This window comes from Triturus cristatus, chromosome 2_2 (genome assembly GCF_964204655.1).
Source record: "Triturus cristatus chromosome 2_2, aTriCri1.1, whole genome shotgun sequence".
Classification (NCBI taxonomy): Eukaryota; Metazoa; Chordata; class Amphibia; order Caudata; family Salamandridae; genus Triturus; species Triturus cristatus.
This window is the reverse complement of record NC_140582.1, coordinates 827,816,347-827,888,435: the sequence shown is the minus strand read 5'-3', so window position 1 is coordinate 827,888,435 and position 72,089 is coordinate 827,816,347.

Sequence of the window (72,089 nt, the reverse complement as noted above, 5' to 3'; positions counted from 1 at the left end):
TCAGTCGGTGGAGTTTCTGGGCTTTCTTGTCAACTCCCTATCTTGTCAACTCCTCTTGCCCCAACAGAAGATCAGATCGATCAAGAGAGAGTTGAGGTTGATTTTGAACAAGCAGACTGTGTCCTTGAGGTCTGTAGCCCGGGTCGTAGGGTTGTTGGCTTCGTCTATACAAGCGATTTTTCCGGGTCCTCTTCATTACCGAGCGCTTCAACGTCTCAAAATCCGCCATCTCCAGAAAGGCCTCAAGTATTCCGATCAGATTCCTCTTTCAGAGGAGGCGAGGTGGGAGATGTTATGGTGGCTGGAACATATGGAATCCTGGAACGGTCGAGCCCTTTTCGGCACCACTCCGGAGGTAGTGATCGAATCCGACGCCAGTCGGTGGGGTTGGGGAGCCCGATGCGGTCAGGTGTCGACGGGCGGCCGTTGGTCTCCGGACGAATTGAACCTTCACATCAACTGTCTGGAGCTGTTAGCGGGCTCCTTTGCGATTCGTTGTCTCTCTCCCCGCCAGACAAATTGTTGCATCCTGCTTCGCATGGACAATGTGTCGGCGGTTCGCTATGTCAACAAGCTGGGAGGGACTCGGTCCCGTCTTCTGGCAGAGATTGCCAAGGACTTTTGGCACTTTTGCCTTCAGAACAGTCTTTTTGTGGTGGCGGAATATCTTCCAGGGTGCAGCAACCAGGTTGCGGATTGGAATTCCAGACATCTCCGAGACTTCAGCGATTGGCGGCTTCACCCTCGAATGTTTCGCTTATTGGACAGGTTATGGGGCCCGTGTCAGATCGATCTGTTTGCCTCCCGTCTCAACAAACAAATTCCGGTCTTTTTCAGCTGGCGTCCGGATCCGGAGGCTCTAGCCACGGATGCTTTTCTGCAAGTATGGCCTCCTGTGATGTGTTATGCGTTCCCACCGTTTGTGATGATTCCCAGGGTATTGGCCAGAACCAAATGTTATTGCTCAGAATTGATTCTGATCACTCCTCTTTGGAGGGCACAAGCATGGTTCCCGGTTCTTCTAGAAATGTCATGTGCAGTTCCGGTTCTTCTTTCCCTTCGTTGGAATCTGTTGTTAGACCCTCTCCAATCTCCGCATCCGTTGATAACATCAGGTCAACTACGGCTGGTCGCTTGGCGGATTTCGGGGATCATTGGAAAGTCCCTGGCCTTTCGGGAGACGCTACCAGATTTATCAATGAGGCTTGGTCGCCCAACACACACAAACGTTATGCTACAGCATGGAAGCGATGGTGTGATTGGTGTTCTTCACGGGATGTGGATCCCTCTGCAGCAGATGTCTCCTTGGTAGTGAACTTCTTAGCGTCCTTAGCCGCTTCAGGTCTTGCTTATCGTACTGTTAATAATTTTCGATCAGCCATCTCGGCAGGTCACGTGGCCCTTGAGGGCAAACCTCTTGGTGAGCATCCTTTGGTGTGTAAATTACTTAGGGGTATCCGGTTGGTCAAACCTCCGTGTCCTAAATATTCCGAGCTCTGGGATGTCTCCATTATTCTTCGTTTCTTGGATTCCTGGCCTGTCAATCAGAGTTTGTCTCGCAAACAGCTTTCTGCCAAACTAGCGATGCTACTTTGTTTGGTATCATGTAAACGTGTATCTGATATTCGCGCTCTTGATCTAGCGGGTCGTAGTTTTTCCCCGGAGGGTGTTACTTTTCTGGTCACTAGACGCACAAAATCTAACACCACTTCTGTCACCTATCCCGCGTTTCCTGCAAACCCTAAACTATGTGTGGTTCAATGTATCCGAGATTACGAGGTAAGTACTGCAGGTTTTCGTCAAGATTTGACTGGTCAATTGTTGATTGCTCTCCAGAAACCGTTTCGTCCAGTGACCCCAGCTACACTGGCACGTTGGGTGCGTTGGCTTATGAGCGAAGCTGGTATTGATGTTTCCAAATTTGGTGCACATTCTGCTCGTGGTGCTATGGCATCTAAGGCTTTTTCCAGGGGAGTCACTTTAGTGGACATCATGAAGACTGCTGATTGGTCCTCTGAATCTACATTTAAAACTTTTTATTATAAACCTATTGTAAATATTGCATCTGTTGTGGTGGCTCAGCTTTGAACAAGCATAATCGGAGCCTCCGGTCCTGACATAGAATTAAAAATTTGCAAACATTCGTGACAAGAATTTTCAATTCTATTAAGGACAAGGAGGCGAGGATTATCCCACCCATTTTCGGTATTGTACTGTTTGATTTACACTGTTTTATTATGCATTGTATATTTATGCTCATGTTTTTTTTTTCCCCCCCTTTTTTGACTATATCCCTTCTGGGGAGTTGGTATTACGGCTTTATATTTCTATTTTCAGGTTCTGATCTCAAGTGAGCTCTGCTGCCCTGTTTTCATCTTAACGAAGGCTCTTCGTCGTCTTCCAGAACATGCTGTTCCTTTGCAGTTGTCTTCACGTTCGTTGCTGCCTTTGGCCTTTGGATTCTTTTTCGTTGAATGGACTTTCCAGTTTCCTCGCGTTCCAGACTGTGACTATATTTTGCCTTAACTTTTCACACAAAGAAAGAGGAAGTGGTATTCTCTTGGACTGCATTTATAGTGGGCTACTCTATGGTTATGTCATGATACCCACTGGGTTTATGGGTATTGTAGTACTTGTTGTGTTTTTTCTACTTTCTGATTGGCTGCTGAGATTTTCAGTAAAGAAAATGAGAAGCATAATCCTCGCCTCCTTGTCCTTAATAGAATTGAAAATTCTTGTCACGAATGTTTGCAAATTTTTAATTGATGGGGACAGGCTGAGTCCTCTTTTTATCTTTATTTTCTATTTCGCGTCACATGTAATGTGCTGCCGAATCAATGAAATTAAGATTTATAATGAAGCATCTCACGTCGATGAATTGACACTGACGAAAGCCAGGAGACTGAAATCCATCTGTTAGTTTATTTTTGCACATGGTTTCTGCATGAAATAAACCTCTACAAATATAAGATCCCTGGAGTGTTCAGTGCTTTCTTTTGATGATATTGGATGTTAACACGAGTTTGCCCTAGCATGCTGTGGCACCCGCTGTGATGAGAGCGGCGGCTGTGGCGAGAATTCATGAAGGGGTAACCTACTCATGCATCATCGTGTGCACGAATAGGTTACTTAACGATAAACGCGGATTTGGACTGTTTGTTTATTGCTCTTTTGACAGGACTGCAGACACCTTTGGCTGTGCATCGGGGGCATTGGAATAAGTGAGAGAGGACAGTACTAACTATTTGTAGAGACTTCTCAGTCCTCTCTCTATACTTGCACAATAGTGATCCAATGGGGTTTCATCAGATCGTATTGCAAAACCCTGCGGAAAACTAACTGTCTAACACGAAGCTGGCACGCGTTTGCCAGGTGTTGTGATTGTGTGTATGCATAAAATCTGATGTGGCAAGTGGTGGAATAAATTCCTTAATGTGAGGTGACTAAAACTGTGTCAGACCCATCTTTTGGACATTGATATGTGGCAGCAGTCAGTGCTGTATACTGACTCGCCTCTAGTTCTGGAGCACCATGGTTTGCTGGCAACTGCGAGAGAAATGTATGAGGTTGCACACCGCAGCACCCCCCCCGGCTGTGATTCTTTGTGGCAGTGGGGAGAGAGCAGCAGATTGACTGCTGAACGGGATGCTTCTTGACAAGGGAGACCACCACTGATCCTGCTGCAGTGAGGAGAAGGCAGTTCAGCAGCTGACACCAGTCAGGGCATCATCGTGTGCATGAGTAGGTTACTTAACCCTTTGGCTGTGCATCGGGGGCATTGAAATAAGTGAGAGAGGACAGTACTAACTGTTTGGAGAGACTTCTCAGTCCCCTCTCTGTTATTGCACACTAGTGATCCAATGTGGTTTCATCAGATCGTATTTCAAAACCCCACGAAAAACGAACTGTCGAACACGAAGCTGGCATTCAGGAAGGCAATCGCCGAAATGCGCCTGCCAGGTGTTGTGATTGTGTGTATGCATAAAATCTGATGACCCAAGTGGTGGAATAAATTCCTTACTGTGAGGCGACTCGAGCTGTGTCAGACCCATCTTTTACTTGTGAACCGGGATTGGAGGTTCATGTGTGGCAGCAGTCAGCGCTGCATACTGACGCGCCTCTCGTTCTTGAGCACCGCAGTTTGCACGCAACTGTGGGAGAAGTGTATGAGGTTGCACACCACGGCATCCCCCCCCAGCTGAGATACTTTGTGGCAGTGGGGAGAGAGCAGCAGATTGACTGCTGAATGGGACACTTCTCGGTGAGGAAGACAGCCACTGATCCTGCCGCAGTGAGGAGAAGGCAGTTCAACAGCTGACGCCAGCCAGGGTATCATCATGTATATGAGTAGGTTACTTAACCATGCTCGCGGATTTGGACTGTTCTTTTGCTCTTTTGGCAGGACTGCAAGCACATGTGGCTGTGCATCAGGGGCATTGAAATAAGTGAGAGAGGACAGTGTTAACTGTTTGGAGAGACTTCTCAGTCCTCTTTCTGTTATTGCACGATAATGATCCAATGGGGTTTCATCAGATAGTATTTCAAAACCCTGCGAAAAACGTGAACTGTCGATCACAAAGCTGGCATTGAGGAAAACAATCACTGAAACGCGTCTCCCAGGTGTTGTGATTGTATGTACACATAAAATCTGATGTGCCAAGTGGGGGAATAAATTCCTTTCCGTGAGGTGACTCGAGCTGTGTCTTTTACTTGTGAAGCGGGATTGAAGGTTGATATATACATCACTCATGACATGGTCAGTGACATCACTCACGACATCTCAATTAACATCACTGATGAATTTATAATATTTTATATGAGTGACTGTATGAGTGACTATATGGATGAGTGAGTGGCTGTGTGAATGGTTCTGTGAACAAGTGGGTATGTAAGAGGTTGTGTAAGGGTGTGTGTGGGTGTGTGAGGGGTCTAGTGGATGATGTCAGTGATGTAATCAGTGATGGGATTTGAGATGTCATCATTGATGTCACTGACCATGTAATATGTGAGGTCATAAGCAGTGCATTGTGAGGTGTAAGTTATAATTAGCTCAGGTAACTATAAATGCCAAATTTTACTGGTTTCGTACAAGTGAAAACTGAGTCTAACTATAATGTCTTTGTAACCTTTGTTTTTTGAGTAAATACACACACATATACACACATATATATACACATATTTATATATACACACATATAAACACACAGGTATATAAAACATATATATATATACATATATACACACAGATGTGCGCACATGTATATAGATATAAATATATACATATATAAACACATTTATATGCACATATACACACATTTAAATATATACACATATACACACATTTAAATATATACACATACATACCGATATATATATACAAACACACATATATATATACATACACATATATCCATACACATACACATCTATGTATATATACACACACATATATATGCAAAGAAGATTCCTGCCATCTGAGCAGGAAAAACGAGCCACTCCGGTTTTGCAGTTGTCAAATGTACGGGTTTATTTGCAGCAGAAAATATGACGCGTTTCAATCTCAGACGAGATCTTGGTCATATAAATATATATATATATATTTATACACACATACACACACATATACACATATATATACATACACACACATATTCACCCATATATAAATACACACATGTACACCCATATATACATGCACACATATAAACCCATAGATAAATACACACATATACACCCATATATACATACACACTTATACACACATATATGCATACACACATATACACCCATATATAAATACGCACATATACACCTACATATATATATACACATACACACATATAAACACATATAAATATATACATACACATATATAAACATACATATACATACACACTCAAATACACACATACATACACATATACATACACACACATATATATGTACATACACACATACATACACACACATACACACACACACACATACACACGCATACACACACACACATACACACATGTATATAAACACATGTATACACACACACACATATATACACACACATGCATATATACACATATATACATAGACACACATGTATATATACACACGCATATATTTACACATATATATACAAACATATATACACACTCACACATATATACACATGCACACATATAAACATCCACACACATATATACATACTTATATATATATACATACACAGACACATATACATACACACACATATATATATATGCTCACACACACTCATATATATACATACACAAACACACACATATATACATACACACACATATACATATATTCATAAGCCTACATATATATACATACCCACACATATATACATACATACACACACATATACACACATCCACACATATAGGTATATACACACACACATGTATATATACATATATACACACACATATATATATTCACTGAAAAAAACATAGATTTCAGGGGAATTATAGTTAGTTGGACATTGCACTCGTTCAAAACCCTAGAAATTCCCCTGTTATAGTTAGTTCAGCTAACTATAACTCGCGCCCCCGCAATGCACTACTGATGACGTCACATATTACATCACTGATGACATGGTCAGTGACATCACTGATGACATCACTGATGACATCTCAAATGACATCACTGACGACATCACTGATGACGTCATCCATGTGATAAGTTAGTGCATCTTCTCACACCCTAATATAACCTTTGATACACCGACTCAAAATTTCAGACGGCCAGTTTGAAAACCATAGATACTCCAATACCAATAACTACATACCCACTCATTGACTCTTAGGTCTACATACACCTCCAGTCACTCACCTGTACAGTCACTCATACTTACAGTCACTCCGTACAGGACTATCATATGCATTTATACACCTATATAGACACTTACACACTGCCAATCATCCATTGAGGTACTGACACACCTAGTCAGTCATGCAAATAATTAAACTCAGTCCAATTTACTCACCTATACAGTTAAACACACTCAAGTTCACTTACTCATAAAAATACTAACAAATTCTGACACTCTTATACAATTACTGATACAAGTACACACTCATCCATACAGCCACTCCCGCAATCACACACTCTCACATATAGATAGTTATATACTCTTACACACATAAACACTGTGTTTCACATATGTAGTAACTGACACATGTACAACTGAGATATACATTCAATCACTAACACACCCATACATACACTCAGCCAACCATACAGTCATCACAGTTGCACTCTTAAAACCATGCACCCATAGAAACACCCACTCACACATCTATGCACAGAGTCACACACACCCTACCCACACAAACACTTAGGCACCCATACAGATACTCAGACAACCAATCAATAACCCATATAGACACTCATATAGCTAATCACAAAACCATGCAGCCACTTATACACCAACACACAGACACATACAGACATTCACACAGTTTAGTCACTAGTCTGCAGTAAGATACATTTAATGACTCATTTATAGAGTCAGTTACACACTGTTAGATCTGGGGGTCTCTAGTTGGCAGGGTAGGTACCACCGTCCAAGTAGGGACCCTTGCTTCTAGTCAGGGAAAGGGGGATACACTGTTAAGATAACCCCTGCTCACCCTCTAGGTAGCTTGGCCTGAGCAGTCTAGGCTATCAAAGGCAATGTGTAAAGTATTTGTACCAACACTCACAGTAACACAGTGAAAACACCACAGATTTACTCCACACCAGTTTTAGAAAAATAAGGTATCTTTACTAAAAACTTCACAAGACCAAATATTACAGACAAACCAACATATAATTCAAAAAGGTTACTTTAAAGATAGTTCAAGAGTTTGCAGAAAGTACTCCAGGATGTCAAAGTCAGTGTCCTGCACAGTGCGACTCTCAATGCACAAAATGCGACACTCTCGTGCCCAACAGTACCTGTAGTTGCGATAAGGTTCCCAAAAGCTATAACAAGGAAGATGGCAAAGGCGATGCGATGCTCCTGAGATCCTGGGGAGGCTTTGCAGCAGCCCTGCTTCACGCAGCAGAGGTGGATGCGCCGGCTCCGATCTGTAGGGGGAGGATGCGATACCTTTGGCTTTCGTTGCGTAGGTTTCTTAGGGGGAAGCTTCACGCACAGGTTCGATGCGACACTCTTCGATGTGGTGCGATGCGTGGCGCAGCGTTGCCTTCCGGCGCCGCAACTCTCGATGCGCCACGGAACGGGACTCTGCGTCGACGCACGCAGCGATTGGAGACTTTTCACACACCGGCAGTGGTGCGGCCCGCAACTGGTTCTGCGACAACCCTCGCAATGGCAGGAAGCTTCGCGCTTCGGGACGATGCTCGACGCACTCGGCGATGCGGAGACCCTGCGGGTTGCGATGGTGCCGCGATGAAATTTTCCACGCACTCTCGTCTTGCGACACGCAATCGGATGATGCGTTGGGTACCAGTCACTCTTGTTCACGCTTCTGCTTCCCAGCTCCCTCAACACAGCAAAATGACCTCCTGAAGCCCCAAGACTGGGCAAGCACTCCAAGGCAGGTCAGAACTCTCTCAGCAGAGTTCCAGGGGAGCTGGTGGTGAAGTCCTTTTGTTCCTGGGACTTCTTAACAGGGAGCCAGCTCTTCTCAGGCCCTTGGAGATCAGAATCAAAAGAAGGGGACACAGCAAAGTCCTTCCCCTCTCCTTGGCAGCAAAGCAAAACAGCAAGCAGGCAGTCTTCTCCTCTTCAGTTTCTTCCAGCTTTCTCCTTGGCAGAGGTTTCTTCTTAGTTCCAAAGTGATCTAAAGTTTTAGGTGTCTGGGGTCCTCTTCTTATACCCCTCCAAGTCTTTGTCTCTTGTGTTTCAGTGGGGGGATTCCCCTGCTCAAACCGGTTCCTGGGTGTGCTCTGCTCTGGAGCACCTAGTTCCTTTCAGAGTGAGGGGCAGGGTCGTTAGACGCTCAGCAGGAGGTGGAGCCTTCTTTGTGCCAGCAGAGGCAGAGTCCTCAGCCTGGCCAGCAGGGGGTGGAGCCAGCTTTGTGTTTGTCAGGGGCAGCCCTATTCAGACCCAGGGACTACTCCTCCCACCCATCTAAAGCAGATCTCCCTATTCACCCTGCTGCTGACTCATCCAGGCTCCTGGAGCCACCTAGCACATCACCTGACACCAGTCAGCCAACCAGCACACAGGCACACAGGAAGGTTAAACAGGAGAATAGCTACTTTCTAAAAAGTGCTATTCCCACACAGTGAATTTAAAAACCATCTTGCTAAAAAGATGTATAATTAAATTCTGAACACAGAGAAACTAAACTTGGATTTTCTATCTTGCCCTTATGGGAAGATAGGCATGTAAACAGCCTTCCCCATTCTATCCTATGGGCAAGATAGCCTCTCAGCAGTGAAAACGAAAATGGCTGTAATTCACTACCAGGGCATGTTACACACCTCAGTACATGCCCTACCTTTCAGGTACACTGCACCCAGCCCAGGGGGGTACCTAGGGCTACCATAGGGATGCCTGACATGTACAGAAGGGGAAGGATAAGGCCTGGTCAGTGGTTGCACTGGCCAGGTCGACATGGCAGTCCTGGACTGCACATAGGCACTGCAAGCAGGCCTAAGACATCATTTTAGCGCTACTCCTGTGGGTGGCACAATCAGTGCTGCAGCCCACTAGTAGCATTTGAATCACCAGCCCTGGCACACTCAGTGCACTTTACTAGGGGCTAACAGGTGAAACAAATATATCAATCATGGATAACCAATCAATATAACAATTTATACAGAGAGCATATGCACTTTAGCACTGATCAGCAGTGGTAAAGTGCCCAGAGTCCTATTGCCAACAACCACGGGTCAGAAAAAATAAAGGAGGAAGAAGCAAAAAGTTTGGGGACAACCCTGCAAAAAGGGCCGTTTCCAACACAACCCCCTTCCAGCCTAAAGCCAGTGTAGACCAAGCGATACCTCGATGGGATTCCCTGCTTAGGGCGATAGAACACGGAAACTGGCCCAAACAGCAGGGCACTATTCCTGTTCTACGCCTTCCTGAACCCGGTTGGATCTCTCCATCCATACTCTCAGGGTCCACCACGCCAACCAATGTGGAACCCTTCTCCTCACCTGTGGACACCACCTGTGCAGCACCTAGCCTTAACTTGCTCACAGATGTGTCCCAACAGACAGACAGCAAGCCACAGTGACCACTGACAGTGGTCAGGGATGAGACCCAGGACTTATTCCTCTCAGGGCCCTCAAACCCCTGTGGCGTCAGAGGGTGGGGGGCGGTAGCCCCAGGTGCTTGGCACCCTTTGTCCACTCCCTTCCCTGTCAGGTCGGGTCTGACAACCTGGCACTGACCGACCAGCTCCGGGCCTGTATCCGGTGGCTGGACAGGAGGCTGGGGTAGGCTTTTCCATACCCAGTCCTCCTCTTCCTTGGGGCTTTGTACCGTCCCACCTGGAGCGGTACCCCCTTCTAGAATAGTCAGGGCACCTGTGGCAGGTGTCCTGCACCATTCACCCACCAGTTCAGGGGTTCTATCCTGCAACTGAGATCCCAGGTCAGGGGGGACACCCTGGACCTGGCCCTCCAACCTAGGGTCTACACCCTCCAGGTGAACCGGGGTCAGAGGCGAGGACTCCCTCCCTCTGCACCCCCTTCCAGAATTCTGCACCCTCCTACTCAGAGTGGTACACCTGGAAGCCAAACCGGTCAGGACACAGTTTACAGATGTCCTTCCCCCCAGGTTAGGCAGATCCTGAACCTGGCCTCCCAACCCAGGGTCTAAACCCTGAGGTTGCACACCTGCCTGGCATGCCAGGACTTCTGGGGACTCACACAGTATCTCCCCGAGGGTGACACATGACTCATGTGTCTCGTGACAGTCTGCCTGGCGCAGATCTCCCGGCCCCTGTCCACCTGACAGTGCGCAAAGATCCCCCAGGACAGAAGTGGTGTCACCATGGTCACTCCTAGGGGACTCAGCCCTTCTGGCTGGTCCCTGACCCACTGGTTCTCCCACTGGGGAACACATCCCCCTCTCACCCCTCAGTCTGGACTTCTGCACCCTCCCAACTGGAGCGGTACCGCCAGACACCAGAACCACTGGAGCTCTGTTTACAGAGGCTCCAGGTTCTCATGACACTAGGAGATCCTCCTCAAATGGCCTACTAGCACTGTCTAGGCCCCCAACCTGGTGTTCCCTTAAGGAACCCTCCAGGCCCTGAGACTGGGTTTCGGGCACCTTGGGACCCACAGTCCCACACTCACCCCTTCTCCACTGAGACAGGACGTGAGCCCCTACACCTCTCCCACTACACTGGGACCTAACTGGGCTACACTGAACCTCTTCCACCTCACAGGTCTGGAAGATATCCGGGCCACTCCTTTTGGGATCACTCCCCAATGCCTCTCCAGACCTTTTGACATCCAACCAAAGGTCTGCCTCCAACGCAAGCTCTCTGGAACCAGAGAACTCACACTCCACCGGGTGTTGGCATAGCTCTGGAAAACAGGGACTTAAAATATGCTCTCCAACAAATGAATCACACAGCCCCCCACAGTTGTTAACCAAGCTACCATTTGCCTCACCCTCCAGTGCCTCACACAAGTACCCCACACCACTCTCCTGAGATTGGCAAGACAGTACCTGACTGTCTCTGTCACACAACTCACACTCTTCTGGGCGGTCTTCACACTCACACACCAAGGTTTCTACCATGGGGGAACCCCTCTCCCTGTACCTCTCATCTAGGGTCAGTAGAGTGTCCCTCCCACCACTAGGAATATGGTCCCCTGTGCCAGTTCCCCAATCCACTTCAGGGACACTGCACTCCACTGGAACTACATCATAAACCTGAACCCCCTGGTGTATGTCAACCCCCTCCCTCAAGTAAGCCGCCACATCTCTGGGTGTTTGTACCTCTCCCTCAGCACTAGAAACTACCATCTTGCTGCCACCATCTGAGCTGGAATCCACCTCCAACTCAGCAAAGCTCACTTCTTGAGCTAACCATTCTTCTTCAGCTGAGACACTCATGGCCTCAAGCCTCTCGAGCTCCAAATCAAGCTCCCTCATTCTTAATTCATGTGCCAAGGTCAATTTCAATTCTTCCAAGGCATACATCTTCTTGCTCTCTTCTATTTTGTTTTGGGTTTCCATTTCCATCAGCTTCAACTCAAGCCTCATGACTTCTAACTCATGATCTCTAGCCCTTTGATTCTCCTCCAACTCCTCTGGAGTGAGACTCCTACTGGAATGGGAGCTGCCAGCCCTTGAGACTGGTCCGACCACGGGCAGAGCTTGGGAAACAAAACCATCCTCTTCATCTGCATCATCCTCCTCCTGGCCCTCCCACCAGGCCTTCAAGATTTTTTGGAACTCATCTTTTCTAGCTCCGCTTTTAAAGGGGCAACCACGGTCTTTGCAGAATTGCTTGAGTGCTACCACTCCGTACGAATACAAATCCGCAATGGAAAACTCCACTTCTGCCTTCTCACTTGTTGCCACCTGAGACATGATGCTCTTGAAGAGTTACTCAAAAATAGAATCAAAAATGATACAGTATGTGGTTGTCTATTGGTCTGCACTCCTAGTGATGTACACCAATTACTGTGGGTCAAGTACAAATACAAGTTCAATCCTCACCGCTGACCACCAATGTTAGATCTGGGGGTCTCTAGTTGGCAGGGTAGGTACCACCGTCCAAGTAGGGACCCTTGCTTCTAGTCAGGGAAAGGGGGATACACTGTTAAGATAACCCCTGCTCACCCTCTAGGTAGCTTGGCCTGAGCAGTCTAGGCTATCAAAGGCAATGTGTAAAGTATTTGTACCAACACTCACAGTAACACAGTGAAAACACCACAGATTTACTCCACACCAGTTTTAGAAAAATAAGGTATCTTTACTAAAAACTTCACAAGACCAAATATTACAGACAAACCAACATATAATTCAAAAAGGTTACTTTAAAGATAGTTCAAGAGTTTGCAGAAAGTACTCCAGGATGTCAAAGTCAGTGTCCTGCACAGTGCGACTCTCAATGCACAAAATGCGACACTCTCGTGCCCAACAGTACCTGTAGTTGCGATAAGGTTCCCAAAAGCTATAACAAGGAAGATGGCAAAGGCGATGCGATGCTCCTGAGATCCTGGGGAGGCTTTGCAGCAGCCCTGCTTCACGCAGCAGAGGTGGATGCGCCGGCTCCGATCTGTAGGGGGAGGATGCGATACCTTTGGCTTTCGTTGCGTAGGTTTCTTAGGGGGAAGCTTCACGCACAGGTTCGATGCGACACTCTTCGATGTGGTGCGATGCGTGGCGCAGCGTTGCCTTCCGGCGCCGCAACTCTCGATGCGCCACGGAACGGGACTCTGCGTCGACGCACGCAGCGATTGGAGACTTTTCACACACCGGCAGTGGTGCGGCCCGCAACTGGTTCTGCGACAACCCTCGCAATGGCAGGAAGCTTCGCGCTTCGGGACGATGCTCGACGCACTCGGCGATGCGGAGACCCTGCGGGTTGCAATGGTGCCGCGATGAAATTTTCCACGCACTCTCGTCTTGCGACACGCAATCGGATGATGCGTTGGGTACCAGTCACTCTTGTTCACGCTTCTGCTTCCCAGCTCCCTCAACACAGCAAAATGACCTCCTGAAGCCCCAAGACTGGGCAAGCACTCCAAGGCAGGTCAGAACTCTCTCAGCAGAGTTCCAGGGGAGCTGGTGGTGAAGTCCTTTTGTTCCTGGGACTTCTTAACAGGGAGCCAGCTCTTCTCAGGCCCTTGGAGATCAGAATCAAAAGAAGGGGACACAGCAAAGTCCTTCCCCTCTCCTTGGCAGCAAAGCAAAACAGCAAGCAGGCAGTCTTCTCCTCTTCAGTTTCTTCCAGCTTTCTCCTTGGCAGAGGTTTCTTCTTAGTTCCAAAGTGATCTAAAGTTTTAGGTGTCTGGGGTCCTCTTCTTATACCCCTCCAAGTCTTTGTCTCTTGTGTTTCAGTGGGGGGATTCCCCTGCTCAAACCGGTTCCTGGGTGTCCTCTGCTCTGGAGCACCTGGTTCCTTTCAGAGTGAGGGGCAGGGTCGTTAGACGCTCAGCAGGAGGTGGAGCCTTCTTTGTGCCAGCAGAGGCAGAGTCCTCAGCCTGGCCAGCAGGGGGTGGAGCCAGCTTTGTGTTTGTCAGGGGCAGCCCTATTCAGACCCAGGGACTACTACTCCCACCCATCTAAAGCAGATCTCCCTATTCACCCTGCTGCTGACTCATCCAGGCTCCTGGAGCCACCTAGCACATCACCTGACACCAGTCAGCCAACCAGCACACAGGCACACAGGAAGGTTAAACAGGAGAATAGCTACTTTCTAAAAAGTGCTATTCCCACACAGTGAATTTAAAAACCATCTTGCTAAAAAGATGTATAATTAAATTCTGAACACAGAGAAACCAAACTTGGATTTTCTATCTTGCCCTTATGGGAAGATAGGCATGTAAACAGCCTTCCCCATTCTATCCTATGGGCAAGATAGCCTCTCAGCAGTGAAAACGAAAATGGCTGTAATTCACTACCAGGGCATGTTACACACCTCAGTACATGCCCTACCTTTCAGGTACACTGCACCCAGCCCAGGGGGGTACCTAGGGCTACCATAGGGATGCCTGACATGTACAGAAGGGGAAGGATAAGGCCTGGTCAGTGGTTGCACTGGCCAGGTCGACATGGCAGTCCTGGACTGCACATAGGCACTGCAAGCAGGCCTAAGACATCATTTTAGCGCTACTCCTGTGGGTGGCACAATCAGTGCTGCAGCCCACTAGTAGCATTTGAATCACCAGCCCTGGCACACTCAGTGCACTTTACTAGGGGCTAACAGGTGAAACAAATATATCAATCATGGATAACCAATCAATATAACAATTTATACAGAGAGCATATGCACTTTAGCACTGATCAGCAGTGGTAAAGTGCCCAGAGTCCTATTGCCAACAACCACGGGTCAGAAAAAATAAAGGAGGAAGAAGCAAAAAGTTTGGGGACAACCCTGCAAAAAGGGCCGTTTCCAACACACACCTAGAAAATCATTCATTCAGACACTTATACACCCACTCATTCTTCAACAGGCCTTTCCCTATATATATTAAACATATTAAAAGTTTACAGAAACACAGACTCACTAGATGACGTCATCAATGATGTCATTTGAGATGTCATCAGTGATGTCACTGACCATGTCGTGAGTGATGTAATATGTGACGTCATCAGTAGTGCATTGCGGGGGTGCGAGTTATAGTTAGCTGAACTAACTATAACGGGGGAATTTCTAGGGTTTTGTACAAGGGACATGTCCAGTTAACTATAATGCCCCTGAAACCTATGTTTTTTTCAGTGAATTTCTAAGGTTTTTTAAATGCCAATTCCTAACTATAACGCCCCTGAAACCTATGGTTTTTTCAGTGAATTTCAAAGGTTTTTTAAATGCCAATTCCTATCTATAATGTGCATGAAACCTATGGTTTTTTCAGTGAATTTCAAAGGTTTTTTAAATGCTAATTCCTATCTATAACTTATCTCTAAAGATATCATGTTTAATGATTTTCATTGGATTTCTATATTTTTCAAATTCGGTCTGTCAATTTCATTAATTATGTTTCTTTTAAATTCTTTTTTAACACTATTTTTTTAACCTATTTTTTCATTTAAATATTTTCAAAATTAAAAAATATTATTTGTTTTTATTGGGTTTTTCAAATATATTTTGTATATTTTTGAAAATATTTTTTAACTATATGTTCAAAACTTTATTTAATATTTTTTTTCCATGTTTTTTGGATCTGCGCACCCTATGCGCACCGTTCTCGATCCCAACACGATAGCATCCGCGCATGGTATGCGTTGGGTACGTGTTTAGTGCGCGATCGCAATGCGACCGGTACGCGACTCCCAGCCTATACATGACACGTTCGATGTACGTAACGCGACGTTTACGTGCTTTCACGATGCGTCATCTGTGTCTATGACGCGGTAGGTGCGCAGATCTCGTGAAATATTTAACATTTAAAAAAACATGTATATGTATTTCATGGGAATATTAATTGAAGACAAACTCTAAACTAGTCTTAAAAGTAATATATTTTTACATCTAATCCTATATTTCTTTTTAATTAAATTTCGCGGATGTGCGCTGGGTGCGTGATGCGTAAGCGCAGGGTGCGCAGATCCCATGTGACCTGCAAAAAAAGAGATTTGATTGGTTCATTACACTTCCTGTTCTATCTATTGAAAGACCCCACCCAATTCAATCATTCTTCTTTGACCTTCTTTGGAGGAGCATCTCTTTGCAGAGAAGTAGATTTCTTTAGACTAAGTTTACACTTAGCTCTAACTTTTTTCAACCAAAATGGCTTCAGGGCAGCAGGCATCACCTGCATCTCCTCATACACCTGAGGATGAATTTTTGGAGGAGACACCACGCACACCACGTTTTTCATCTGTGGTGTGGAAATTTTTTACTTTTCCCGAGGGGCAAACGAAGACCAATGCCACCTTGGTCACGTGCAAGATTTGCAAAAGAGTGCTGCCTCGAGGGGATCCTAACAAAAAATACTCTTGCGGGACGGCTAGTATGATGAAGCACCTGAAGACCCTTCATCCTAACAATCTTGCACGAGAAGAATGCCGACGGATGAGAGACACTCCTGCTCCTGCGCCTTCCACCTCATCGCAGCCGAGCACTTCAAGAGTGGATCCATCAGCCCAAAATTTGGACATCCGTCTTTATTTTCAATTTTAAGTGCAATGCGACTTTGTGCTACGGTGAGCAGTCGATCAATCTGATCTGCCACCGGCAAGAAAGTCACAGTTGCTAGTTTTTTTGTTTGTTGTTTTTTTTGTTCCCTGAAGTGCATTGTTTGGTTCCTCCTGTTTTTTTTTGGGGGGGGGGGTTTGCAGAAAAAACAAAAAAATTGAAAAATTGTTCAGAAAACCCCAAAAAATATATAAAGAAGAAAGAAGAAAAAAAAAAAGTTCTTCTAAGAACTAACTTTCCTGGTTTAAAAAAAGAGCTAAATTTCTTTGTTAGTGTGTGAAAGTTTAGATGAATGTATGTGTAGTCCGTATTTGACTGAATGAATGCATTAGTAGCGTATGGTGAATGTATAAGTGCAGAAATATAAGGAAGTGCTGTAGCATCACACAGTAACCTCTTTAACTGCAGTGTGCTGTAGTACTTCCGAAGCACAGGGATGCAACATATGTACATAAATATGTTGTAAATCTATGCTTCTCTCTGCACGGCTGCTTAAACTGCAGCCATGTGGTGACACAGGCACCCTTGCACCATAGTGCAAGGATATCTGTGCCATGTGCTGTTTGTTTTTGTGCAGGAAGACACACCTTCCTGCACAAAAACAATCATTAAAGGCATTTTTCGCCTTCAATGTATGCTGAGCATTTTAGCATGCATTGAAGATGTAAAAATGTGGAGAAATGAAAATAATTCTCCTTGTTGTGCTTTCCTACACCAATTTTAGAATGGTGCAGCATTCACACACATATCGAGATTTATGATTTCTGATAAATCTAGAGATGTGTCTTGTTCTATTTGTATTCAGTGCAATCATGCACAACAAAACTGATAGAACATCCTTTCAACGCAAAGTGGTGTGTATGATAACGTTGTATTTACATGGAGTAGAAAAAGTGCACAGAGTGCCTTTTCCTCTCTTTGTAAATATGAAAGACTGTCTTGCGCAATAACTATGTTACAAAAAGTGACATATTTCTGTTTTTAAAATTGCTTGCGAATGATAGAAAGTAAGCACAGAGTTTTGTCTGCAAAGATGCTCAAAGAAGAATGATTGAAATGATTGCGGTCCTTCAATAGATACAATGGGAATATTAGGAACCCCTCAAATCTCATTTTTTGCAGGTCACATGATATCTGATTATGGTCAGATTTTAAAACTACATTGGTATAAACAGAGTGTTTTTAGAAACATGTTTCAACTTTGTAGCTTCTTGCAGACCCCCTCAGTCTGCATATTGAGACTTAGTTAAACTTACCTTCACAGTAATAGGAATAACAAATGGTATACATTTTTTCCAAATTTTCATTGCAATCTAAATTGATATAAATTGCTTATTTTAAAATTTGGATCTGTGAAAGAAAAGAAAAAAAAAATAACATGTAATAATACATATTTTACAACACAGCTTAATTTCCACAAAGTAATTTGTTTGCCTTTTTTGCTGTTCTCAGAATATATTGAATTTCACTAGAAATAGTGATTTCAATCGTACTCATCACAACAGCAGGCAAAAAAAAAACAATCATAAAGATTGTTAAAAAAAAAACAACATGCTATTCTCAGTAAAATACCAGAAAATACAAATCACACATATATGAAATGCTTACGGCTAACAAAATTTTACAACTTTAACTTATAAAAACTGTACATATTGCCGCTTTAAAATATTCACCAAATCAATGACCACCAAAAAGTCCATAATTCAAAAATATACCTTTCCTTGAGGCCAAATGGTATTTTTGCACTCCTTCTTTATGTAAATTGTCCAATGGTAGTCCTATTAAATTAAAATAATAAATTCCTCAGAGAATGAATTATCTTCCTAAAACTTTGACTTTAAAAATATTAGGTAGGAATTTTGTAATTCCCTAGGCAAACGTTGTTTAAAAACCAACTGAGAATCATTACAAAGTGACCAGCCTTTGTCACATTTTAGATGGGCAGTGTAATGTCCAGATGTGGAGGAAGGACCATCATGGAAAATTATAGCAATTGCTACAAAAGTCCTTCCTGATATTGATAGTTGTGCTGCTACAAATTGCTTTATTAAAGTATCCAATTTTCTTCCGTCAGCTGTACAACGTTGCATCATTAAAATTATATATTTTCCATATTCTGATAAGAATAATGTGGATAACATTTCTGATTTACATTGCCTACACTCCATGTTTTGATTTGCACCTTCAACTAATTTATTGAAAGACACTGATTTACAGTCTGGTAATGTTAAATACAGAAATCTCTCAGTGTCTACATTGGTGCTACATGTATACATACAATTTTCACAATCATGTTCCCATTTGTAAGAAAGGCCAAAAATATTTTCTATTTCTACACCTTCATTTTTAAAAACGGTAAGCATATACATTAAGAATTCCTGAGCATCTTGTTGGATATTTTGTGAAAATTGTGAAAAACCAGAACACACATCCAAAACACTACGAACATCTGAAACAGATTGTATTTTCCTTATATCTTTTGTCAATTTTTCATAAACAGAATGCAACAAAGAACAAAATCTTTTCTGCTGATTCTGCATAATTTGTTCTCGCAAACCTTCCTGATAAAAAACAACATTGACCACTACATTAGCAGAGCAGTTGACACCTGAACTATTTTCAAACTGATAAACAACAATCTCTTCAACAGTGTCCAATTTCTTTTTACCTGCAATCACAACATTATCTTGTTCTTTTCCCTTCTTGACACCTTCAGAACACATATTCTCTAACCTTCTTTTTCGACCAACCACACGCTTTTCAAATACAGGAAATTGACCTAAATTGGCAGCATACACCCTTCATAACCTATCATACTCTTTTACACAGTTTGCATCTGCAGTAACCTTCGTCTCATCAAAATCAATCAAAAACAAACCAGATAATTTTCTGACTCGTGACAAAGCAACATATGCCATACCCTCTTTAAATAAGGTAGATCCTATGTTCACCAATGCACTGTCTACACTTAATCCTTGAGATTTATGAATAGTCACAGCGTATGCCAGAGAAAATGGAAATTGTTTCCTACGGACATATTAATCTTTAACAAGCAAAAAACGAACTGAACAACGACCAATTTCTTTAACTTCATCAATCTGATCAAATTTAATTCTTAAAAATTCAATTCCTTCTTTTTTCTGATAATTCACAAAATCCACCACTTTACCCATTGCACCATTAACTAAACCTTTCTCTACATCCAAATTACGCCTTAAAATTACCCAACAGTTTACACACGCATATAGGGGCCAATTCCGATCCGTTAAAAATATTCCCCGTACGAATCGTATCTGGATTTTTTTCCGTACGAATCGTACAAGTCCCGTACAAACTGGCAAGTACGATTCGTATGTTAAAAAATCCATACGAATCGCATTGGGAAAATTCCCCGACACGTCCTCAGGTCGGAAACAGTGTCCGACACGTCCCCGGACAGTTTTACGTACGAAACGGTAAACTGAAGTCCGAGCGCGCAAGTACGATCCGTTCCGTCCGTCCGAATGCACAACCGTATGGAAAAAAAACCGTCCAGAGCAAACTCCCATGGCAACCATGGAGACATCCAAACATGTGCCCGCATACGCAGCGAACACCCCCCCAGCCCACCCCCCCACGTCCATGCCGTACCCCCAGCCCCACCCCCAAGTATGTGCCGTACCCCCAGCCCACCCCCTCATGTATGCGCCGTACCCCCAGCCGACCCCCCCACGTCCATGCCGAACCCCCAGCCCCACCCCCAAGTATGTGCCGTACCCCCAGCCCACCCCCTCATGTACGCGCCATACCCCCAGCCCACCCCCCCACGTACGCGCCGTACCCCCAGCCCCACCCCCCCACGTATGCGCCGTACCCTCACCCCCGTAGGTACGGTGCGTACCACCACCCCCATAGGTACAGAGCGTACCCCCACCCCTGTAGGTACGGTGCGTACCACCACCCCGTAGGTACGGAGCTTACCCCCACCCCCGTAGGTACGGAGCGTACCCCCACCCCCGTAGGTACGGAGCATACCCCCACCCCCGTAGGTACAGAGCGTACCCCCACCCCGTAGGTACGGAGCGTACCCCACCCCACCCCCGTAGGTACGGAGCGTACCACCACCCCGTAGGTATGGAGTGTACCCCACCCCACCCCCGTAGGTATGGAGCGTACCCCCACCCCCGTAGGTACGGAGCATACCCCCACCCCACCCCCGTAGGTACAGAGCGTACCTCCACCCCAGTAGGTACGGAGTGTACCCCCACCCCACCCCCGTAGGTACGGAGCATACCCCGGGATGTGGGTACGGTGCGTACCGGGCCCCCTTTTCGTCGAGCATCGCGGCATACTTAGCTTTTCCAGCACTTTTTGGGTCCCGTAAAAATATTGCCGTGCAAAGTGCTGTGGGTACTAATCGTACTTGCTAGTCCGTAAAACGCTGCCTGACTCCGTGAGAATGTCATGTACGCGGTGTCCCGGATCGGATCCGTGTTTTTTAAGATTCGTACGGAAATGGTGTTTCTGTACGAATCGTACTTGCGGGTTTGTAAGGTGTTTTTCCCGGGTACGAGTCGGACGGAGAAAACGCTCCGTCCGACGGTTCGTACCCGGGTTCTACAGGATGGAAATCGGCCCCATAGTGTCTTTTCTAAACCAGCAGTTTTAGATATTTTTTTTTCTAAACAATCCAGTTTTGATCTCAACTTTCCTGTCAAAATAATAGTGATTCCTTCATGCTGTATTTTATCGATGGCTTCCATTTTTACAATTTCTTCATTTTCCAGTTTCAAAGTTCTTCGTTGAATATGGAACACTCGCGCAGTGTTGGCATTAAGCAAATCACTGATTTATTTTTAGCAATTTCCATGTACACTTTTGCAGGAACTGCATTTTCATTTGGAAAGACATTGCAAAGTAATCGACTCTCCAAAGCTTGTTTGCCTTGTTTTGAAAGAATTCCAATTCTTATATCTTGAAGAATACTTCCATATTCAGCATCATTTGCCTGTCGCATATTTCTTGTCAGTTCTTTGTATTCAAAATGAGTCCAAATGTTCACATTACCAACACTGCCAAGAGACTTTCTGGTATCTTCATGGGCTAGTGTTCTAAATACCGGTTGTCCTTTTACCAGAGTCAGTTGCAGTAGATCTCCAAAAACTATGACGTGTTTTCCTCCAAATAACACGTCATACTCTGTTTTAAGAATTTGCTGCATTCTTAAATGCACAAAGGCAAGCATCAAGTTTGAGACCATGCTCACCTCATCAATAATGAGAAGTTTCATTTTCTTCAGGACTCTTAAAACTTCACAACAAGCTTCTCCAGATAACTTGTGGTATTCCAATTTGTTCTCATGCTCTACTGGCAGCATTAGCAAACGATGTAAAGTAATTCCTTTAATGTTATGTGCTGCCAACCCAGTTGGAGCAGTGACAACACAAGACAAATGCGACTCAGTTGTTTTTTGCAGATAACTTGTAATTACTTTAATTAAGAAACTTTTTCCTGTTCCAGCTTGACCACTCACATACATTCGGATAGGTTGAAATGATGTACATGAGCACCCTTTGTTTTCATGAAGTAATTCATGGTCAATCTGCTCTTTCACTTGCTGATATATTTGTTTCTGTTCAACATTTAGTTGTTCTTCCAAGTTTCCTAACTGTATTGACTCTTCTTGAGCTTGATACATTGCTGTTTCCACCTCATTAATTGCAATCGCTGCTTCATTTTCAACAATTGGTTGTCCTAGTGGATCTTGACTCGGTGCAGCAGAACTTTGACTTTCTTGAGAACTGTCTCTAGCAATCTCAGCTGCAATTGTAGCTTCTTGATCAATTTCATAATTCAACATGTTGACATAATTTGCGAAAGCACTGCATTGTATGCTATCTTTAGAAGCATTAAATGAATCTTCATAGCTGGGAAAATCTCCAAGTAATTCCAGTTCTGAACGCCATGGTTTGAACATTTGCAAAAGGGCTAAATAGTAAAATTCCCTTTTGTCAGCAGTGTCGCAACTCACTTTCCTGTGATTAATTAAATTTCCTTTCCTTTGTTTCACCAGACATCCTTCAGAACCAATAACTGCATATTTTCTATTGTTGATGTTCTCTGTAGTATTCCGTTTAAAAGTGTAGTTTTGCAGCACTTCATAGAGACACATGTTCTCAAGATGATGACTTCTATTTGGGTAGTATGTGTCCAACATATTTGTTTTCAAAATATCTGTACTTTCTGGTTCATTTTATGCTAAATATTCAATTTCTTGAACAGATTTCAGTACCCGATTTCGCATTCCTGCAAAACCTAGACTCACCCAAATGATTCTTCTACTTTTGGAATGTAGACTTGCAGATGATAACCGATCTGAACATTCATATGCTCCAATTTCACAATGCGATAACATCTTCAAATTGAAACTGTATAATTTCTTACTTATAGTCTTCTCGTGAGAAATCTCTTCCCACATTTCTTTCAATTCAGTCTTTTCTGATTTAGTAATGTAAGACGTTACATATCGAGCAACAGCAATGGATTTGTCCGCAACATACTGAATATCCATGTTAGCGTTCCACATGGATAAAATAACTGGATTGTAATCATTTATGTATTTTGATTCTTCGCTTCTTCTTAAGTTGTAGGTGTTTTTCGGAGACTTTCTTGTGATGGTATGTCGCATAGCTGACATAAAACTGTTCACTCTTCCTTTGGCTAATACAGGACGTGGAAATCCAATACGACATTTGGTATAGGACTTATCCTTTGACTTGTACTTTCGTCGATAGTATTTTCCACACCTGTGGCTTTGAAATCATAAGACTTGTTGTTTTAAGTTTTTATCTTCTCTGCTATTGGAAAGAGCACATGTAGCATAATCTTCAATGAAAGACAAAACAGTTTCATCTGAATCTGTTCCAAATTTGGGGGCATCCTTGATCCATAACAACATATGTATGTGAGGAGCACCTCTTGCTTGATACTCCTTTCTCCAAAAGAAATCCACAACTTCTCCAAGAGGAGGATTCTTTTTATTGCAGATGAAAGACATCATGGGGGGGGCGTGGCTTGGCAGCCGACGGGCATGGACGCGTGAGCGACGAGCTCCGCATCCAGCCCAGCAACTGATCCTGAATTGAGTGTCCCCCCGGCGGTTAGATGCTCCCGGAGGGCTCCCCCTGCCACCTCGGGACCCCTGGAGCAGTCCGACGAGGTGGAACACAGTGCAGTGGGCGAACGCGGCGCCGGAAAAGCGGCGGAGGCGGGCGGCCGCCGGCCATCTTGGGCGGCCTTTGAGAGGACGGGAAGCAGCGGCCCACAGTGCTGGAGAAGCGGGCCGGAAGGGAGGCTGCATCGGCCGTGGGCGCCGGAAGTGCTGGCCTGACCCGGTTGGTTGGAGAGTGACTGCGGGGATCGCCCTCAGAACGGAGCCCGGGGCTGGGATGCCAGCCATAGAGTGACCTAGCAGCGGTGGCAGAGCTGCAGGGCAGCGGCGACACGGCGGACGGCACTAGGATTGTGCTGGCAAAGGAGGGCCTGGAACTGGAGCACCCGCCGTGAGACGCCACGTGTTTGGTGGGACAACGTGGTGGGTGCAGCGACCCCTTGGAGGTGGTGGCTTGACTGGCCACAGGCAGCGGACGGGCGGTCCTGGCTTCTGGGTGGTGCGGCAGTCCCGCCGGTCCTCGGAGGACAGTGGAGAGGGCCGGACAAAGCCCCGGACACGGCAGATCTAGCGACGGCTGGTGGGCCCCCCCCGTCAAGGAGCCCGGTGAGAGGCAGGAGAGCGCTGGTTCCCTGGGGAACCGAAGGTACGGCGGAGCGGGCCCCTGAGGCTGACGAGGGGCTGCACTGCTCACGGGGCTGGTGAGCGGGCCTGGAGGCCGCTTGGGGAGGACCTCTCGGACGCACCGCCTGGCCGGGAGAATGGGCAAGCCGCGACTCAAGCCGGGAGGGCATGCGGTGGAGTCGGCGGGGGACCCTATCGATGGCGGCAAGAGTGGCACTGGCGCCGACTCTGCGGCGGGCCTACAGCAGCGACAGCTCGACCAGATCTTACAGGCCATTGCAGACACAAAAACGGCGCTACAGACTGATATCGCCCAGGTATCCTCGGACCTGGGGCTGCTCCGGGCGGATCACAGGAAGTTGGTGGACAGGGTCAAGACCACGGAGGACAGGATGGACCTGGTGGAGCCAGCGCAGAAGGTATTGGAGGATCAGACAGCGGATCTCCTACGGCGGGTGGTGACTCTGGAAAAAAGGGCCGAGGATGCTGAAGGGCGCAACCGCCGTAACAACATTCGCGTAGTTGGGCTGCCGGAAAAGATCGAAGGGGAAGATATGCTGAACTACCTGGAGACCTGGCTGCAAGAGGTGGTGGCGCCCGAGGGACTTACGCGGTTCTTTACTCTGGAGAGAGCGCATAGGGTTCCGGCCTGCCCCCCGGACCCGGGCAGGCCGCCCCGGCCGGTGGTGGCCCGTCTGTTGCACTACAAGGACCGGGATATTATCCTTCAGAGGGCCAGAACTTCAGGACCCTACCAGGTGGAGAATGCTCGGGTCTCTATTTACCCGGATTACCCTATGGAAGTTCAGCGCAGACGCACCTCATTCCTGGCGGTGAAGAGGGCACTGCAGGACGAGGGGCTGCAATACTCTTTGTTGTTCCCGGCCCGTCTCCGAGTGGTGATGGATGGGGCGGCTTTCTTCTTCACTGACCCTGCGGCAGCCTGGAGTTGGCTGGAGTCGGCTAGACCCCGAGCGGAGGCACATACTGCTGGAGAGGGGCCGCGGGGTACCCCGACGAAGGCACGTCGCAACAGACGCAACAGGGTGAGGTCGGCGGGGGCCCGATCTCCGGGTGCGTCCCAGACGGCACTGGAGAGTAGAGCCGCGCTGCGGGCGGTCTCGGTGATTTCCGGAGCCACGGCCTCCCAGCCCAGCGAGGATTCGGGCTCTAAGAAGGGCACGGAGGACTCCCATTCGGATGGCGCTAACAACGAAGAGGAGGTGCTGCCAGACGTTACCCCGGGGACGGCGGATGGAATGTTGGACGCTTGAAGGTTTGGGGAATGCTCGGGCTCTGAACTAAGGGACTTGGGCAGGGAGGTCTGGGTACATGTGGAGAGGGACGCTGATTCGGGTCTGCTGGGGCTTCAGGAGGGCCGGATACCAGGTGATGCACATAGGTGGAAGGTCTGGAGACTCATGGGGACCCCGGGGGAGGGGGTGGGGGAGCTTGCGGGGGGTGGACCGCTGGGGGGGACGGACATTGACGGAACTGGGCATGGATGCTTTGGGAAGGATTACCGTCAAACCCGTCAGGCGTAGAGTCACCACCTCAACCTCAAGGACATAGTGAGACTCTGGTGGCTACCAGAGTATTTGGTTTCGGTTTGGGGGAATATTTGGATGGGTGACTGCGGTTTAGAGCCTGTTCTGGGGAGGGGTGGGGAATCGGGGAGTTGGGATGTTTTAGGGTTTCAGGGGGTTGTCAGTGTGCCTCGGAGGGGTAGGAAGGGATGGTTGGTTCGACGATGGGATGGGGACCCCCCCTGAATTGAGAATTGTGACTTGGAATGTGAGAGGGCTCACCTCTATGGTGAAAAGACATAAAATCCATGCATACTTAGTGCGGAGGGGGGTTCAGGTAGCCTTCCTTCAGGAGACCCACTTAGATAGAGAGGAGGGGAAGGCATTGCAGCGGCGCTGGCGGGGTCAATTATACTACACCACCTTTTCGAGGTTTGCCCGGGGGGCTCTGATCTGGGTGAGAGCGGGTGTCCCTTTCCAACCCCTGATGACATTGGTAGACCCAGAGGGCAGGTTTGTAGCAGTGCAGGGGCGGCTGGATGGGAGGGACTTGAGCATGTGTAGCGTATATGCTCCTAATATGGACCAAGCGGCGTTTTTCTCCAGGCTATCGGGGCAGTTGGCGGCGTATTTGACGGGGCCGGTGGTACTGGGAGGGGACTTTAATTCAGTGACGGATGTGGAGTTGGATAGGTCCCACCCCCCCCTGGCACAGTCGGCGGTGCGTCGGGTGGCCAATATTCGACGTAGCTGGCAGGACACCTGGGGTCTGGTAGACACTTGGCGTACTCATCACCCGCTGGACAGGGATTACTCATTTTATTCTGCCCCCCATGAGCTGTATGTCAGATTGGATGGTATACTGTGTTCTTCGGACGTCCACTCGATGATGCGCCATAGTGAATATCTAGCAAAAACTCTCTCGGACCATAACCCCTGTATGGGGGTGTTGCAGTGGTCCAGGCAGCGGCAGGTTATTCCTACGTGGCGTCTTAACCCTCTGCTCCTGGAGGACCCGGTCTTCCGGGCTGAGGTTAGTGACTGCTTAACACAATATTTCGAGCGAAACGCAGGCACGACGGCAAGCCGGGCGACGGAATGGGACGCGCTCAAGGCGGTTGTTCGGGGGGTTTGTATCTCGTCCACAGCCGGAGTGAGGAAGTCGCTATTGAAGGAGGTGGATGAGGCGGAGGCACTGCTGCGGACGGCGGAAAGGGCACATCAGTCGGGAAGCGGCGAGTTGGCTGCGGTTGCTGAGGCACGTGAGGGTGTGGCGGCGCAGGTGGAGAGGCTCCGCTGCTTTGACCATAAAAGCTACTTAATGCGCGCGCACGCGGAGCGTGATAAGGTGGGATCCCTTTTGGCTTGGTTGGCGAACCCGGCGGCCCGGGGGGAACCGATACTTGCCCTGGCTGACGAGGGGGGTACCCCGGTTTATTCCCAGAAGGGGATAAATCAGCAGTTCGCCGGATACTACGCTGGGCTATACGATAGCACCATGGAGGGGGAGCCTGAGGGCCTAGCGGACTTCTTGCTGGAGGCCCGCCTACCTCGCCTGGACCCGGAGGTTGGGAAAGAACTTGGCGGGGCCATATCGCTGGGCGGAAAACCCCGGGGGCAGACGGGTTGCCTGTCGAGTTCTATGCGACGTTTCCGGATCTCTTGGCCCCGCAGCTGCAGGCCCTCTACAGCGAAGCCTGGCGACGTGGGTGCTTGCCCGCCACTGCTCGGGAGGCAATTGTGATACCCTTATTAAAGCCTGGAGGGAAGGCCGATGCGCGCACGGCGTATCGGCCGCTCTCCATGTTGACGGTGGACTATAAGATATTGAGTAGGATACTGGCGTCGCGCCTCTTGGGCCATATGGCCGCCTTAGTCCACCCGGATCAGGCGGACTTTATTCCTCGACGCAGCACCGCCACTTCCGTGAGAAGGTTACTGCGAGTGATGGAGCTGGACCGGGAGGTCTTCCCGGAGGCCTGCACGCTGTCGGTCGACATAGAAAAGGCCTTCGATAGTGTGGAATGGCCGTATTTGTATCGGGTGTTGCGGGAGTTCGGCTTGGGGGAGGACTTTGTGCGCTGGACCGCGTTGCTTTATAGCGAGGCCACGGCCCGGGTGAAGACCGGGGTCACTATATCGGCCTCCTACCAGGTCCGGAGGGGGACGAGACAGGGGTGTTCCCTCTCCCCCCTATTGTTCGCGCTGGCCATTGAACCATTGGCGGCTCATGCCCGACGGGGGGGTGCGTATGTAGGGGTCACCTTGCGGGAGGACACGCATTATATCTCCCTCTACGCGGACGATCTACTGATGTTCTTGGAGGACGCGGCGGGTGCACTGGAGGGAGCGGTTGCCCTTTTGGAGGGGTTTGGTCGGCTGTCTGGGCTTAAGGTCAACTGGCGTAAAACGTGTTTGTTCCCGCTGTCGCGAGGGGGACAGCCCCCGCAGGCGCTGGGCCCTATCCGCTGGGAAGGCAGCTGCCTCCGTTATCTGGGGGTTAACATCTACCATGCCCAGGCTGATTTGCTGGAAGGGAATGTGGGTAGAGCGCTTCGAGGCCTAAGGAGCAGTATGGGATTTTGGAAAACGCTACCGCTCTCGTGTGCTGGGAGGGTGGCGCTGCTGAAAATGGTGGCGCTGCCGCGGCTTCTTTACTATTTTCGCACCCTTCCAATATGGATCCCAGCTTCGTTTTTTGCGAGGCTGCGGGTACTCACCACGAGCTTCATTTGGGGTTCGGGAAGACGTCGAGTGGCGCTGACCACCTTGCGGCGGCCGCGGGCGGAGGGGGGCTTGGCGGCTCCGGATTTCGAATGGTACTATCTGGCGGCCCAGCTCCAGTGGCTCACGCAGGCGGTGGCCAGGGAGTACAGGGGCCCGGAAGGCCCTCAGGGCAGACTAATCCCGCGCCACGTGCTGGCCTTTATAGTCCTTCACCAGAGGCTGGACCTAGCCCAACTCACCATGGAGGAACGTACCCTCCGGTTATGCTGGAACAGATGCCAGAGAAAGGCCGCCATAGTTCACCCCTATGCCCCGGAGATCCCCCTGGGGATGTGTACGGCGTTCCCACATGGAGGCGATTGGTCGGGATTAGCGGTCTGGGAGGAGCTGGGGGTACAGATGGTGGGGGACTTATTTCGAGAGGGAGTACTGCTGCCTTTTCAAGACTTGCAGGACTCTTATGGGCTTCCGCGGGGAGACTTCCTGCTTCATGCGGCCTTGGTGGCGAGCCTCCAGAGGCATTGGAACGTGGGGTTGTCGGAGCCCCCGACTGCCGCGGGTTGCCAATACGTGGTGATGGCCGCGGGGACGGCTAAGGCCATCACATGCCTTTATCGCCGGCTGTCGACGGAGAGCCTCCTCCCCTTGGGCACCTTGAGGGAAAAATGGGAGGCGGACCTGGGGAAAGAGATCCCGGAGTCTACATGGTCCACGCTGATGCGGAGGGCATGGAAGGGGACGAGGAATGCCAGGTTCCAGTTAGTCCAGTTTTTTACACTACACAGAGCGTTACTGACACCGGCCAAGATCCTACAATATTTCGGGGGAGCGCACTCTCAGTGCCCGCGGTGCGGGGTGGACAGTGCGGACTTTCGACACATGTTTTGGGCCTGTCGGCAATTGGGCGACTATTGGGAAGCGGTGGTAGATTGCTTGAACCAGGTCACGGATCGCTCCATTGATCCGGAGATGGGGACCTGCTTGCTGCTGTGGTTCCCCCACACTCGTCGCACGAAGGTCACGAGCAAATTTTATGATCTAGGGCTGATACTGGCCAAGAGGGAATTGACTCTGCACTGGAAATCCCGGGGGGGACCCAGCTTCCTGCGTTGGAGGGCAGCCCTGGCGCGTTGGGCGGGGGCTGAGGGCACGCTCAGGGTGCAGCTGGCTCTCCGGCGAGAGGACGAGAAAGCGCTAGCGACAGCCCGGGCATGGGAGGCGTTGGTGGTAGAACTCCAGGGGTTGATGTCTGAGTCGGGGGAGGGAGGGAATGGGTCTGATGGGGAGGTGGTAGTGGGGAGTAGTTGAGGTGGGATGGCGGGCCCTGACCGCCTATACTTTGGACTGGGCTAGTGGGAAGGTCCTGTTGATTTAGGGAGAGGTGAGGCCCCTGTATTGCCTTGACCAGGGGGAGGGAATGCATCGAGAGTGGGAAAGGGGTAGTAGATGGGGGCACACTGACAGAGGGTGGGGGGGGAAGGGATCGGGTGGGACGGTTGAGTGGAAATGCTGATAAATGTGGGTATTTCCTGAATGGGTGGGGGGTGAGAATTGATTGCTGTATTGATGTGTTGGAAAAATAATAAAAAAATGTTTCAACAAAAAAAGATGAAAGACATCATAGCTTCAAATCTATGATTGAAATATCTGCATACATTGACAGGATCCAAAGAGAACAGTTCTCCAGGTGTCTTGTATTCAATATTTTTTATATTGGAACTTGCCTCTCAAAGAAATTCAAGTAAATCATCCCAAGCATACTCAGCACAGCTTAGTGTAACAAACCATGTAAGAGTTCCCAAGTTCCTTAGCATACATTTCAGTTCTCCATGTCGACGGTACCAATATTCATTAGTCCCATGCTGACATGCCATCAGATTAATCAACTGAGATTCTAAATGATCATCTCTCTGATGCACTTTATCCATAAAATCCTTTTGCAGTTACATTTTGAAGATGCATTCCAGTTTTTAAAATGTGATTTACTGCATATGAAAGTCCAGACAAGTCACTTTCAAACAGAAGATGAAACATATAAGGGATACATTGTCGAAATCTTGGATCTTCTGCATATAATCTTGTTGTCCGATATTCAGATGCAGGAATCTGCACAGGACGTTCATCATATCATCCACCTTTTCCTGTTGGAAACAACTGTGGGAAACAACGAGCTTCCAAGCTCTTTTCCCATACACTCATGGGACTTCGTGTTGCTTTTTTCATTTGAAACAACTCAATTGTATTCCCCATCACCTCTTTGGAATGAAGTGGATGTACACTGTAATGTTCATAGATTTCTTCACATCTGGACATGCCCACTTTTTCTATTTGTCCACTTAATGTTTCAGTATCTTCTGCTAAATCTATTTCTTCTTCTCCTACAAACACATTTCTATAGTACTCATTATTTTTTAACAGATACCATGATGCCTTTTGTACTTTTCTAACATCCACTAACTCTTGCCAAATTTTCTTATTCTTAGTAGGAACACCATTAACTAGAATGACTAGTGGGTCATTTTCTGCATGATCTACAACAATAGTTTCAATAATTTTCCTTAAATCTAACGGTAAATACACAACTCTTCCTTTCAATCCTCTTTGCAACTCTGATGGAGGTAATTTACCTGTTTTGGGCTCCATAAGAACAATAGCCTGAAACAGGTGAACACATTGTATGAGAAGAGACTCATACGTATTTAAATCTATCAGCTCTGGTGGAATAGCAACCAACTCTAGATTATTATGAACAGCTCTAGCAGGCATTTTATTCTCATCTAATTTGTTATAACAATATTTGCAAATACGCTGCTCAGATCCCAAATCAAAACAATCCTCTACCAACAAATAAGTTGCAAATTCCATCCACTTATCATTATCTTCTATTTCACTTTTTAAATCCAGATTGACACCCCTAGTCTGATTTTTATAGTGACTTCGCCGACAACAAATACAAGAAACATTTGGTCTTTCACCTGAAATTACCTTAAACTTTGTGATTTCATCCTCAAATTTTTCTGTAATTACGGGTTGTACATTGTCTTCAACATTTTAATGTGTCAGTTTCTTCACTCTCTTGCTGAGGACCAAAGTAACAAAACTCAATATCATCACAGACCTGCTTCACATCTGATACTGACCCACGCAAAAGAGCACTGTTCAACTCACTTAACTTTAGTGCTGGCCTTTTTGCATAATACAACCTTCTCACTAACTTCCGCATTAGAGTATGATGTACTGCCAGCATTCTGAAATGGTGAAAAACACTTTGACAAACTTTCCTAGAAAGACAAGCCAGAGAATGACCTTGCAAACCAGTATGTTTTCTCACTCTGCAAGGGTCTAGTCCTTGCAACAGCTTAATCTTTTGTTTTACACTTTTTTTAGTATAGGCTCGTAAAAAACGACATCAATTTTCAATAGATTCCTGTCGTACACTGCAAACACTACTACAATCCCAAGTGTACACAGGGTTTTTAGCACGTCCCCCCAAAACTTCATCAGCTATCACTTCTTCTGCATTTCTTTCAACCATTTTCTCTTTCTCAATTGGACAAATGTCGCTAACCTCATAACCTCTACCACTGGTGTCAACTGCATACAATAATTTTTTGCTCAGTGAATAACTCTCTTCGTTAAAAAAAGGCTCTGAACTGGAACTGTGTTTCCATTCTCCCAAAAAAACATCACAAATGTATTTTTTATTAATAACTCTTTTCCTCTTTTGGCCTTCAATACATGGATTGGTTTATCTAGTGATAAAATTCTGTTTAATACTAAAATAAACAGTTTCCTTTTTACTTCAAAAGCCTTTTCCACAATGTTTTCAATATGGTTCTTCTTTTTATAAAATAAAGCTCTCTTTTTATATTTCTTCACATCTTGCAGCAAATTATGCACTACTCTCTTGTAAAATATTTGTTTGCGTAATTCCTTATACTGATTTTGCCTTCTTTTACCATACTTTATCTCCTTTGACTGACCATTTGCTTTTTTACTTTTCCTCTTATTTTTAATTTTTTTCCTACTTGAAGAATTCTCAGTAGTTCCAGCATTATCTACATTCTGTTTGCTCCTACAAACATTTTAAATAAATTGCTTTGTGATCTTACCAGAAGATTTTTTCCTTTTAGCCACATTATCTTGTACATTAAATACTTGTGGTTGATGTTTCTTCAAATAATCCTCCTGTCTCTGTTCTTTTCTTTTTCTTTTTTTTCTGGCATATCTCTATTTTAACGTTGAAAAACAGTATCTGTAAAAAAGAATCACAAATTAATGTATATTAATAACTTTCAAATGTATACTATTCCATTACTGTACAAACACATTTTATATAAAAACTGACTAAGAAACTATAGCCCTGAACCACAAGTGTGACAATGTTTAAAACACTACATGCATAGTGCATACTACTTTGAAGCAGTTCATGCCCTAAAGCCTACCTCACTAAAAGACTACATGCTAAGTGACTGAATGATTACAGCACTATAAGGAGACACACTGGGTGAGTAACAGGGTGTTTGCTAGAAGTGTATGAATACTGACTGGAGAATTGAAGGTGTGAAACACAAGTGTGTAGGTGGTTAGAGGACTGCATGCATAGTGGATTGGCATTTGAAGCAGTCCATGTGCTAATGCCTGGCTCACTGCATGAGTACTTGGGTACTGACTGAATGATTAGAGTACAGCAAGGAGAGTGCCTGGGTGAATTTATAAGTGTTTGGGTTTTGGCGCAGTGAATGGATTAGTACATGGTACTGAATGGGTCTCTAGAGAAGTGTAAGGGGAGTGACAATGGGTTTGCTGGAGTGTATATATACTGACTGGGGAATTGAAGGTATGAAAAACAAGTATGTAGGTGGTTAGAGGACTGCATCCATAGTGGATAGGCGTTTGAAGCAGTCCATGTGCTAAGGCCTGGCTCAGTGCATGAGTACTTGTGTACTGACTGAATGATTAGAGTACTGCAAGGAGAGTGCCTTTGTAAATTTATACGTGTTTGGGTTTTAGCACAGTGAATGGATTAGTACATGTTGCTGAATGGGTCACTAGAGGAGTACAAAAGGAGTGACAGGGTGTTTGCTGGAAGTGAATGAATACTGACTGGGGAATTGAAGGTGTGAAGGTGGTTAGAGGACAGCATGCATAGTCAATAGGCGTTTGAAGCAGTCTGTGCGCTAAGGCCTGTGTCGCTGCATGAGTACTTGGATACTGACTGAATGATTACAGTACAGCAAGGAGAGTGCCTGGGTGAATTTATAAGTGGTTAGCTTTTGGCACAGTGAATGGATTAGTACTTGGTACTGAATGGGTCACTAGAGGAGTGCAAAGGGAGTGAAAGGATGTTTGCTGGACTATATGGATACTGACTAGGGAATTGAAGGTGTGAAAGACAAGTGTGTAAGTGGTTAGAGGACTGCATGCATAGTGGATATCAGATATCGATCGGCGAAAGCAATTATTCAAATCGTGCTTGGAGGCCATCACTTCACAAATGTGATAAGCTACATATACAATGTACCTCGTGAGTGCAAGACACTGCTAAGATCACGGCTCCCTGTCCAAGTGAAGCTGCTTAAGGGAGTGCTTAAGGGAGTGCGAGGCGCACAGAAAGCACAGCAAGCGATAAAGATTGAGGTGCGAGGAGAAAGGCTCACCACAGTCTCTTCGTTCGGCACCCAATCGCTTTGTATTTCAATTTTAGGACCTGGTAAAATATCTAGCAGAAGTTCAGCTATGGAAGACCTGGTTCATGGGGCTTGTGCTGGAGATGGAGCATCAGTTTCGTCGTCAGCGCTGAAGGAGCCAATAAAGCACTGTGAGACCAATTTAGGAAACCTCGGAAAAAAAATAGAGAATAAGTTGGAACTATCAAGGGACTTCAGCAACCCAACGATACCCTCTAGAAGTACAGAGGGAGATGCCTATACATCTGAAATTGAAATCGACAATGCTGTTGACTCCTTTAAATCGAAGGATAAAAACATAGATAAACGATTAGAGACAAAGGGACCAGAAACTCTGGGGGGCCAAGGCGAAGGAAACTAAAAATAAATTACGAGAAGAAGGGAAGGGGAGAGAGAAAGATAAAGACAAAGACAAACCAAAACGGAAAGGCCTAGAAAAAGAAAAAGACCCAGATAAAGACAGAGACAAAGATAAAAGCAGTAATAAAGAATTGGAAATCGAAAATGAAAAAACTATGGAAAAAAATAAAAAATATCTTGCTGAAAAAGAGAAAGTCCAACGTAAAGATAAAGAGAAGGACGATAGCACCGAAGCAATAGATGACGCAGAATTAATGGCAAAAAAAGCCAAGCGACTACAAACTATTTAGAATTTGAAAGCAAACGCTAAAGCTACCGCTACTGACCAAACCAATACATTACAGCCTAGCATATCCAGCATCTTCAGCCCTATACCCAAGGAAGGGGCGAAACAGGCTTCAGAACATCCAGCATTGGTTGAGCTATCTAAGAATGATGAGAATAGAATGATATATTTGGAACCAGACCCTGAAACATCTACAAAGTTTCTTATAAAGCAATCTGGTTATATTGAGACTCCCAGCTCGATACGTAATCCATTTATCGCAAAGCTGAGACAATCTGAAGCGGAAATTCCATCTGAGGGATCGGAGGCAGACATATATGAGACTGGTCTATCCACAACTAGTGAGATTAGCGATGATAATATCAATCCTGCTCGAGGTTCAACACCTGAAGGTACAGACTCCTTAGACGCCAAGAAATCCAGTGCACCAGATCAAGGTAATACCCCGCGGGGGAAAACATTTGATAAAAGGAGAGCAAGGAACCTACGACATAATAAGTCAAACTTTGAAGAAAGTTCAGACCAAGGAAGTATAACTGGGCAAGGTAGCAAAAGCAGGAATAAATCCAATCATTCTGACGAAGCTATACCGGCTCAGCACAGTGGAGAGGAATTAAATGGGAGTGACAACCAGCTACAACATGGCTTGGCTATAAGAAAAGAGAAATTGGCTGAGCCTTCCTTAAAAGATATTTTGATGACTATTAGAGACTCTCATAAGGATACAAAGAAAGACAGTGAGAGGAATCATGCCGCTATTCAGAAGCTAGAAGGAGTGGTCAACAAAGTAGGCAGTACTTGCACCGAGATATCAGAAAAGATGGCATCTCTAGAAACTCGTACCGAGTATTTAGAGAAAGATGTTGCCTGCCTCCAAAAGCAAGAGAAATCTCAAGAAGGGATTATTCGAGACCCAATGTTTAAGGTTGAAGACCAGGAGAATCACTCCACAAGAAACAACCTCCGGCTTCTTGGCATTCCGGAAGCCGTGGAGAGAAACAATCCAAGGGGATATATAAGCAATCTTTTGAAAAAACTTTCCCTGAATTAGAATCCTGGGATATGGATAAAGAAATCCAGCGGGCCCATCGCTTTCCCCTCACACAACGTAAACAGGCCGAGAATTCCACCACTTACCCAAGGGCAATGTTAGTGTATTTTGATAACTTTCTGTTACGGGAAGCCATTTACGATCTAGCACGGCCTACCAGTAAACGGGAATATAATGGATTCTCCTTCTTTGTAAGACCAGATTATGCACATCCAACAGTTGAAAGAAGATGGAGAATGCGGCAGCTTTTTACCCCTTTTGAAAAAGCTGGTGCTACTGTGTACTTACAAAACCCTTCTCGCTTGAAAGTAATCTTCAAAGGTACTACGCGTTTTTTCAACAGCGAAATTCAAGCGGAAGGATACTTGCAAGAAATATCGGATTCTGTAAGGAAAGACAATTGATAAACATCAAGGGGGCTAGTTAATTGCCTGAGACTCAAAAATTAATAACTGTCTGGGTATAGACTTAAACTTTTATCTTTATGGTTTGTTTTTCCTCCTTTCCTATTTTTTTTTTTTCTCTCTCTTCTGTCCCCAATGGCGGGGCCAGAGGCTCTGAGAGCGATTGTGGTGCTCGGACCATACAGATGCCCAAACCTGGATTCGGCTGGACCCAGGATGCCTCAATGGGAGGTTGAGGGGGGTGGGAGGGACTGGGCGGTGGAAGGGGATGGGGAGGGAGGGTTGGGTTGGTGCTGGGGGTGTGTAATTCAAAAAAAGAGAATTCATGATACTATTGTAAATATAATCAGATTAAGATTTAAAGTTGTAAAAAGGTATGTAGTCAAACGTGTCTTTACTATATCAAGTGGAAGGGTGAACCGAAGGAAGGATCTAAAACAGAAGTATGTCAAAACTTAGGATCTGCTCTATGAATATAGGGGGTCTAAACGATTGGAAAAAAAGGGGAAGATTAGAGGAATTTGTTAAATTTACACGTACAGATATCATGTGTATACAGGAGACCCATCTGCCATGGGGGAAAAGGCATTGGTTAAACATAAAGGGATTCGAGACTTTATCCTGCTCCTCCCAAATGTCTACTATTATGGGGGTCGCTATCATTGGCAAGGTCGGTCTGGGGGGAGCTAAACGATTCAAGGCTGACACCATGGGGCGGTGGGCATTATGCAAAATTAATTCTGGTATTACTATTTGTAGTATATAAGGGGCTAATAGCGACGACCCTGACATCTTCAATCATATTGAGAAGGAGCTAGCAAGCTGGCCAGCGCCCATAGTAGTTTGCGGGGATTTTAATATCTCTGCAGATTTCGAAGGGGGAATAGGATATAACGGGCGAAAACCCAGGGTGTATCGGGCAGTACGCTCAATGATGGATTCACATGGTTTGAGGGATGTCTGGGGTAGTATAGAATCAGGGAATTCAGGCTTTACATATTTTTCGCATCCATTCAAGAAATATTCCAAGCTGGATTATTTTATGATTACCACCACTGAGATTAGCACAGTAGAAATCAGCAAATTACCTATGATAATATCAGACCATAATCCATTGTTATTAACAATAGCTTTGAATACACCAGCTAAACCATTGAGACCATGGACTTTTGATAAGAAGCTCTTAACAGATAGCACATATATAGCATATATGAAGAATTGGTCACAGGCCTTTTTTTGATGCTAATAGATACAGCGCATCGCGAAACTCTGTTTGGGACAGCTAAAAAGCTGCCTTAAGGGGAGAAACCAGCAGCTACACCTCTCGTTATTGGAAACAACCCAACTTAGAAAGAGAGCACTTAATGAATAAATTAATAGCAGCGGAGGAACAGCACAGGAAAGATATATCTGATAGAAGGCCGGACACCATAAGCCTAGAAAGAGTGAGTACAATCAAAGCTGAGATACAAAAGCAATTAGCCAAAAAAGCTGCTGCTGAATATCAAACACAAAGAAGGAATATGTGTGAGACGGGGGAACAAGCTGGGAAAGCATTGGCATTACGTATTAGACAAGCGACCTCAAAAAATATTATTTCACGCATAGTAGAGCAGGGCAGGATCTACGAGGAGCCAAAGGACATTATAGATGTCTTCAAAAGATACTATCAAACATTGTATCAGGAAGATGTGGTGACAAAGGAGCCAATGACTGAGTGGACAGGATTGGGGATCAAAGTGGCTCAGAATGATAGAGAAATTCTAGAACAATCCATTACTATGGATGAACTCTCGGAGGCCATACAAGAATTAGCAGCAGGGAAGGCTGCCCCCCCCCGATGGTTTACCAATTGAGCTCTACAAATGTTTTTTGAAGAAACATCTATACATTTGTTAGACCTTTTCAACGAGGTTATAAATACAGGTTTAATCCCTGAGTCATGGATGAACACCAATATAGTGGTGTTCCATAAAAAAGGCAAGCCCACGGAAAAACCGGGTTCATATAGACCCATATATCTAATAAATGCGGACAATAAATTATACGCTAAGATCTTGGCAACCCGCTTGGGACGGATCATTGGGTCCCTGGTCTCTCACTGGCAGCATGGTTTTATTCCTGGTAGGGGAACCACAGATCATATCAGACGAGCTATCACGTTGTTTGATATCCATGCTGCCGGGGAGGGAGGGGTCGCAATGATCCTCCTAGATGCGGAGAAAGCTTTTGACCACGTCAGTTGGGAATTCCTGTGGAGCGTGCTCGCCGAAAGGGGGTTTGGACCAAGGTTTATGAAGGCTATTCAGGCCATGTATGCCACCCCAGTGGCGAAAATTCAAATGATGGGTGAGAGTTCAGATAAGATTTTTATCACGAGGGGGACAAGGCAGGGATGCCCATGCTCACCCATTCTATTCGCACTATATATTGATCCTCTAATACGCCAAATAATCAACAACACAGCAATTAAACAGGTAGTTACAAATAGATTTCAAACAAAAATTTTGGCATATGCCGATGATCTAGCTGTCATTACTACTGATCCTGAAGCAGCTATGCGAGAAGTAGTGGGTACTACGAGCAAATTTGGCGGACAATCAGGCTATCGTCTAAATGTGGGTAAGACACAGGTGCTCTGCTCCAAGAACATAAACAAGTCAAACTCCAGATTCGTTGACTCTGTGGTTTACCTGGGGATAACGATCAACGCACAACCGGAGTTGATCATTAGAGACAATTTCATTCCTCTCATGAAATCCATGAGGGAGAATCTGAAAAGAATGGACATGCTACAACTCTCAATAATTGGTCGTGCCAATGTTATCAAAATAACTATGTTCCCCAAGGTGTTATATAAATTTCGGTCGATCCCCTTTAAAATAGAGGGAAAAATTATTAAAGAAATAGAATCCATCTTTATGAACTTCTTGTGGCAATATGGCAAGGTTAGAAGATCCATGAAATATATGTCTCTGCCTCAGGAAAGGGGTGGTTTGGGAATGCCAAACGTCAGATACTATCATTGGTCCTGTCTACTTACGTAGATGGTTATTTTATTTGAACCAGTGGGAAACAGCTCAAACTCCCCGAGAAGACAAGACGCGATTCCATCTATCTTTGAATTACTACTTGGCAGCGAGGCTACCGGGGTATTACTAAGGAGAACACAAAGGAAATATTATAGCAAGTCAAGACTTAAGACACTCAAAGGAATATGGGGGGTCTGAGCAGCAGCTCAGAAAGCACTGGTAATCTCCAAATACAATCACCACACCCCAGTCTGGAACTCTGGCCTTTTTCCCAATTTAAGTAATGATGGGTCCTGGAGACACTGGGCGGGAAAAGGTATCCTGACACTGGGGCAAGTTATTGTCAGGGATGAGTGCAGAACTCTGGAAGAATTAAGACAAAGGCACTCCCTCCAGGGTATACAAGATTATAAATACGCTCAGGTGGTCAGTACAATCAGATCAATAAGGCCCCGAATTATCTTAAGGGAGAGGTGTAAGATATTGGACTATCTGAAGGTCGGTGAACCTAGAATTAATGGTGTGTACAGGCTGTTTTTGGAGGAATCCCAGGACGACATGGGTAAAACCGAGGCAGCCTGTTATGTTATGTTATGTTAAGTGCAATTTATAGAGCGCGCTAACACCAAAGGCTTCATGGTGCTTTAAGACAGAGTGAGTGAGAGGGAAGCGTGAGTGACGATGTTTTTAACCAAGGGGTGGGAAGAGGTGAGTTTTTAGTGATTTTCTGAAATTCAGGAGGGAAGGGCTGGATTTGATGGAAAGAGGGAGAGGATTCCAAAATCCGGGAGCTAGGTGGGAGAAACGACGACCACCGAATTTCTTGGTTTTGGCTTTGGGGGTGACTAGCAGATGAAGGTGGGCTGATCGAAGGTTGCGCGTTGGTCGATGGGGAGTGATTAGGGATTTGAGAAATGCGGGGCCGGTGCAGTGGAGGGCCTTGAATGTGAGGCAGGTCACCTTGAAAGCTGCCCTTTGGCTTATTGGTAGCCAGTGCAGGCTGTGAAGTAGAGGTTTTGCCGATTGCCATCTAGGAGTTTTATGAATGAGGCGGGCCGCTTGATTCTGGACAACCTGAAGGCGGTGCAGCAAAGATTGTGGGAGACCGTGGTAGAGGGAGTTGGAAAAGTCCAGATGAGAAAGTACTAGCGAGATGACGACCTGGGTGAGTGCGGCAGGCGGAAGTAGGTGGCGAACTTTGCGGATCTTCCGGAGCTGGTACATACATGATGAGATGACCGCACCCACTTGAGCTTTGAGAGAAAGTTTGGTGTCGATAATCACACCCAAGCTCTTCACTTATTTGACCGGGACAGGGGGGGGGACCTAGCTCAGGGAGCCAGAACTGCGAACCCCAGTGAGCATGGCTGAGTCCGGGGAGAAGGAGCTCGGTTTTCCCGGGGTTCAGTTTTAGCTGATTCAAGTTCATCCAATGTTGGATATGCATCATAACAGTTTGAAACGTATTGATGGCATGAGGTGAGTTTAGAGGGAGGACAATCTGTAAATCATCGGCATAGTTGTAAACAGTAATGTCCCATTTCTGAAGTGAGTGGATCAAGGACCGGAGGTATAGGTTGAACAGGAGTGGTGAAAAGGAGGAGCCCTGAGGGACTCAACAGGTCGTGGGAGTTTTTGTTGCGGTATAGGGGCCCAGGCGGACAGCCTGTGTTCTTCCGGTCAGGAAGGACTCGACCCACTTAAGGGTGGTACCCTGGATGCCTGCCTGTCCGACACGGTGGAGAAGGATGTTATGGTCCACCGTGTCGAACGCGGCCGACAGGTCCAGGAGTACAGGGGCTTGGGGGATCACTGCGTCCGCATTACTCCTAAGCGTATCCAGGACTGCCAGAATGATGGCCTCAGTAGAGTGGGCAGGTCTGAAGCCAGCTTGGTTGGGCTCAAGGTGGCAAGAAGATTCAATAAAATTAGACAGGCATCAGGTGACGTGGGCCTCCATTAATTTGGAAAAGTAGGGAAGGAGGGAGATGGGACGATAATTGGATGGTTCCGTGGGGTCAGCGCCAGGTTTTTTGAGGAGGGGCACTAGGATGGCCTCCTTGAGAGAGCTAGGAACGATGCCGCTGCTGAGTAAGCCATTCAGCAGGGTTAGGATACAATCAGGTAGATTGAGGCAGATATTCTGTAAGACAAATGGCGGACAGCAGTCGTTAGGGGAGCCAGATTTGACACGAGTAGAGAGTTCCGCTAATGGGATAGGGTTCAGAGCCGGGAAGGTGGTAAGAGTCAGGAGGTTGTTGGAGGAGGTGTCCGAAGAGTGTGGCTGGGATGGGGAAGGGATAGAGTTTTTAATTTTTATGATTTTTTCCACAAAGAAGAGGTTGAGAGTGTCACATGTTTCTTGAGTGGGGGTCTGGGCTGGGAGGGTTCTGTCGTCTGTGGTGAGTTGATTCATGACTTTGAACACCTCCTTTGATTTAGTAACCGCAGACGAGATCCTATTGGAAAAATGTTCCGATTTTGCTAGGGTGATGGCAGTTTTGTATTCTTTGCGTGCAGCCATGTAAGACAACCTGGCTGAGTTAGAATAATCGCGTCTCCAGATTCGTTCCAGCTGGCGCGTTTTTAATTTGTGATGCTTGAGGTCATCAGAGAACCACCTATGGGAGTTATGATGCCTAGTGCGGGGGAATTTGGTAAGGGGGCAAACTGGTCGCTGGCTGACCTCAGCCAGGAACTGATGTCATTTTCTATAACGTCAATGTTGTCAGTGGGATTAAAGACTGGGCAGGTGTCGGCCAGGGTAGTGAGAAAGCCCTGGGAATCATATGTGCTCCATTTCCGTGAGGAGCCACCAGCCATCAGAGGAGCAGGAATCTGGCCGACGACAGTGATGGAAGTGTCAACTAAATGATGGCAAGGGGATATTGCTGGCTGAGACAGAGCCAGATTGCAGGTCCAGATCTTTTCCAGGATATGGCCCTTGATATGAGTGGGTCGGGTGACCTGTTGGATAAGGTTTAAGCTGTTGAGAGACTCAAAGAGCTCAATAGCATGGGGGCCGGCGTTGATATCGTTGAACCAGTAGTTCAGGTCGCCGAAGAGGGCGAAACTGGAGTGTTGCGTTAGTAGATTGGATAGCTGTTCGCTCATGATGGTAGAGAAGGATGGCATAGGATGTGGAGGCCGGTATAAGAGGAGGAAGGTGAGGGCACCGGCGTCAGTTTCCAAGCTAACCAGCAAGTTGTCCACCTCTGGAAGGAGGAGGGAGTAAGAAGAAGTAGAGTTCAGGCGCTGAGATATGATGGCTGCCACCCCACCCCCGGGCCGGTCACCGGGGCGATCGGCGTGGAGGATGTAGTAGTCAGGGGGGAGGGCCGCCAGAATATCTGGGAGGGATTCTGATGTTAACCAAGTTTCCGTTAGCAGGAGTAGGTCAGGGTTGTTATTAGACAACAGGATGTCAATGTCCTCGTGGTGTTTTACTAAAGAGTGGGTGTTCAGATATGACACCCTGATGGAAGTGGCGTTCCTGGTTGATTTAACTGTAGGAGTGCGTCCACATGGAGAGAGTAGAGCAGGGCGCATAAGGCCGGCTGTGTGTATACGGCTGTGGGAATTAGGAGACACCGGGGGGGGCAAGATGCTGTAGGTCTTTAAGAGCTTGTGCTGAGTATGAGATGGGACGGCCAGCATGGTTTGCCATAGGGCCCGGCCGGGCACAGATGGGCTTTCCTTTGGCGCGCCTTCGGCGACCAAGCGGCGCGCCCGCTGCACTCGTCCGCTGCGCGTCCGAAAGATGCACATGATTTATAGGTCTGGAAGGGCGGTGGCGGGGGGTGTGGCCTCTGAAGGGGGCATGGCCTGCGGCCTCGCCGAGATGGTGGCTGGAAGAGATTGTTTGCTCTGGGGGCCTCAGCAGGGCTAGATCCACTGCGCGGAGCACAACCGGAGCAGAGTAAGTGACACGTGCAATAAGTTAAAGTGACAATCAAATTATTCGTAAATGTTTTAAAAAGAAGTAAAAACGCTCTCGGCTTCTGCCTCAAGAGCTCGGTTCAGTCTTAAGCCTGGGCTGCAAAGTTGGAGGATCCGGATATTGACCTGGACAGAGCCCTTGAAATGGATAGAAGATTCCTACGCTCCTCCAATTTAAGAGCTCAACACTTTAAAACATTATTCAATCTTTATTACACCCCCTCTAAACTTTATGATTGGGGCAAGAGGGAGAATAGTAGTTGTCCCAAATGCTGCAAAGGCCCAGCTGACATTATCCATATGTTTTATCAGTGCGAGAAACTAGAATCAATCAAAATAGAGATCGAATCATTCTGGTCAGGACTGATGGATGCTCAGTTAACCTTGTCTCCGACACTCATGATTATAGGATGCCAAAGTCAATTGAAATTAAATACTGAGACTGAAGCTCTAATTTTTATCTCCACAGCTGTACTTTTAATTTCAGCAGTTTGGAAAGATACTGAGGCCCCAACCTTTCAAATGTGGCTATCCAGATTATTGGGTATACATAATGTGGAGGCGGCTTTGTATCAACTCAAGGGTAAAAAATTAAGAGAATTGAGGATGAAGATAATGGGCACCAGTGGCTGCTTGGCGCACTAGTAGATTGTAGCAACTTATTGATTTTCAGGATTATGGCTACGGCAATGCTCTTAATACTCTTATTTGCTATATTCTCTTTTTTTTTTTTTTCTGTTTGTGGTAGCCGGCACCATGTTTACTATACGCATATGAATATCAGTATCAATATCTATATCAACAACATTTCATGATTTACAACCTTCAATTTCAATCAGATACTAGCAATGTAATTCGTTAACTGACCTCTATAAACCATGTTTTTGTTTCAGTTATTCTTTATTGTTAATTTTTGTGGTTTGCCTATATCGTATCAAGTCTTTTTCAGTCAAATTTATTCATACTACTTTGTTATAATGTTACATGAATTCTCAACAAACAAAAAAAAAAACAGACTCACAGTGTGATTCTAGACAAGCAAAACTATCCCTAGCAGCTTACCAAAACTCATTCACTACTGTGGAAGGGGTAACGGAACTGCACACAATCTACATATTTCAGGACTGCACTTTTGTGTCAAAGCCTAACTCATTTAATCAACGCATAAGCAAAGAATGGCTTCTAATGCTACTAAAACTTGACAACATGACAGGTTTTAAAAGAGTTATCTGTCAGAAAATACATGATGTTACCAAATGCTTCTCTCACAGTGGTTCCCAAATGCACACAGACTCACAGCGTGATTCTAGACAAGCACCACTATCCCTAGGAGATTACCAAAACTCATTCACTACAGTGGAAGCGGTAAGGGAACTGCACACAATCTAAATATTTCAGGCCTGCACTTGTGTGTCAAAGCCTGACTCATTTAATCCAAGCATAAGCAAAAACTGCCTTCTAATGCTACTAAAAGTTGACAACAAGACAGATTTTAAAACAGTTATCTGTCAGCAAATACACAATGTTACCAAATGCTTCTCTCACAGTGGTTCCCAAATGCACAAAAACTCACAGTGTGATTCTAGACAAGCAACACTATCCCTAGAAGCTTACCAAAACTAATTCACTACTGTGCAAGGGGTAAGGGGACTACACACAATCTACATATTAAAGTACAGCACATTAGTGTCAAAGCATGACTCAGTTTATCAATGCATAAGCAAAGACTGGCTTCTAATGCGACTAAAACTTGACAACCTGACAGGTTTTAAAAGAGTTATCAGTCAGAAAATACATGATGTTACCAAATACTTCTCTTACAGTAGTTCCCAAATGCACACACACTCACAGTGTAATTCTAGACAAGCACCACTATCCCTAGGAGTTTACCAAAACTCATTCATTACAGTGGGAAAAGTAAGGGGAATGCACACAAACTACATATTTCAGAACTGCAATTTAGAGTCAAAGCCTGACTCATTCAATCAAAGCATAAGCAAAAACTGCCTTATAATGCTACTAAAACTTGACAACAAGACAGGTTTTAAAACAGTTATCTGTCAGAAAATACACGATGTTACCAAATGCTTCTCTCACAGTGGCTCCCAAATGCACACAGACTCACTGTGTGATTCTAGACAAACAACACTATCCCTTGCACTATACCAAAACACATTTCTTCATCTAGAAGGAGTACTACATTTTAGTGTAGAAACATAACTCATTTCACAAATTCATAAACAATGACTGGTTTCTAATTCTACCAAAATATAAAAACAGCACAGTTATCTGTCTGCAAACACATGAAAAACACAAATGCTTATCACAGAATTGTTTCTACATGCACACACACTGTCAATAAGATTGTAGACAAAAAAAGTATTCCCTACACTTTATCATGTGAAATACATTAGTCTGATTAAAATCAAAATAGTCTACATACATCCCCTCACAATTAAATAACTCACCTTTCAAGTTGTTTTGTAGATTGAGAAGTATATCAGTCACACACCAGATATCAGTCACACACCAGATTTTCTTATACAGAATCTCTGCACGGTGCACCTGTAAGCAAAACCGAAGAATGGCAAAGTTTCCCTCTCATTTTCCACACATATACATGTAAACATCAAATCACATTCCTTCCCACATAAATTCAAATCCAAACACACATTTCTATTGGTTAAACATTTCAGCCTTTTCCAAATGACATACATTTGAACCCTTCCCCCAATCTGCCTTCTGCCTGTTGGCATAGAAACAGGTCATGGAACACTGTACTGAGCACACAGGTCACAAGTTCAGCACACAATGTTGCTAATAAAGACAGCAAGTGTGCTTGACTTTTCAACATATCAGCTTATCATATATAATGTTCCTTACAATCAGTTTTTGTTAACCAATAAGAATCATGAGTTTAAAAAACAGAAATATGCACCCTACCTTTCAGTGTAGAAGGTTGTCAAACAACCAATGATTTCTTGTCTTTTTTCAAAACTGCATCTTAGCCACCATTTTTGAAATTCTTACTTTCCAAACTGCCATTTCATTTACAGAGACCATCTGAGTGCATCCAGACCTCTTTTCAAGATGCTTAGAGTGTGGATTGTGGGACACAGCTATATTTTCTGGAGCAAAAGGTATGCAGAAAACAAAGGCATTCACAAAGACCTAGGTTTGCCAAATGTAGACATTAAATGGATTGGACAGAGAGGGATAAAGTGGCACCAATTAATGCCATTGGTGAAATCCTTCATGCATATCCAACACCCTGACCTCATAATAGTGCACTGTGGTGGAAATGACATAGGCACTTTGACTGGGGTAGGTCTGGAAATGCTTATGAAGGACACCTTTGCAGAACTGATTTTACTTTTCCCCAAAACTGCCATTGTGTATTCTAACATATGCCAAAGGCAGAAATGGAACTGGTCCGATCATTTTTGTCCACAAATTGAGAAAGCTAGGAAACATGTGAATAAATCTGTTTCTGCTTTTCTCCGAGACTATAGAATGGGGTCAATTTACAATAACAATTTGTGCTTTCATATGCAAGAGATATATAGGAGAGATGGAGTACACTTTAGTTATGAAGGAAACAGAGTCTTCCTCAACAACTTTAGACTCTGTATAGGTACTTACTTATAAGTACCAAAAACTCTCAAAGAACACAACGGCTCTTTTTAAAGCCACTCAAGAACAAAATACTTAAGCTTGATGTTTATCTCCCAAAAATTTCATTTTTTTTTTCCTTGGATCCGCACACCCAACGCGAGAGAATCCGCGCACCCAACGCGATAGGATGCGCGCACCGTGCGTGCATTTCGCCGTTTTTCTTTTTATTTTAAAAAGGGGGCCCCAGGGGGTCCTTCTGGGACCCCCTAAGCAGATCTAGAGAGTCAGAGTATTTCCACACTGCCCCCTTTATATGTTTTACACACTTATTCCCCTTGCTTCTTCAGCCTCGCTTCTACCGAGGCAGAAAATGACTGCCAACAGTTCCTGGTTTCGAATGTAGACAGACACTCAACAGCCAATTAGCATTCAGCGCGTGATCGTCAGGGTGCGCGCTCGGTTCAGGGAGGGTGCGCTTACGGTGCGGGTAGGGTGCGCGGATCCTCCCCGGCCATAGATATCACTAACTTTTTTACCCTAATTTTCTCAGGAACTACTGAACAGATTCACACCATTTATGCAAAAGGCACGAGTCTGAACTGAGGACTACCTCTTTGCCAAATTTGATGTAATTCCGTTCAGCGGTTCGGGCTGTAGCTGCGACAACAGATCCTATGGGAAATTGCATGGGGAAAACGTGTTTTTGGACCCCCCTTTTTTCTCGGCTCCCGCTTGACGAATCACCACAAAACTTTCAGGGTAGGAGCGGAGCGGAGCGGAGCGGAGCTGGCCAAAAGTTCGGAAAATTTTGCGAGGATTCATCAACTGGCGCCAGACTTATTGGGAATAGAATGTTGCGGATTTCCTATGGAAAATAGGTCCTAACTATAACTATCTACTGGCGTTTTGGGCGTTTTTATATAAAATATATATATATATATATATATATATATTTGCATAAGCGACTCCTGGACATGAAATATAGAGTCACGGACCCAAAGTTTCGTGGCTGGAACTTATTTTATTGATAAGCCATATGACGCGTTTCGGGTATACAGCGTACCCTTGATCACATGCGGAAACGCAGTCCGCTTTCTCTTTTTATATTTTAGTTACCAAATCACCTGTGCTAAACATAAAAGAAACACTATCTGACAATCGTGTATACAAAGTTACGCGTGTTGCTTGTACATCAATACCATTGACAAACCATAATCATGTTGTCATTGTATTTTGGTGGTGACCAACAGTAAATGCATATTAACGTATGTTATTGTCTCAAACACTCAGCTGCTTGGGTGAATCTCATCTGTATAAATACATAAATCTTTGATTTGAATATTAACACAGACTGTTTGCTAAAATTCTGGTTAAATAAAACCTCAAAATTGAATGTTATGAATACATACAATATAAATATGAATAAATATATGTAAACAACAGATTTATTAAAATATATTTATGTGCTTAAAAATTGTTCAAGCGCATAAAGTGCAACATGTGCCTCTAACTGCATAAATGCTTAAAACCCATTATGGATTTTCAGTGAGTTTCACACAATTCTGTAACTGATGTGTTGGTCAATTGGTAGTTGTAATATTTGACAAAACATATACTATGCTCATATATCGCTTGTTATCACTTTGTACACTATCATAGTTGGTCAGAAAAATAATAATACACTGTAAAGTGCTGAGTTCTCCCTTAATACTCATGAAAGTGCTAGTGCTTGAAAACATGATTTTTAAGTGCAATAAATATTGAAAAAAAGAAAAACAGGAAAATATATCTAAAGGGAAGTTATGGCTTTGATGAACTGTTCATAAATGTTGTAACTTCATCGTTAATTTCAATAGAATATTATGATTAACGCGTTGCCGGTTAACGGTGGAAAAAACAACAAGATTATATTACATAATAATCCATATAAGGGCAGTTAAAATGTCATAAAATTACCCTTATTTCAAATCAATGCAGACTATTAGACCGACCTTTTTTGCGTGAACCTACAACTACCTGATAGTACTGAAGAATGTTTGAAACCAAAGCAAGAGACCACATTGGGCAAGGAACCCATTAGAATGATTTCAGACTTTACGAATGATGCCCAACAAATCAACAGTATACTAAGAAAAAATTGGAAAATCTTGCAAATGGATGAAACAGTGAAAGAACTTGTGGGTAATCACCCAATGATCACGTATCGCAGAGCTCGGAACCTCAAAGATCGATTGGTTAACAGTCACTATCAACCAAAAAAGGACACTCATTGGCTAAAAACAACAGGTTTCATAAAATGTCAAAAATGTAAAGTGTGTGAGATTGCCAAACCCACCAAAGATGTCTGCTTAGCAAACGGTTCCAAATGGCACATAAAACAGCTAATATCGTGCAAAAGTGAATTTACAATCTACATTATCGAATGCCCATGTAAAATGAAGTACGTGGGCAGTACCACTTGTGAACTAAAAAAACGAATTTTGGAACACACACGAGCAGTAACAAACAAGGATGTATCCAACGCAGTGGTGAAACACATGAATCAATCACACACTAACAATTGGAAACTCCTAAAATTTTATGGAATTGAATCCATACCATTGACCATCAGAGGTGGTAACAGAGAGAAAACCTTACGACAAAAGGAATCTCGTTACATCATCAAACTTAGAACATTGACTCCGTATGGGCTCAACCAGAGTGAGGAATTATACAGCCACCTCTGAATTGTATGAAATGGATTCTCGTTGATGTAAATTTTGAATCTTTTGGAAACTTGTATGGGGTTTTTCTGAAGCCTACAATGCTTGGAACATGAAAGGGAAACGCATTGATTGTTCAATTGATTAATTCCTAACATGTCCTGGTTTACCCTTTTGCTAACCCGTGTAAATAATTTGGGTGCCAATCTGTTAATATATTGAGAGACACATGAACGATAGACAGAAGTATGATTGAAATATTTGAATGTCACACCCCACTGGAGGGGTATAAACGAGGAACAAAAATGGTTAAAAATCCTGCCTTCATCACTTTCTAAAACAATTTATTGGGCACCTTATAAATTACGTATTTTCATTTATTGTAAATATTCATTGTGGCACTAATGGTTTACAGAATATGACTGTATATATTTCATGTGGAATGGAGTTTTCGTTTAACATCATTGTTGATCTAAATATGCTGGTAATGTCAAAAGCTTATGTTAATTTGATGTTGGGAACTACAATTCCCAGAATGCACGCAAAGTCACATGACAGGAAATGCTCTTGTTTTTTTAAAAAAACAGTTATGAAATGTGCATGCAAACCAGGCCACAGTATCGTGAGCAAGGTCTTGAGGCAAGACCGAAACGCGTCGCTTTGTTTTGGATTTATTGCAAACTTCATATGGGCTGAAATAAAAACAGTTCTTGTATTTTGCGGAGTGCGACCCTATTTTCTCTTGTTGAAGAGAGTTGGACATATTGTAATGGTCTGGGCTCGACCGTAGGATACCGCACTGGGGAGAGCGCCATTCTTTCCGACGAAGCGAGCCAGCAACGTGGGATATATATATATATATATATATATATATATATATATATATATATATATATATATATATATATCAAGAAGACTACTCCCATCAGCCTTGAAAGTCCTTCAACTGCCAAAGAAGTAAGTACACGAGCCTGGAATTGGTGCTGGTTTCATTTATTACCCAGAGCGACGGCCATAACGTTTTGGCTCCGTGGAGCCTTGATCACATGACAGCTATTAGCTCGTGAAGTTACAAATTTAAAGTGAAATAGTTGGTCACATGGGGGGAATCACTTGCGTGTGCGGTCATAGACATAGACAAGGATACAACACCATTGGTAAAAAGAGAAGAAATATCCAATCGCTAATTTACAAGTGATCCTAAATCAACATGTAAAAAAATAAATAAATATTCAAGCAAGTAATAAGTTACAATGTCGGCATAAATGCTCAGAAAATCTGGAAAGGATATGAGCAATTGTCAATTGTGAGACCTGGAAATGTGGATAACCAGTTGCTCAGTATTACCAAGGTACCAATAAGTCGAATCACAAAGTACTCGTCAGACCGTAATGACATAATACTGCATATCTCATATATATATAAATATATAAATATATATAAAAAAATTTTTTAGATAAAAACATTGATTTATGTGGTTAATCCAGGTTGTCCCATAGATCAATCTAAGTAGGAAAGTGAATAGTGCAAGAAAAATAAACTGATAAAATATAAACATACAAATAAACATACTATTTAAAGTGCCTGAGCTCTAATGCTTAGGAATACTGCATGACCTAAGTAATAGGGGCATGGATAAATGCAGTTCTCATCCAGATGTAGCACAGGGATAGGGTAAACAAATGGGGGAACACAAAATAGGTAGAATGGGTAGCATGAAAGGCAAAATCACGGATAAAGTGGATTCCGTTTAAAGAGAATTAAGCTAATTCACAGAGGGATCATTCAACGCAAATGGACCGCGGAGGGTCCCTGTTGCTATGCCAGAATGATCCAGCTACCTTGGTCAAATAGACAGCATATGGGCGGTAATGGGTGCGAAGTTGAATCATAGGCTAGGGAACACTAGAATCTATAATGGGATCAAGATGTGCAAATCACGCAAATTTTACATAAGAAAAGTACACTTTGTCAATAATAAATAGTAAAATACTAAATAAATAACCTAAAAATATATATTTCATAGGGTTAAGACAAATGACTAAAAATTAGTAAAAAAATGGCTTAGAACACATCAGATAAAAGGTTTCCCATTAAAAAACAGTATAAAAGTGTAAAATCAACCCAAGCATGTATGCAAGTCCTCTGTCATGTTTAAGCCTGCGGGGACCTTGGTGTTGAGTTGCAGGATGTACCGTGTTTCTAATTTGCGGAGATTGGACTCGCAATCCCCACCCCTTCTACTGGGTTCAATGCAGTCAATAACATAATAGCTTAAACCCTTGTTGTCACTACTGTGAACTTCTCTAAAATGACGAGCCACGGGGTAGGTATTGTCTTGGTTGGTGATCGCACGCAAGTGTTGTAAAATGCGTTTGTGTACCGCTAATTTCGTGCTGCCTATGTACTTCAGGTTGCACGGACAAGTGAGGACATATATAGCAAATTCAGTCTTACATGTCAACAATTTATTCATCCTGAGCTGTCTCTTACTGAAAGGATCAATAAAAGTTTTAGTATTGACACCGTGTGAACAAGCTTTGCACGTTTTACATTTGTAAAAACCACTATTGAGTTGAAGCCAAGACGTTTTGTCAATGGTTTCAGGATTTGTGTTGACCAATGCTTGTCTCATAGTGGGGGCTCGGCTGTGTGTAATAGTAACCTGATGTGGTAGCATGGAACCTAAGACAGGATCACTGCGCACAATGGGCCAGTTTTTGTTGATAATTCTACGTAAATCAGTTTGTTGTTTGCTGAAGCCCATGATGATCCTAAAATTGTGGCATGAATTTTTGTTGGCCTCCTCTTGATTGTAGGGCAACAACATGTTGCTGGTAACTCCACTGATGGGTTTTAACAGATCATCACGATTAAGTGCATTGGATCTGACTATGGCACTTTCAATGATGTTCGCCGAGTAACCCCTCGCCCTGAACCTAAGTTTGCTTTGTTCTTGAGCTGTCCGGAGATCATTGTCATTGCTACAAATTCTCCTCAACCGTAACATCTCCCCATAGGGTATGCTGTTAATGAGGTGGGGTGGATGTGCACTCGTGGCATGTAGGGTTGTATTGCCTGCAGTGGGTTTACGATGTAGCCTAGTTTCTAGTTTGCCCGCATGGGTGTATACCTCGGTATCTAGGAAAGTGACATGTGTTTGGCTACATGTGGCAGTGAAATGGAGATTGAGGTTATTCACATTTATACTTTCAATAAACCCGTGTGCCTCCTCTAGTGAACCTTTGCATATTACAAATAAATCATCGATAAACCGCAGCCATATGACAACATTATCTGTGAGGCACTGTACATAATCATGGCGAAGGGTAGTTTCCTCCCAGTGACCCATGTGGAGGCAGGCGTAGCTTGGGGAAAAGCTAGCCCCCATTGCTACGCCCCTCAATTGCCGATATAACAAGCTGTTAAACATGAAATTGTTATTAAGGAGGCAGAGTTCAAGCATCTCGATCAGCATAGCATTGTGACTCTCAAATTGAGTAGGTTTGCGTGAAAGAAAATATTTGGTGGCCTGAATGCCGTCATCATGGCTAATGCTGGTGTACAGTGATGCTACGTCCAAAGCTAACATCCAATAGCCATCTCTCCATTGGACTCCATTGATCTTCTGTAAAAAATCCCCAGTGTCCTGTACATATGAATCCAATGATCTAACAAAGTCCTGTAAAAAATAGTCAATGTATTGGGACGTTTTCTCATACATACCATCATGTGCTGAGATTATCGGTCTGCCCGGGGGTTTAGCAGGATCCTTGTGTATATTGGGGATAAAGTACAGCGTGGGGATTACAGGGTTATCTTTCTTCAGGAAGTTGAATTCCGCTTCCGTAATGAGTTTACGTCTCATCCAGTTGGCCAATTTGTCCCGGAATTCTTTGTTAGAAGTTTGGATGGCTGCTGCCGTTGTACGAATGTAACAGTTCCTGTCATTGAGTTGGATGGAGGCTTCGTGGTCGTAAAGTTCCTTGGTTAATAGGACGATATTGCCACCCTTGTCGCTCTGGCGAACGATAATCTTTTTGTTGTTTTTGAGTTTGCTGATAAGCTGATTATATAGCTGAGATTGTCGGTTGTAGCGTGGCTTCCTAGATTGAATTTTGGTATGCAAGGCTTTAATCTCCGTTGTCACATTGTCATAGAAGATATCAATGGCATCATGGGGCATGACTGGAATGTAGGTAGATTTCGGTCTGAAAGGCGTGGTGGGTCCCTTAGAGCTTATGCCATCTGGACAGTTTGAACTTACACCTGCTCCCTCCGTGTCCCAAAGATCCTGGATGGCCTCCTGCAAGGCGTTGTCGTTGACACTGTCGGGGGGATTGCGTCTGTTGCTGCACATCGCAAATGATTTTTTAAGCTTGAGCTTCCGGACAGCTTTGTAAATATCACATATATATATATATATATATATATATATATATATATATATATATATATATATATATATATATATATATATATATATATATATATACAAAAACGCCCAATCCGTGAAGAACAGGTAGAGGCCACTCGACGGGAACAGTTGGAAGATCTTTAATTAATACAGCTGGTGCATAATGCATTTCGGCCCTACGGCCTTCCTCAGATGTCGTTGTGTGCAAAGGGTAACCCCACCTCCACCTTTGAAAGTTCAAAGTTTCTCCCATTGGTGGAAATCCACTGACCGAAGGTCACATGATTACAACTCCACTGCAGTTCTGCCACAACTACAGCTCCCAGAATGCTGTAAAAATGGGTGAGTGTTGCTTGGGAGGTGCGGAGTGTCAAAATACAGAGTCTTTGCTAAAGATTATTATCGATCTCCCTCCAGCCCCCTTCAACGTTCCAACCTCTTTGTGCATGTATCTGCCGGACCGTGAGCCAGGATTGCAATGAACCTGCCTCCTCGTCAATGACAAGCTGCACCACGCAGCAGTCCATGGTTAGACAAGCACTTTGAGGAGGGCAGGAGTCTATTCAGTACCTTGAAACGTGGAAGCGTTGCAAGCAGCGGGTGCCAGCCAAACTCCCGCCTCTTGTCAGAACGGAGCCTCCAACGCACCTCTGGCTGATGCGATATATCCAAAAACGCCCAATCCGTGGAGAACAGGTAGAGGCCACTTGAGGGGAACAGTTGGAAGATCTTTAATTAAAACAGCTGGTGCATAATGCATTTCGGCTCTACGGCCTTCCTCAGATGCCGCTGTGTGCAAAGGGTAACTCCACCTCCACCTTTGAAAGTTCAAAGTTTCTCCCATTGGTGGAAATCCACTGACCAAAGGTCACATGATTACAACTCCACTGCAGTACTGCCACAACTACAGCTCCCAGAATGCTGTACAAATGGGTGAGTGTTGCTTGGGAGGTGCGGAGTGTCAGAATACAGAGTCTTTGCTAAAGATTGTTATCGATCTCCCTCCAGTCCCCTTCAACGTTCCAACCTCTTTGTGCATGTATCTGCCGGACCGTGAGCCAGGATTGCAATGAACCTGCCTCCTCGTCAATGACAAGCTGCACCACGCAGCAGTCCATGGTTAGACATGCACTTCGAGGTGGGCAGGAGTCTATTCAATACCTTGAAACGTGGAAGCACTGCAAGCAGCGGGTGCCAGCCAAACTCCCGCCTCTTGTCAGAACGGAGCCTCCAATGCACCTCTGGCTGGTGCGATATATCCAAAAACGCCCAATTTGTGAAGAACAGGTAGAGGCCACTCGAGGGGAACAGTTGGAAGATCTTTAATTAAAACAGCTGGTGCATAATGCATTTCGGCCCTACGGCCTTCCTCAGATGCCGCGGTGTGCAAAGGGTAACTCCACCTTAGGTTTTACAGACGTTATAGTTAGGAATTAGCATTTAAAAAACCTTAGAAATTCACTGAAAAAACATAGGTTTCAGGGACGTTATAGTTAGTTGGACATTTGACTCCAGAGAAATTTGCCCGTTATAGTTAGTTGAGCTAACTATAACTCGCCCACCGGCAATGCACTGATGATGACGTCACATATTACATCACTCATGACATGGTCAGTGACATCACTGATGACATCTTAAATGACATCACTGATGACATCATCCAGTGAATGTGTTTGTAAAGTTTAAATATTTTTCAAATATATTTATACCAAGGTATATTGAAGAATGAGTGGATTTACAAGTGCCTGAATGGATTATTTAGTAGGTGTGTGACTGACTGTATAAGTGAGAGATTGAGCATGAGTTACTGAATGCATGGGTTAGTGACTAAACTGTGTGAAAGTCTGTATAAGTCTCTCAGTTGGTGTGTAAGCAACTACATGGGTTGGTGAGTAGCTACATGAGTGTCTATATGGGTTATTGATTTGTTGTCTGAGTATCTGTATGGGTGTCTGAGTGTCTGTGTTGTGTGACTCTGTGCATAGATGTCTGAGTGGGTGATTCACTGGTTTTATGGATTCAAAAGTGCATCTGGGAAGGGCTGTATGGGTGAGTTACAGTATGAATGGGTATGTTGGTGAGTGAATGAATGTCTCAGTGGTATATGTGTGAGTAACTACATATCTTTTAAGGCAGTATATGTGAGTGTTGGAGTATATAAATGACTATACGTGAGAGTAAGTTATTTGAAGAGTAGGTGTATAAATGAGTGTCTGCTTGTATCAGCGATTGTATAAGACAGAAAGTATGTGTTGGTATCTGCATAAATAAGTGATATGGCATGTGTATAAATAACGGAGTTGGTGTGTATAACTGTATTCATGAGTAAATGGGCATGCGATTGATTATTTGCATGACTAACTAGGTGTGTTAGTAACTTTATGGATGAGTGGCAGCTGTGTGACTGTATGTATAGGTGTATGAGTGCATATTATAGTACTGTATTGATGAGTAACTGCATGTATAAGTGACTGGATGTGTGTGTAGACCTAGGATATTTTGGGTGGTATGTAGTATCTGGCATTGTTGTGTGTATGGTTTCAAAAATAGTAGTCTGTATTTTAGAGTGCATGTATCAAAGGTTATATTAGGGCATCAGTAAGTGCATCAGATTATCACATGAATGATGTCATCAGTGATGTCATCAGTGATGTCATTTGAGATGTCATCAGTGATGTCATCAGTGATGTCACTGACCATGTCATGAGTGATGTAATATGTGACGTCATCATCAGCGCATTGGGGGTGTGCGAGATATAGTTAGCTCAACTAACTATAATACGTGAATTTCTCTAGTCAAATGTCCCAAAAACTATAACGTCCCTGAAACCTATGTTTTTTTCAGTGAATTTCTAAGGTTTTTTTTAATGCTAATTCCAAACTATAACGTCTGTAAAACCTATGTTTTTTTCAGTGAATTTCGAAGGTTTTTTAAATGTTAATTTCATATTTTAATATTTATAAAACCTATATTTTTTTTGTGCTATTTTGAAACTCTATTATCCTTTTTTTTAATTTTAAAAATTATTTAATTTTTATATCTTAAAAAAAAGTATGTATATCTTTTTTTGCGGGGGGAGAAAACTGGACTCCAGTACCGGTAATGTACCAAGCTCCATCAGCACGCGAATCCTATCCACCTTATTGCTAAACTCGTAAACGATGCGCATCTCGTATCCGACGGCTTTGAGGCACCGCGTCCCGCCTATCATCATATATGCATAAGGTCATGACTGCTGCTAGTTTGGTATGCAACGGGTGCGCCGTACCAAGCTGCGGGTTACGTCACATACGTATGGGGTCGCGCCGGCTGCGTGTTCCAGATGCAACGAGTGCATGCTGCCACGCCCTGTGTTACGTCATAGATGTATGGTGTCGCGCCGGGTACGCCATTCCCTCATTTTTCTTTTATGTCTCAAAACTATATCTAAATAAGTTTAAAGTGTATATGAGAGCAAGCGATAATCTAAAATATTTTAAACATTTATATATTTCTAACTGTAATAAACTTACATTATGTTAAAAATATTTTCTCAAAATCGCGTTGTGTGCAACCTCCTTGTCAGTGCACGATCGCCATGTGACCTTAAAAAGAAGCATTTGCTTGGTTCATAACATTTCCCATTGTAACAGTTGGAGGACCCCACCCAATTTAGTCATTCTCTCTACAGCGTTTCATGAGAGCCACCTCTTCTGCTTAGAGAGCTTTTTTAAAACGTTTTTTGCTGTGTACACATATCTTAGAGTACACACAATATGCAACGATCATCTTGATCAATATTCATGCTCTGTACAGTAGCCTTCCACGTTTGATGGCCAAGCATCTGAAACGTTACATCAAAAAACAAATGTGTGTTACACGATGCCCCTGGTGTGTGTGCGCATTATTGTGCTGCCTTTTGGCCTGGGTATTGGTGGCTCGAAGGGGTATTATCAGCCACGGGCAGGGTGCACATCCTAGATCACATGTGACAAACAGTAAAGAGCAATGTGTAGATTTGTTTTGCAGTATGCTCTGTTGTCAGGCTTTACCTGTATAGTAGTGTGTCATACGTGAGACTTTCAGATTCACGTTTGACATGCATTGCTTGACTGTAATGAGCGTTATCACTGTGTATGACATAGCCTCACTGCTGATCCTCCCTCCATCCGAGCACATTCACATGTGTTCCGCTTTGAGATATCAACACTTTCAATAATACCGCACACCATTGACATGCGTGTCTGCGCATATCCACAAGCATGACAATGACATGTGATGTTGTCCATTCAATCTTTTCGGACAGCATCTCATTAGCGATAGTTGCCACCCTCCCGGTACATGCTACATTACTGTAAATTGTGGATTGTGCGACGTCAAAACTGCAACAGGGACACACACATAAGAACACTTCCTGCCCAGCCAGGAACTGAACAATGCCAAGGTCCCCGGAATAATTATTCACACCCCTACGCTGGCCTGGCATACGCAAGCCCAGCCCACTTTGCGTACGTATAACTAGGAAAACGATGACGCCACATGTCCCAGTTCTTCCACACTGCCTCAGGTGATATGGCCGCATACACCTCGCATATCACAATGTGCAATAAAAAAAAGGGATCCATGAGGTGTACACTATCCTGGCAATCAAAACTAGATCTGAATTGTGAACCCTGCTGGCTTTCGTGTTTGGACACACACCAATGACAGCAGGTGAGCAGTGGGGCCTGGGTGCACAGGGGCTGCAATTGAGCGCAGTGCGGAGGGAGGGGTGGGGTGCATCAGCATGGGTGCCCAGGTACGAACAAGCGATGTTGCCGTGCATAATGATGTGATCTCTGACCTCATTCAGTCACATCTCTGTCTCATTTTAAGGACCTGCTGGACAGTACTGAAGGCCTGAGACAGTGGGTAGCGCTGCCCTACAGACACGTGGCATTGGCTTTTGGAGCACTGTAGTGACCTGATTACTAAGTGTACATGCACATAGGCTTGCGTCACTGCATTGCACAGGCACATTATGCTTCTATTAAGCGCTCTGTTCCTTTGCATGTGAACGTTGGCATAACATATTATTATTTAATCTTGTGTATTCTCGTGCACTCCAAATCCTCTTTGAACCACGATTACCAGTTGGTAGATCGTACTTCAAGAAGGAAGGATGCACTCAACTGGTGTTCTCTATTAAGCTTGAAATAAACCTTGATTTACCTCAAGACGTTTCCAGTATTATATTATTTCTCCCTTTTCAGACATTGGGTTAGTGGCACCAAAATCAGCGGAGCAGATGCTCAGCCCGTGATGAGGCCCTGGGCATTCTGACGCCTTCCATCGTGGTATCAAGACACCGTCCCCGACCGGAGACCTGCTGCACCACCCTGACAGAGGCACCCCGGAGTTGGAGCTCGCACCGGCATGTCGTTGGACACACCGGTTGTGACAGGTGAGCAGTGAAGCCTTAGTGCGCAGGAGCTGCAGTGCAGGGGAAGGGGCTGGGGTACAGCAGCCTGGGGGCACAGGTGCAGGCAAGCTATGTTGCCGTAGATAATAATGTAATCTCTGGCCTCATTCATATCTCTGTTACATTTTAAAGACTTGCTGGACCGCACTCTTTCTCGTGGACCCCAGTGTCCCAGACATACGGGTGACGGGAGGTAAACAGTGAGGGCTGGGTGCAGTAGGCCGCCATTCAGTCTCCTCCTCCTTCTGTTATTTTTACTCTCTCTCCTTCTCCCTTCTACCCACTCGCTCTCTGTCCCATTATCACTTTCTTCTTTTCATTTTGACTACCTTTATTTTTGTCTTGGACATGGCACACATACTTATGTTTCTTTTTCTCTTGCAGGTTTTGTACGCTGCTTCCGGAGGAGTCCCACCCACTTATTTCATGTTTTACTGTTGTTTGTTTGAATAAAGTTGTGTTTCCATTTATTTGTGTTGTTTTAATAAAAGTTATTTTTTTTACCAATAAATAAGTGCGTGTATGGGTCTTCTTTTTCTGACAACACTTGTCTGTAGTTTATTGTGAAAATTGGTGGTTGATAGGAGGTTATGAGGGAAAACATTTGTAATTGTGTGGTGCACCTACCAAATATAAACAAACAGACTATTACATAAATGTAGCCTAGATAATTCTACAACTGCAAGGGTTCTATGAGTTTATCACTTTATAACACCATGAGTACTGCCAATGTGATTACAGAACCAATAAGGCACTGCCTAGGGCCACCGAGGCTTCAGGGACTGCCGACGCCCACCCTGCATATTGAAGTAAAGTCCCGGAGGGGGGTGATCCCCGGACTTGAGTTGGCCTCGAAGCCCCCCGAACAATTACTAAACAATACCCGGGGAAGTGGCGATCCCCTAGGGTGCGAAACGTCTCTGTGCCCTCCTGTGGCTAATTTACATGTGAGATTAAGGTCCCCAGTGTTGCAGAGACCCCACAATATAATAATAGGATTGGCCCCGGAACATTACCCACCAGGGGGCTCATTTAAATGAATGGGTGGGACCCCCGCTTCATTTTTTGTTTCCATTTTTACCATCCGGATCCGCTTTATTGAAGCGACACAAGGATTTCCTCCCCTCGCTTCAAGGAGGCAAACAAGTATTTGCTATCACAGGGTGGAAGCCATGCTCCCGCCCTGTAATAGCAAATATAAATGTCCTGCGGATGCACACCCCGGGACATTGTAGGAGTTGCGCCTGCGAGGTGGCGCTCCATAGGGCCATGATGCATTGGTTACTGCATAACTACAGAATTAGTATAGACGCATACTAACACTACTTGCACACGTGTTGTACAGCGACCAGAGTGTAGTAAAGAGGCAGAGGAAGCCCAAAATCCAAAAATTTTAATCCTACCAGAGGTCGGATGACAGTTCGATGAGCCAACGACCCTGGGATGAGTAGAAACAGCTTCACGAAGAAAACGGGTCTTCAGTAGAACGCAAGGAAGCTCAAAATATTGGTGAGTGCTGCCTTCTTTTTACCTTCTCCCGCTCATCACCAAATGTATGCAGTGAAGAGGAAGACAGCAGTGGATCCCATAAGTAGATTTATTGCAGGAAAAGAAGACAGCTTAAACAGCCACCAACAGGAGCAGACAGCAAGGCAACTGTCTTCTCCAGCACCGTGTACCAACTCCCCCAGATTCCCCTCATGACAGCCCTACATTCTAACATTACATACTGACATTCTAGTAGCATTACATGCTAACATTCTACTATGACTTACATTGGAATACTACACAGAGCACATGACTTTACAGCAATGAGCTCATGGTTTCATCCACGAGTCTTGAGACTACTAGTGGTGAGTAGTTCGCTTCCCACTCCCTGTATTGTATAAATGCAAACTAACACTACTTCCATTGGTATGCTACAGCACCCAGAGCACATCACTTTACAACAATGAGCTCACGGTTTAATACCCGAGTCTTCAGACCAGTAGCGGTGAGTACTTCGCTTCCCACTTCCGGTATAGTATAAAAGCACGGTAGAGGTCAGTAGTTCGCTTCCCATTCCCTGTATAGTATAAACACCTACGAACACTACTTGCACAGGTATGCTACAAAGACCACACCACATCACTTTACAGCAATGAGCTCACGGTTTAGGCTCTCGGTTTCATACCCGAATGTAGCAGCATCTCATCTCAGCACCATGTCACTCTGAGCAACACCGCACTTTCAGACTGGTAGGAGTGACTACTTTGCTTCACACTCCCCCACAGAGGTTACAGTGCTCCTATCCTCCTGTTTCCTACTCTTTTCGCCCTTTTTTCCCCTTACTCATTTCAACGGAATCACAAAATGGCTGCTAACACTTCCTAGTTGCAACAGCTCGCAGCCAATAAGCAGCAAGCTCGTCCTCGTAACGCCTCAGCCAATCAGATGGCAGAATTCCCAAATATCGATATCTGCAAATTTCGATATTTCTCCAAAACTACTGAACAGATTTACACCAAATAAACAAAAGTGTGCTTTCTAGACCAAGATCCTTCTCCCTGACAAATTTGGGATAATACTGTTCACCCGTTCATCCTGTAACCTTGTCTAAAGATTCCTATGGAAATTGCATGGAGAAAACACATTTTGGGACCCCCCTTTTTTCTCTGCCTCCCCTTGACAAATCACATCCAAACTTTCAACATAGGAGCTGATATGAACAAAGAATTAGTCGTAAAAATTTCATGAGGATTCATCAGGCGACGCCAAAGTTTTAAGCAAAACAAAAAATGCTCTTCCTATGGAAACTTGGTCCTAACTATAACTACCTACTGGCAACCGCCAGTAGGTAATATATATATATATATATATATATATATATATACACACACACATGTATACATATACATATATTTTAATTAGGTGGTGGGATGAAGGGCAGTTGTCCCTTTAAGTGTGAAAATGTATGCACCTACTCCATGACCCAGTTGAAAGCCACAGCTGAAACGCGTTGTTCAGTTTGTTGACGCGTATGCAATTTGCACTTTGCTTGGAAAAAGAAGTAAAAAAGAAATGTAATAAATACTTGCCATTGCAAATTTTCACGGTTGCCATCTTTTTGTGTCGCTCACATCGGATGCGGAGTGGTAATTGGAGAGTGGCATCCAGAAACAAGTCCCTTGTTGAACGTGGTGTCAGTCCACGCAAGATGTGAACCTGTATGTGAATTTGCTCCCAGTGTACCGGTGTTTCTTGTGTTTTGAGGATGAAGGGGAGCTGATTCCGGCCATGACGGATGGTAGAGTGAGGAAGATGAGAGTGAGAACTTTCAAGATGAGACAGTAAGAGGCTTGGAGGGAGCAGGTGGAGGGGCGTCTCTGCAGGGAGTCTGCAGTTTGTGGCTACATTGCGGAGGTCTGGTTGAACGCCCTTCCGAGCTGATCGGCCACTCTCATTTTCCATCTGAGACTCGGAAATACTTGTTTGCCTAAACGTGTCAGCTCAAACATTAAAATGCTGTCACAGCCGTAATCCGGGTTTATAGGCAACTGTGGAAATTGTTCAGCATAATGAACAAACCAGTCATATATGTTTGCAACTGAAGGTGGGAATTTTAGCGGCAAGCTCGTGGAAAAAATGTGGAGATAACTGGATGTGCGATGAAGATCAAAAAATCTTGAAGGGGGATGTAACCGCATGTTGATTAAAAGCATTAATTGATGTGGCATAGCGATGGCGGATAGGAGGAGCAAGTGGGAACAACTTTTGAAAGAGTTGTTTAAAGATAATGGAGATGTCAATGATTTAAATGGAAAGGTAAATACTGTTAGTACACCAAAGCAACTTTTTTCAGGGAGTTGAATAATGGAAATTATTAAAGCCTGTGGTAGTGTAACCCTAAAAAAATTATAGAATCCAAATGCATTCCAAGAGGTTTTAGAATCTTTATCCTACCCACATTGAGCGATCTGGATTAGGACAAGCTGATACCTCTGAATGCTCAATGAAATTAACACTCTGATTGTGCATGTAGAGAGTAGGCTAACATCTGCAATGGCAAAAATCAGGACAATGGAAACATCTTTGGAAACATTTTATGAGACCTTAGAGGAAAATAAATTATCTGAGGAATTGGAAAAACAGTATAAGGAAATATAACTAAAAACAATGAAGAAATTCAATAGAGACAAAATTGACTATGCCACTGGAAGGGTCTGCACATTTGCACGATGGTATGATGCAAATTACAATTAACAAACCATTGATCAGATACAAGAACATGAGCAAACTAAATTTTGCAGCACAGAAAGTTCAGAGGTCAGCTCAGGGGACTAGTTGACCTCAAGCGGCCAACAGAGAATGGATTTTTCGGGAGAAACGCATCTCTTATGAATGAAGACTAGTGTAAAAGTTAGTGGAGTAATTTCCTCTGCCTTGGGAGAAGAGTAAAAAGTACCAGACACAGCTGGAAAAAAGAAAAGAAAAGGAACCAGAGGTGAAAAGAGAAGAAAGAAAATTAAGACATCCTATTATCCTAAGGATAATTTGGTAATCAATCTTTCTGGAAAAACCTTGAAAAAAAATCTAAATTTGCTTACTAAAGGCCTTACTTTCTGCCCAAACAGTGGGATGGATCTAGCTACAACAGAGTGGATCTCAATACATTTTGTAGGAAACTAAAATTAAAAAAGTTCCTTGCCACGAAACCTCCAACTGAAAAGAAATTTGGAACATAACAGGAACTATCAATCCTAACATCTGAGGATATTATTCCCCTAAGAACCCTGCATAGTCTAGAATCAGAGGATAATGATCGATTAAAATAACTGGAGAATACATACAACTTGGAGTGCTGTGAGATACTGGGCATTCATACCAATGAATCAGTAAGTAGCAGATGTAAAGTGAAATCCATATTTTGCCCCTAATTCCCACCGGGATATAGAATAGATACAGTCCATGAACTTGTGGCAGAAGATCTGAGAGACATTTTAATCAAAGAAAAGAAACTGAGTGATCAATTACAAACCAACATGAAAGCGGATGACTGGTGGGCACTTGCAGATTTACGACATGATGACAATATCATTATTAAATCAACTGACAAAGGTGGCAATATTGTCGTGAGGGACCGCCAAAGGTATTATCAAGAAGTTAGGAGACATTTGAGTGACTCAACCAACTATGAAAAGTTGAAGGAAAACTTGACCAACAAAATCATGTTGCTGATCCATACTAAATTACATATATGGTATGAATAAGGCCTGCTGAACGATAAGGAATTACAATACCTTAAGGTCACTCACCCAACTGTCCCAACACTTTATGTACTTCTGAAAGTGCATAAAAGTCTGGTAAATCCTCCAGGACGCCCGATTGTGAGTTCATGTGGTTCCTAATTAGAAAATACATCGAGAATTGTGGATATTTTCCTATTTCCATGCTTAGCCAATTTAACATCTTACATACAAGACTCAATGGACTTTCCTAACCGCATCAAACGAATTCCTTGAAGACCAGAATATGTTATGGCCACCATTGATGTGGTTTCACTTTATACATCAATAACTCATGAAGTAGGCCTTACATCTTGTGAATATTTTATGAGGTCACGCTCATTGAGCCTAATAAGCCACACACAGATGCTCATTGATATGATGTCTTTTTGCCTAACCAACAATTTTTTTATCTTTGATGGCAAATTTTATAAACAAAAGAGTGGCACAGCTATGGGCACTTCATTTGCTCCCATATATGCAAATCTGACTATGGGATGCTGGGAGGCAGAATGTATGTAGTTAAAAGAAAATATTACAAATAGGGAAAAGGTTATACTGTGGGTTTGTAACATCAACAACTTTTTATAGCATGGGAAGGCGAGGAAAAAGAATTGCAAGATTTTTTGCAATCCTTGAATTAGAACTGCCAGAAATCGGAATTCACTTATACAATTAGCAAGAATGGAATCTATTATTTGGACATTTCAATATACATTGAAAATGGGAAGATCTGTACCACCCTCTTCCGTATACCCACAGCCTGCAACAGCATTCTGGCCACAAACAGTGCTTCTGCTATAAACCTCAAGTAGAGTGTACGATATGGAGAATTCTTGAGGGCTTGAAGGAACTGTTCAGAAGACACAGAATATGAGAGCCAAGTGAATGAAATGTATTAAAAATTCTGAAAATGTAGTTGTCCAATAACTGTGTTGGAAGATGCAAAGACAAGAACAACCAAGCAAAAGAGAGAAAATCTGCTTGAGCCTAAAACATCATCATAATTCGTAGATCACAGCAGTGAGGTGACAAGATTCATTACAGATTTCAATGTGTCAAATAAAGCCATCAAAAGAGCAATAGGAAATCATTGGAAGGTACTTGGAAAAGATGAAGAACTCAAACGATTAACATCTGAAAATGTGAACATCACATATAGAAAGGTGCCATTATTCGGAAACTTACTAACTCAAAGCTACTTTACCAAAATCAGGGCTAGAATAGAAAATTAGTTAAAGAACAATGGCTTCTTCAAGTGTCAGAAATGTAAGGCGTGCCGTTATAGACAGAACAGAGTGGACATTAGGACCCGGAGTGGCATTAAAAAGCATATCAAAGAAAGGATATTGTGCAAAACCACACACGTAGAATACATCTTGGAATGTGGACGGGCAAAACAATATATTGGCAGCACAGTTAACAAACTAAAGCTACTTATACTGCAACATCTGAGAACTAAAGTGAATAAAGATGGCAAAACACATCTGGAGAGACCAGGGGGGTAACTTGGATAAAATTTAATATTTTTAGGCAGTGAGCATATCCTAATCAAGATCGAGGAGCAGACCAAGAAGCAACTTTGAGAAAGTCAGAATGAAGAAGGATCATCACGATAGGCACTGATATCTAATGGGGCCTTAAAACAGATGTGGAGCTACATGCAAATTTCTGATGTACCTTGATGGGTTGTAAGTGGTGATGAAAGTTATTTTTTGAAAAATACACAGGGCTTCTAAATATATATATATTCACTTAAAAAACCATAGGTTTCACACATGTTATAGTTAGGTGGATATTTCACTCGTAAAAAACCAATGAAATTCCCCCGTTATAGTTAGTTCAGATAACTATAACTCGCGTGCCCGCAATCCACTGCTGATGACGTCACATATTACATCACTCATGACATGGTCAGTGGCATCACTCATGACATCACTGATGACATCATCCTTGTGATAGAGTGGCGGCCGCGCGAGTTATAGTTATCTGAACTAACTATAACGGGGGAATTTCATTGTTTTTTTACGAGTGAAATATCCACCTAACTATAACATGTGTGAAACCTATGGTTTTTTAAGTGAATTTGCAAGGTTTTTAAAATGCTAATTCCTAACTATAACGTGTGTGAAACCTATGGTTTTTTCAGTGAATTTGTACGGTTTTTTAAATGCTAAGTTATGTATGTATTATTATTTTTTTGGTTTTTCACCGTGCGCGCACGGTGCGCGCTACCCCGTGATTTTTTTTAAAAGAAATTAAAATGTTTTTTTCTGCCTTCGGGGTCCTTCAGGGACCCCCTGACAAAGGCTAGGGGGTCAGGGACTCTCTACCATGCCCCCTTTTCACGTTCGCCACCTTCCTTTTTCACTCTTGCACTGAAAACAAACAAAATGGCGGCCGACACTTCCTGATTTTGACCGATTCGAACGTTGACTAACATGTAACCACCAATCAGAATTACGCTCGCGCACGTTAGGGTGCTCGCACGGCGCGCGCACGGTGCTCGAACGGTGCGCGCACGGTGCGCGGCTATAGATATGTATGTGCTTTTAACTGCAATTTTCTCAGGAACTACTGAACAGATTGACTCCATATATGCAAAAGGCACATCCCTGAGCTGAGGACTACCTCTCTGCCAAATTTCAAGAAATTCTGTTCAGCCGTTCGGGCTGTACCTTAGACTAAAGGTCCCTATGGAAAATTGAATGGGGAAAACGCGTTTTGGGACCCCCCTTTTTTCTCAGACCCCGCTTGACGAATCCCACCGAGACTTTCAGGGTAGGAGCGGAGCAGAGCGCCCCACCGATTTTGAAAATTTCGTGAGGATTCGTCAACCGGCGCCACAGTTATTCCAAATAGAATGTTGCGGATTGCCTATGGAAACACGGTCCTAACTATAACTATCTACTGGCGACCGCCAGTAGATAATATATATATATATTACCTACTGGCGGTCGCCAGTAGGTAGTTATAGTTAGGACCACGTTTCCATAGGAAATCCGCAACATTCTATTTTGAATAACTTTGGCGCCGGTCGACGAATCCTCGCAAATTTTTCAAAATAGGTGAGGCGCTACGCTCCGCTCCTACCCTGAAAGTCTCGGGGGGATTCGTCAAGCGGGGGCTGAGATAAAAGGGGGGTCCCAAAACGCATTTTTCCCATGCATTTTTCCATAGGACCTTTAGACACAGCTACAGCCCGAACGGCTGAACAGAATTACTTGAAATTTGGCAGAGAGGTAGTCCTCAGGTCAAGGAAGTGCCTTTTGTAGGTTTGGTGTAAATCTGTTCAGTAGATTCTGAGAAAATAGCCTTTAAATCAATATATATATCTGAGCCAGCTTACCGTGCGCTTACGGTGCGCTTACCGTACGCGTACGGTGACGTGCGCGAGCGCGATTCTGATTGGCTCTTAGATCTTAGTAAACATTCGAATCGGTCGAAACCAGGAAGCGGCGGCCGCCATTTCGTGTGTTTCACTCAGAAAAAAAAGGGTGATATCTTGAAAAGGGGGCAAGGGAGAGAGTTACAGACCCCCTAACATTTGTAAGGGGGTCAAAGAAGGACAGAAAAGTACAAAGAAAACATTTATTGATTTTAAAAAAAATCGCGGGGTACGCGTACGGTAAGCTCAACGTACGCGTACGGTAGAAGAAAAAGAAAAAAAAGAAATGAAATGCAGATTTAAGAGTTTAGATATTAGGGGGCTCTAAAAAGAGCCGTTGTGTTTATGAAGTGATTTTTTAGTGGTACCTACAAGTAAGTACCGATGCAGAGTCTAAGGTTCAAGAGGAAGACTCTGTTCCCTTCATCAGTGAAGTGTACACCATCTCCTCTATAAATGTCTTGCATGTCGTAACGCAAGTTGTTGTGGTAAATGGAACCCATACCATAGTCACGGAGGAAAGCAGAAACAGATTTGTTGACGTGCTTTCTTGCTTTGTCAATCTGCGGACAGAAATGATTGGACCAGTTCCATTTTTGCCTTTGGCATATGTTAGAAAACACAAAGGCAGTTTTAGGGAAAAGTGAAAACAGTTGTGCAAAGGTGTCCTTCATAAGCATATCCAGACCTACCCCAGTCAAAGTGCCTAGGTCATTGCCACCACAGTGCACTATTATGAGGTCAGGGTATTGGATTTGCATGAAGGATTTCACCAATGGCATCAATTGGTGCCACTTTAACCCTCTCTGACCAATCCATTTAATGTCTACATTTGGCAAAGCAAGGTCTCTCACCATATCTGTTTTCTCTGCATACTTTTCACTCCAGAAGACATAGCTGTGCCCTACAATCCACACTGTGAACATCTTCAAAGGAGAACTGGATGCACTCAGGAGGTGTAATTCAGTAGAATGGTAAAAAGAAATGAAAGACAGTATGGAAATGGAGGCATACATATTTTTTTTATAAAAAAAAGAACTGAGTGACTGTTTCATACCATTCTAGAATAAAAACTAGGCTGTATGTGTAAATTAATAGAAGCATGTTTTGTATTGGTACAGAAAAATGTGTTACCAAAGAACAGTACTATGGATTTGCTGTTAGGTTTGAAAAGTCAAGCACTCTTGCTCTGTGGAATTGAAACATTGTTTGGTGAACTTCTGACCTAACTCCACACAGCAGTGTTCCATGAGCTGTTGCTATGGTAGCAGGCAGAAGTCAAGTTGGGGGAAGGGTACTAGGCAGAAGTCAAGTTGGGGGAAGGGTACTTTTGGAAAGGGGTTGGTTTTCAACCAATAGAAATGTGTTATTACATTTGAAAAAAGGGGGAAGCACTGAGATTTGAAATTAACATGTATATGTGTGGAAAAAGAGAGGGAAAGTTTGCCATTATCTGGTTCTGCTGAGAGGAGAGAGGTGTAAAGAACAGAGATCCTGGCTCTGATAATCTGCTGTTTGAGTGCCACATTTCTTTCACAACTAACTAATTTTAAAGGTGAGTTTAGAGTTTGAGAGGGGATGTATATGGTAAATTAAGAAATGAATAATAGAAATGGAATTCCTTTTGTTGAAGTTGTGTTTATTATTTTCTGTTTTGGGAGAAATTTAAATGTGAGGAACATGTAAAATACTATGGACTATGTTTTCACGATAAATTAAGGTGTACTGGTAAAAATAAGGAATACCATAAGGGTTTGAGGTTGCACTCAGTAATGCAAATACATTCAGCATCAGTAAGGCTGGTTGCCCTTGCTGGAGTGTAGGCAGTCACCCAGGTTACAAATGGTGCTGGTTTGAAAAAGCAGTTTGGACATGTGCTGTTTTCAGAATCTGAAAAGTGGATTCAAGATGTGTCAGTCTGTAAAAGTGTTTATCACTTGCCAAAAAAAAGAAAAGTAAGTGTGCTTTCAAATTGGCGAAGAAATTTCGTTTTGTGACTAATGTGAAAACATGACTCTGTGTGCAAATAGGAATTACAGGCAGAGATTTATTGCGTATTGCTCTGGAGATTTCACATTTGCATTAGATGGAAAGGGGGAGACATTTTTTTTGTGTAGAAGCAGACTCTTAGCACACACCCAGCTGCTTATCCTCTGGAATCATGCATAGTATTCACAACCGAGTGGGGTTTGAGGTTTCAGTCAGTAATGCAAATACATTCAGCATCACTAAGGCTGGTTGCCCTTGCTGGAGTGTAGTGAGTCACCCAGGTTACACATGGTGCTGGTCTGAAAAAGCAGTTTGGACATGTGCTTTTTTAAGAATCTGAAAAGTGGATTCAAAATGTGTCAGTCTGTAAAAGTACTTATCACTTGCCAAAAAAAAGAGTAGTAAGTGTGCTTTCAAATTGGCAAAGAAATTTCGTTTTGTGACTAATGTGAAAACATGACTCTGTGTGCAAATAGGAATTACAGGCAGAGATTTATTGCGTATTGTTCTGGTGATTTTACATTTGCATTAGATGGAAAGGGGGAGCCATTTTTTTGTGCAGAAGCAGACTCTTAGCACACACCCAGCTGCTTATCCTGTGAAATCATGCACAGTATTCACAACCGAGTGGGGTTTGAGGTTTCAGTCAGTAATGCAAATACATTCAGCATCACTATGGCTGGTTGCCCTTGCTGGAGTGTAGTCAGTCACCCAGGTTACACATGGTGCTGGTCTAAAAAAGCAGTTTGGACATGTGCTTTTTTAAGAATCTGAAAAGTGAATTCAAAATGTGTCAGTCTGTAAAAGTGTTTATCACTTGCCAAAAAAAAGAGTAGTAAGTGTGCTTTCAAATTGGCAAAGAAATTTCGTTTAAGGGCCTAATGTGAAAACATGACTCTGTGTGTAAATAGGAATTACAAGCATAGATTTATTGCGTATTGCTCTGGTGATTTCACAGTTGCATTAGATGGAAAGGGGGAACCATTTTTTTTGTGCAGAAGCAGACTCTTAGAACACACCCAGCTGTTTATCATGTGGAATCATGCACAGTATTCACAACCGAGTGGGGTTTGAGGTTTCAGTCAGTAATGCAAATACATTCAGCATCACTAAGGCTGGTTGCCCTTGCTGGAGTGTAGTCAGTCACCCAGGTTACACATGGTGCTGGTCTGAAAAAGCAGTTTGGACTTGTGCTTTTTTAAGAATCTGAAAAGTGGATTCAAAATGTGTCAGTCTGTAAAAGTGTTTATCACTTGCCAAAAAAAAGAGTAGTAAGTGTGCTTTCAAATTGGCAAAGAAATTTTGTTTTGTGACTAATGTGAAAACATGACTCTGTGTGCAAATAGGAATTACAGGCAGAGATTTATTGCGTATTGCTCTGGAGATTTCACATTTGCATTATATGGAAAGGGGGAGCCATTTTTTTGTGCAGAAGCAGACTCTTAGCACACACCCAGCTGCTTATCCTGTGGAATCATGCACAGTATTCACAACCGAGTGGGGTTTGAGGTTTCAGTCAGTAATACAAATACATTCAGCATCACTAAGGCTGGTTGCCCTTGCTGGAGTGTAGTCAGTCACCCAGGTTACATATGGTGCTGGTCTGAAAAAGCAGTTTGGACATGTGCTTTTTTAAGAATCTGAAAAGTGAATTCAAAATGTGTCAGTCTGTA